We start from the raw sequence: 68,837 nt of genomic DNA, 5'->3' as shown, positions 1-68,837 counted from the left end.
TCTAAAGCAGCTCTGCTGACCTGGTTCTCTGGCTCTAGAGCAGCTCTGCTGACCTCGGTCTTAGGTTCTAGAGCAGCTCTGCTGACCTGGTTTTCTGGCTCTAAAGCAGCTCTGCTGACCTGGTTCTATGACTCTAAAGCAGCTCTGCTGACCTGGTTCTATGACTCTAAAGCAGCTCTGCTGACCTGGTTCTCTCCCTCAAAATCAGCTCTGCTGACCTGGTTCTGTGCCTCTAGAGCAGCTCTGCTGACCTGGTTCTATGGCTCTAAAGCAGCTCTGCTGACCTGGTTCTCTGGCTCTAGAGCAGCTCTGCTGACCTGGTTCTCTTGCTCTAAAGCAGCTCTGCTGACCTGGTTCTCTCCCTCTAAAGCAGCTCTACTGAACTGGTTTCTCTGGCTCTAGAGCAGCTCTGCTGACCTTGTTCTCTGGCTCTAGAGCAGCTCTGCTGACCTGGGTCTTAGGCTCTAGAGCAGCTCTGCTGACCTGGTTCTCTCGCTCTAAAGCAGTTCTGCTGACCTGGTTCTCTCCCTCTAAAGCAGATTTGCTGACCTGATTTCTCTGGCTCTACAACAGCTCTGCTGACCTGGTTCTCTGTCTCTAAAGTAGCTCTGCTGATCCGGTTCTATGGCTCTAAAGCAGTTCTGCTGACATGGTTCTCTGGCTCTAGAGGAGCACTGCTGACCTGGTTCTCTCTCTCTAGAGCAGCTCTGCTGACCTGGTTCTCTTCCTATAAAGCAGCCCTACTGAACTGGTTTCTCTGGCTCTACAGCAGCTCTGCTGACCTGGTTCTATGGCTCTAAAGCAGCTCTGCTGACTTGGTTCTCTGGTTCTAGGGCAGCTCTTCTGACCTGGTTCTCTCCCTCTAAAGCAGCTCTGCTGACCTGGTTCTATGGGTCCAAAGCAGCTCTGCTGACCTGGTTCTCTCCCTCAAAATCAGCTCTGCTGACCTAGTTCTCTGGCTCTAGAGCAGCTCTGCTGACCTGGGTCTTAGGCTCTAGAGCAGCTCTGCTGACCTGGTTCTCTCGCTCTAAAGCAGTTCTGCTGACCTGGTTCTCTCCCTCTAAAGCAGCTTTGCTGACCTAATTTCTCTGGCTCTACAACAACTCTGCTGACCTGGTTCTCTGGCTCTAGAGCAGCTCTGCTGACCTGGGTCTTAGGCTCTAGAGCAGCTCTGCTGACCTGTTATCTGGCTCTAAAGCAGCTCTGCTGACCTGGTTCGCTGGCTCTAGAGCAGCTCTGCTGACCTCGGTCTTAGGTTCTAGAGCAGCTCTGCTGACCTGGTTCTCTGGCTCTAAAGCAGCTCTGCTGACCTGGTTCTATGACTCTAAAGCAGCTCTGCTGACCTGGTTCTCTCCCTCAAAATCAGCTCTGCTGACCTGGTTCTGTGCCTTTAGAGCAGCTCTGCTGACCTGGTTCTATGGCTCTAAAGCAGCTCTGCTGACCTGGTTCTCTGGCTCTAGAGCAGCTCTGCTGACCTGGTTCTCTTGCTCTAAAGCAGCCCTGCTGACCTGGTTCTCTCCCTCTAAAGCAGCTCTACTGAACTGGTTTCTCTGGCTCTACAGCAGCTCTGCTGACCTTGTTCTCCGGCTCTAGAGCAGCTCTGCTGACCTGGGTCTTCGGCTCTAGAGCAGCTCTGCTGACCTGGTTCTCTCGCTCTAAAGCAGTTCTGCTGACCTGGTTCTCTCCCTCTAAAGCAGCTTTGCTGACCTGATTTCTCTGGCTCTACAACAGCTCTGCTGACCTGGTTCTCTGGCTCTAAAGTAGCTCTGCTGATCCGGTTCTATGGCTCTAAAGCAGTTCTGCTGACATGGTTCTCTGGCTCTAGAGGAGCACTGCTGACCTGGTTCTCTCCCTCTAGAGCAGCTCTGCTGACCTGGTTCTCTTCCTATAAAGCAGCCCTACTGAACTGGTTTCTCTGGCTCTACAGCAGCTCTGCTGACCTGGTTCTATGGCTCTAAAGCAGCTCTGCTGACTTGGTTCTCTGGTTCTAGGGCAGCTCTGCTGACTGGTTCTCTGGCTCTAAAGCAGCTCAGCTGGCCTGGTTCTCTGGCTCTAAAGCAGCTCTGCTGGCCTGGTTCTCTCCCTCTAAAGCAGCTCTGCTGACCTGGTTTCTCTGGCTCTACAGCAGCTCTGCTGACCTGGTTCTCTGGCTCTACAACAGCTCTGCTGACCTGGTTCTCTGTCTCTAAAGAAGCTCTGCTAACCCGGTTCTATGGCTCTAAAGCAGTTCTGCTGACCTGGTTCTATCCCTCTAGAGCAGCTCTGCTGACCTGGTTCTCTGGCTGTAGAGCAACTCTGCTGACCTGGTTCTTAGGCTCTAGAGCAGCTCTGCTGACCTGGTTCTCTTCCTCTAGAGCAGCTCTGCTGACCTGGTTCTCTCCCTCTAAAGCAGCTCTACTGACCTCGTTTCTCTGGCTCTACAGAAGCTGTGGTGACCTAGTGCTCTGACTCTAGAGCAGCTCTGCTGACCTGGGTCTTAGGCTCTAGAGCAGCTCTGCTGACCTGGTTCTCTGGCTCTAAAGCAGCTCTACTGACCTGGTTCTATGGCTCTAAAGCAGCTCTGCTGACCTGGTTCTCTGGCTCTAGAGCAGCTCTGCTGACCTGGTTCTCTTGCTCTAAAGCAGCTCTGCTGACCTGGTTCTCTTCCTCTAAAGCAGCTCTACTGAACTGGTTTCTCTGGCTCTACAGCTGCTCTGCTGACCTTGTTCTCTGGCTCTAGAGCAGCTCTGCTGACCTGGGTCTTAGGCTCTAGAGCAGCTCTGCTGACCTGGTTCTCTCGCTCTAAAGCAGTTCTGCTGACCTGGTTCTCTCCCTCTAAAGCAGCTTTGCTGACCTGGTTTCTCTGGCTCTACAACAGCTCTGCTGACCTGGTTCTCTGGCTCTAAAGCAGCTCTGCTGATCCGGTTCTATGGCTCTAAAGCAGTTCTGCTGACATGGTTCTCTGGCTCTAGAGGAGCTCTGCTGACCTGGTTCTCTCTTTCTAGAGCAGCTCTGCTGACCTGGTTCTCTTCCTCTAAAGCAGCTCTACTGAACTGGTTTCTCTGGCTCTACAGCAGCTCTGATGACCTGGTTCTCTGGCTCTAGAGCAGCTCTGCTGACCTGGGTCTTAGGATCTAGAGCAGCTCTGCTGACCTGGTTCTCTGGCTCTAAATCAGCTCTGCTGACCTGGTTCTCTGGCTCTAAAGCAGCTCAGCTGGCCTGGTTCTCTGGCTCTAAAGCAGCTCTGCTGGCCTGGTTCTCTCCCTCTAAAGCAGCTCTGCTGACCTGGTTTCTCTGGCTCTAGAGCAGCTCTGCTGACCTGGTTCTCTGGCTCTACAACAGCTCTGCTGACCTGGTTCTCTGTCTCTAAAGAAGCTCTGCTGACCCGGTTCTATGGTTATAAAGCAGTTCTGCTGACCTGGTTTTCTGGCTCCACATCAGCTCTGCTGACCTGGTTCTTTGGCTCTAGAGCAGCTCTGTTGACCTGGTTCTTAGGCTCTAGAGCAGCTCTGCTGACCTGGTTCTCTTCCTCTAGAGCAGCTCTGCTGACCTGGTTCTCTCCCTCTAAAGTAGCTCTACTGACCTGGTTTCTCTGGCTCTACAGCAGCTCTGGTGACCTGGTTCTCTGGCTCTAGAGCAGCTCTGCTGACCTGGGTCTCAGGCTCTAGAGCAGCTCTGCTGACCTGGTTCTCTGGCTCTAAATCAGCTCTGCTGACCTGGTTCCATGGCTCTAAAGCAGCTCTGCTGACCTGGTTCTCTCCATCTAAAGCAGCTCTGCTGACCTGGTTTCTCTGGTTCTAGAGCAGCTATGCCGGCCTGATTCTCTGGCTCTAAAGCAGCTCTGCTGACCTGGTTCTCTTCCTCTAAATCAGCTCTGCTGACCTGGTTCTCTGCCTCTAGAGCAGCTCTACTGACCTGGTTCTATGGCTCTAAAGTAGCTCTGCTGACCTGATTCTCTGGCTCTAGAGCACCTCTGCTGACCTGGTTCTCTCCATCTAAAGCAGCTCTGCTGACCTGGTTTCTCCGGCTCTAGAGCAGCTCTGCTGACCTGGTTCTATGGCTCTAAAGCAGCTCTGCTGACATGCTTCTCTCCCTCTAAAGCAGCTCTTCTGAACTGGTTTCTCTGGCTCTACAGCAACTCTGCTGACCTGGTTGTATTGCTCTAAAGCAGCTCTGCTGACTTGGTTCTCTGGCTCTAGGGCAGCTGTGCTGACCTGGTTCTCTGGCTCTAAAGCAGCTCAGCTAACCTGGTTCTCTGGCTCCAAATCAGCTCTGCTGGCCTGGTTCTCTGGCTCTAAAGCAGCTCTGCTTGCCTGGTTCTCTCCCTCTAAAGCAGCTCTGCTGACCTGGTTCCTCTGGCTCTACAGCAGATCTACTGACCTGGTTCTCTGGCTCTACAACAGCTCTGGTGACCTTGATCTCTGGCTCTAGTGCAGCTCTGCTGACCTGGGTCTTAGGCTCTAAAGCAGCTCTGCTGACCTGGTTCTCTAGCTCTAGAGCAGCTCTGATGGCCTGGTTCTCTGACTCTAAAGCAGCTCTGCTGGCCTGGTTCTCTCCCTCTAAAGCAGCTCTGCTGACCTGGTTCCTCTGGCTCTACAGCAGATCTGCTGACCTGGTTCTCTGGCTCTACAACAGCTCTGCTGACCTGGTTCTCTCCCTCTAGAGCAGCTCTGCTGACCTGGTTCTCTCCCTCTAAAGCAGCTCTACTGACCTGGTTTCTCTGGCTCTACAGCAGCTCTAGTGACTTTGTTCTCTGGCTCTAGAGCAGCTCTGCTGACCTGGGTCTTAGGCTCTAAAGCAGCTCTGCTGACCTGGTTCTCTGGCTATAAAGCAGTCCTGCTGACCGGGTTTTCTCCCTCTAAAGCAGCTCTGCAGACCTGGTTTCTCTGCCTCTACAACAGCTCTTCTGACCTGGTTCTCTGGCTCTAAAGCAGCTCTGCTGATCTGGTTCTATGGCTCTAAAGCAGCTCTGCTGACCTGGTTTCTCTGGCTCTACAACAGCTCGGCTGACCTGGTTCTCGGGCTCTAAAGCAGATCTGCTGATCATGTTCTATGGCTCTAAAGCAGTTCTGCTGACATGGTTCCCTGGCTCTAGAGGAGCTCTGCTGACCTGGTTCTCTCCCTCTAGAGCAGCTCTGCTGACCTGGTTCTCTTCCTCTAAAGCATCTCTACTGAACTGGTTTCTCTGGCTCTACAGCAGCTCTGCTGACCTGGGTCTCTGGCTCTAGAGCAGCTCTGCTGACCTGGGTTTTAGGCTCTAGAGCAGCTCTGCTGACCTGGTTCTCTGGCTCTAAAGCAGCTCTGCTGACCTGGTTCTATGGCTCTAAAGCAGCTCTGCTGACTTGGTTCTCTGGCTCTAGGGCAGCTCTGCTGACCTGGTTCTCTGGCTCTAAAGCAGCTCAGCTGACCTGGTTCTCTGGCTCTAAAGCAGCTCTGCTGGCCTGGTTCTCTCCCTCTAAAGCAGCTCTGCTGACCTGGTTTCTCTGGCTCTAAAGCAGCTATGCTGACCTGGTTCTCTGGCTCTACAACAGCTCTGCTGACCTGGTTCTCTGGCTCTAAAGAAGCTCAGCTGACCCGGTTCTATGGCTCTAAAGCAGTTCTGCTGACCTGGTTCTCTGGCTCTACAGCAGCTCTGCTGACCTGGTTCTCTGGCTCTAGAGCAGCTCCGCTGACCTGGTTCTAAGGCTCCAGAGCCAGTCTGCTGACCTGGTTCTCTCCCTCTAAAGCAGCTCTACTGCCCTGTTTCTCTGGCTCTACAGCAGCTCTGGTGACCTTGTTCTCTGGCACCAGAGCAGCTCTGCTGACCTGGGTCTTAGGCTCTAGAGCAGCTCTGCTGACCTGGTTCTCTGGCTCTAAAGCAGCTCTACTGACCTGGTTCTATGGCTCTAAAGCAGCTCTGATGACCTGGTTTCTCTGGCTCTACAGCAGCACTGCTGACCTGGTTCTCTGGCTCTACAACAGCTCTGCTGACCTGGTTCTCTGTCTCTAAAGAAGTTCTGCTGACCCGGTTCTATGGCTCTAAAGCAGTTCTGCTGACCTGGTTCTCTGGCTCTACAGCAGCTCTGCTGACCTGGTTCTCTGGCTGTAGAGCAACTCTGCTGACCTGGTTCCTAGGCTCTAGAGCAGCTCTGCTGACCTGGTTCTCTTCCTCTAGAGCAGCTCTGCTGACCTCGTTCTCTCCCTCTAAAGCAGCTCTACTGACCTGGTTTCTCTGGCTCTACAGCAGCTGTGGTGACCTGGTTCTCTGGCTCTAGAGCAGCTCTGCTGACCTGGGTCTTAGGCTCTAGAGCAGCTCTGCTGACCTGGTTCTCCGGCTCTAAAGCAGCTCTACTGGCCTGGTTCTCTGGCTCTAGAGCAGCTCTGCTGACGTGGTTCTCTTGCTCTAAAGCAGCTCTGCTGACCTGGCTCTCTCCCTCTAAAGCAGCTCTACTGAACTGGTTTCTCTGGCTCTAGAGCAGCTCTGCTGACCTTGTTCTCTGGCTCTAGAGCAGCTCTGCTGACCTGGGTCTTAGGCTCTAGAGCAGCTCTGCTGACCTGGTTCTCTCGCTCTAAAGCAGTTCTGCTGACCTGGTTCTCTCCCTCTAAAGCAGCTTTGATGACCTGGTTTCTCTGGCTCTACAACAGCTCTGCTGACCTGGTTCTCTGGCTCTAGAGCAGCTCTGCTGACCTGGGTCTTAGGCTCTAGAGCAGCTCTGCTGACCTGTTATCTGGCTCTAAAGCAGCTCTGCTGACCTGGTTCTCTGGCTCTAGAGCAGCTCTGCTGACCTCGGTCTTAGGTTCTAGAGCAGCTCTGCTGACCTGGTTCTCTGGCTCTAAAGCAGCTCTGCTGACCTGGTTCTATGACTCTAAAGTAGCTCTGCTGACCTGGTTCTCTCCCTCAAAATCAGCTCTGCTGACCTGGTTCTGTGCCTCTAGAGCAGCTCTGCTGACCTGGTTCTATGGCTCTAAAGCAGCTCTGCTGACCTGGTTCTCTGGCTCTAGAGCAGCTCTGCTGACCTGGTTCTCTTGCTCTAAAGCAGCTCTGCTGACCTGGTTCTCTCCCTCTAAAGCAGCTCTACTGAACTGGTTTCTCTGGCTCTACAGCAGCTCTGCTGACCTTGTTGTCCGGCTCTAGAGCAGCTCTGCTGACCTGGGTCTTAGGCTCTAGAGCAGCTCTGCTGACCTGGTTCTCTTCCTCTAAAGCATCTCTACTGAACTGGTTTCTCTGGCTCTACAGCAGCTCTGCTGACCTGGGTCTCTGGCTCTAGAGCAGCTCTGCTGACCTGGGTTTTAGGCTCTAGAGCAGCTCTGCTGACCTGGTTCTCTGGCTCTAAAGCAGCTCTGCTGACCTGGTTCTATGGCTCTAAAGCAGCTCTGCTGACTTGGTTCTCTGGCTCTAGGGCAGCTCTGCTGACCTGGTTCTCTGGCTCTAAAGCAGCTCAGCTGACCTGGTTCTCTGGCTCTAAAGCAGCTCTGCTGGCCTGGTTCTCTCCCTCTAAAGCAGCTCTGCTGACCTGGTTTCTCTGGCTCTAAAGCAGCTATGCTGACCTGGTTCTCTGGCTCTACAACAGCTCTGCTGACCTGGTTCTCTGGCTCTAAAGAAGCTCAGCTGACCCGGTTCTATGGCTCTAAAGCAGTTCTGCTGACCTGGTTCTCTGGCTCTACAGCAGCTCTGCTGACCTGGTTCTCTGGCTCTAGAGCAGCTCCGCTGACCTGGTTCTAAGGCTCCAGAGCCAGTCTGCTGACCTGGTTCTCTCCCTCTAAAGCAGCTCTACTGCCCTGTTTCTCTGGCTCTACAGCAGCTCTGGTGACCTTGTTCTCTGGCACCAGAGCAGCTCTGCTGACCTGGGTCTTAGGCTCTAGAGCAGCTCTGCTGACCTGGTTCTCTGGCTCTAAAGCAGCTCTACTGACCTGGTTCTATGGCTCTAAAGCAGCTCTGATGACCTGGTTTCTCTGGCTCTACAGCAGCACTGCTGACCTGGTTCTCTGGCTCTACAACAGCTCTGCTGACCTGGTTCTCTGTCTCTAAAGAAGTTCTGCTGACCCGGTTCTATGGCTCTAAAGCAGTTCTGCTGACCTGGTTCTCTGGCTCTACAGCAGCTCTGCTGACCTGGTTCTCTGGCTGTAGAGCAACTCTGCTGACCTGGTTCCTAGGCTCTAGAGCAGCTCTGCTGACCTGGTTCTCTTCCTCTAGAGCAGCTCTGCTGACCTCGTTCTCTCCCTCTAAAGCAGCTCTACTGACCTGGTTTCTCTGGCTCTACAGCAGCTGTGGTGACCTGGTTCTCTGGCTCTAGAGCAGCTCTGCTGACCTGGGTCTTAGGCTCTAGAGCAGCTCTGCTGACCTGGTTCTCCGGCTCTAAAGCAGCTCTACTGGCCTGGTTCTCTGGCTCTAGAGCAGCTCTGCTGACGTGGTTCTCTTGCTCTAAAGCAGCTCTGCTGACCTGGCTCTCTCCCTCTAAAGCAGCTCTACTGAACTGGTTTCTCTGGCTCTAGAGCAGCTCTGCTGACCTTGTTCTCTGGCTCTAGAGCAGCTCTGCTGACCTGGGTCTTAGGCTCTAGAGCAGCTCTGCTGACCTGGTTCTCTCGCTCTAAAGCAGTTCTGCTGACCTGGTTCTCTCCCTCTAAAGCAGCTTTGATGACCTGGTTTCTCTGGCTCTACAACAGCTCTGCTGACCTGGTTCTCTGGCTCTAGAGCAGGTCTGCTGACCTGGGTCTTAGGCTCTAGAGCAGCTCTGCTGACCTGTTATCTGGCTCTAAAGCAGCTCTGCTGACCTGGTTCTCTGGCTCTAGAGCAGCTCTGCTGACCTCGGTCTTAGGTTCTAGAGCAGCTCTGCTGACCTGGTTCTCTGGCTCTAAAGCAGCTCTGCTGACCTGGTTCTATGACTCTAAAGTAGCTCTGCTGACCTGGTTCTCTCCCTCAAAATCAGCTCTGCTGACCTGGTTCTGTGCCTCTAGAGCAGCTCTGCTGACCTGGTTCTATGGCTCTAAAGCAGCTCTGCTGACCTGGTTCTCTGGCTCTAGAGCAGCTCTGCTGACCTGGTTCTCTTGCTCTAAAGCAGCTCTGCTGACCTGGTTCTCTCCCTCTAAAGCAGCTCTACTGAACTGGTTTCTCTGGCTCTACAGCAGCTCTGCTGACCTTGTTGTCCGGCTCTAGAGCAGCTCTGCTGACCTGGGTCTTAGGCTCTAGAGCAGCTCTGCTGACCTGGTTCTCTCGCTCTAAAGCAGTTCTGCTGACCTGGTTCTCTCCCTCTAAAGCAGATTTGCTGACCTGATTTCTCTGGCTCTACAACAGCTCTGCTGACCTTGTTCTCTGTCTCTAAAGTAGCTCTGCTGATCCGGTTCTATGGCTCTAAAGCAGTTCTGCTGACATGGTTCTCTGGCTCTAGAGGAGCACTGCTGACCTGGTTCTCTCTCTCTAGAGCAGCTCTGCTGACCTGGTTCTCTTCCTATAAAGCAGCCCTACTGAACTGGTTTCTCTGGCTCTACAGCAGCTCTGCTGACCTGGTTCTATGGCTCTAAAGCAGCTCTGCTGACTTGGTTCTCTGGTTCTAGGGCAGCTCTTCTGACCTGGTTCTCTCCCTCTAAAGCAGCTCTGCTGACCTGGTTCTATGGGTCCAAAGCAGCTCTGCTGACCTGGTTCTCTCCCTCAAAATCAGCTCTGCTGACCTAGTTCTCTGGCTCTAGAGCAGCTCTGCTGACCTGGGTCTTAGGCTCTAGAGCAGCTCTGCTGACCTGGTTCTCTCGCTCTAAAGCAGTTCTGCTGACCTGGTTCTCTCCCTCTAAAGCAGCTTTGCTGACCTGATTTCTCTGACTCTACAACAACTCTGCTGACCTGGGTCTCTGGCTCTAGAGCAGCTCTGCTGACCTGGGTCTTAGGCTCTAGAGCAGCTCTGCTGACCTGTTATCTGGCTCTAAAGCAGCTCTGCTGACCTGGTTCGCTGGCTCTAGAGCAGCTCTGCTGACCTCGGTCTTAGGTTCTAGAGCAGCTCTGCTGACCTGGTTCTCTGGCTCTAAAGCAGCTCTGCTGACCTGGTTCTATGACTCTAAAGCAGCTCTGCTGACCTGGTTCTCTCCCTCAAAATCAGCTCTGCTGACCTGGTTCTGTGCCTTTAGAGCAGCTCTGCTGACCTGGTTCTATGGCTCTAAAGCAGCTCTGCTGACCTGGTTCTCTGGCTCTAGAGCAGCTCTGCTGACCTGGTTCTCTTGCTCTAAAGCAGCCCTGCTGACCTGGTTCTCTCCCTCTAAAGCAGCTCTACTGAACTGGTTTCTCTGGCTCTACAGCAGCTCTGCTGACCTTGTTCTCCGGCTCTAGAGCAGCTCTGCTGACCTGGGTCTTCGGCTCTAGAGCAGCTCTGCTGACCTGGTTCTCTCGCTCTAAAGCAGTTCTGCTGACCTGGTTCTCTCCCTCTAAAGCAGCTTTGCTGACCTGATTTCTCTGGCTCTACAACAGCTCTGCTGACCTGGTTCTCTGGCTCTAAAGTAGCTCTGCTGATCCGGTTCTATGGCTCTAAAGCAGTTCTGCTGACATGGTTCTCTGGCTCTAGAGGAGCACTGCTGACCTGGTTCTCTCCCTCTAGAGCAGCTCTGCTGACCTGGTTCTCTTCCTATAAAGCAGCCCTACTGAACTGGTTTCTCTGGCTCTACAGCAGCTCTGCTGACCTGGTTCTATGGCTCTAAAGCAGCTCTGCTGACTTGGTTCTCTGGTTCTAGGGCAGCTCTGCTGACTGGTTCTCTGGCTCTAAAGCAGCTCAGCTGGCCTGGTTCTCTGGCTCTAAAGCAGCTCTGCTGGCCTGGTTCTCTCCCTCTAAAGCAGCTCTGCTGACCTGGTTTCTCTGGCTCTACAGCAGCTCTGCTGACCTGGTTCTCTGGCTCTACAACAGCTCTGCTGACCTGGTTCTCTGTCTCTAAAGAAGCTCTGCTAACCCGGTTCTATGGCTCTAAAGCAGTTCTGCTGACCTGGTTCTATCCCTCTAGAGCAGCTCTGCTGACCTGGTTCTCTGGCTGTAGAGCAACTCTGCTGACCTGGTTCTTAGGCTCTAGAGCAGCTCTGCTGACCTGGTTCTCTTCCTCTAGAGCAGCTCTGCTGACCTGGTTCTCTCCCTCTAAAGCAGCTCTACTGACCTCGTTTCTCTGGCTCTACAGAAGCTGTGGTGACCTAGTGCTCTGGCTCTAGAGCAGCTCTGCTGACCTGGGTCTTAGGCTCTAGAGCAGCTCTGCTGACCTGGTTCTCTGGCTCTAAAGCAGCTCTACTGACCTGGTTCTATGGCTCTAAAGCAGCTCTGCTGACCTGGTTCTCTGGCTCTAGAGCAGCTCTGCTGACCTGGTTCTCTTGCTCTAAAGCAGCTCTGCTGACCTGGTTCTCTTCCTCTAAAGCAGCTCTACTGAACTGGTTTCTCTGGCTCTACAGCTGCTCTGCTGACCTTGTTCTCTGGCTCTAGAGCAGCTCTGCTGACCTGGGTCTTAGGCTCTAGAGCAGCTCTGCTGACCTGGTTCTCTCGCTCTAAAGCAGTTCTGCTGACCTGGTTCTCTCCCTCTAAAGCAGCTTTGCTGACCTGGTTTCTCTGGCTCTACAACAGCTCTGCTGACCTGGTTCTCTGGCTCTAAAGCAGCTCTGCTGATCCGGTTCTATGGCTCTAAAGCAGTTCTGCTGACATGGTTCTCTGGCTCTAGAGGAGCTCTGCTGACCTGGTTCTCTCTTTCTAGAGCAGCTCTGCTGACCTGGTTCTCTTCCTCTAAAGCAGCTCTACTGAACTGGTTTCTCTGGCTCTACAGCAGCTCTGATGACCTGGTTCTCTGGCTCTAGAGCAGCTCTGCTGACCTGGGTCTTAGGATCTAGAGCAGCTCTGCTGACCTGGTTCTCTGGCTCTAAATCAGCTCTGCTGACCTGGTTCTCTGGCTCTAAAGCAGCTCAGCTGGCCTGGTTCTCTGGCTCTAAAGCAGCTCTGCTGGCCTGGTTCTCTCCCTCTAAAGCAGCTCTGCTGACCTGGTTTCTCTGGCTCTAGAGCAGCTCTGCTGACCTGGTTCTCTGGCTCTACAACAGCTCTGCTGACCTGGTTCTCTGTCTCTAAAGAAGCTCTGCTGACCCGGTTCTATGGTTATAAAGCAGTTCTGCTGACCTGGTTTTCTGGCTCCACATCAGCTCTGCTGACCTGGTTCTCTGGCTCTAGAGCAGCTCTGTTGACCTGGTTCTTAGGCTCTAGAGCAGCTCTGCTGACCTGGTTCTCTTCCTCTAGAGCAGCTCTGCTGACCTGGTTCTCTCCCTCTAAAGTAGCTCTACTGACCTGGTTTCTCTGGCTCTACAGCAGCTCTGGTGACCTGGTTCTCTGGCTCTAGAGCAGCTCTGCTGACCTGGGTCTCAGGCTCTAGAGCAGCTCTGCTGACCTGGTTCTCTGGCTCTAAATCAGCTCTGCTGACCTGGTTCCATGGCTCTAAAGCAGCTCTGCTGACCTGGTTCTCTCCATCTAAAGCAGCTCTGCTGACCTGGTTTCTCTGGTTCTAGAGCAGCTATGCCGGCCTGATTCTCTGGCTCTAAAGCAGCTCTGCTGACCTGGTTCTCTTCCTCTAAATCAGCTCTGCTGACCTGGTTCTCTGCCTCTAGAGCAGCTCTACTGACCTGGTTCTATGGCTCTAAAGTAGCTCTGCTGACCTGATTCTCTGGCTCTAGAGCACCTCTGCTGACCTGGTTCTCTTGCTCTAAAACAGCTCTGCTGACCTGGTTCTCTCCATCTAAAGCAGCTCTGCTGACCTGGTTTCTCCGGCTCTAGAGCAGCTCTGCTGACCTGGTTCTATGGCTCTAAAGCAGCTCTGCTGACCTGCTTCTCTCCCTCTAAAGCAGCTCTTCTGAACTGGTTTCTCTGGCTCTACAGCAACTCTGCTGACCTGGTTGTATTGCTCTAAAGCAGCTCTGCTGACTTGGTTCTCTGGCTCTAGGGCAGCTCTGCTGACCTGGTTCTCTGGCTCTAAAGCAGCTCAGCTAACCTGGTTCTCTGGCTCCAAATCAGCTCTGCTGGCCTGGTTCTCTGGCTCTAAAGCAGCTCTGCTTGCCTGGTTCTCTCCCTCTAAAGCAGCTCTGCTGACCTGGTTCCTCTGGCTCTACAGCAGATCTACTGACCTGGTTCTCTGGCTCTACAACAGCTCTGGTGACCTTGTTCTCTGGCTCTAGTGCAGCTCTGCTGACCTGGGTCTTAGGCTCTAAAGCAGCTCTGCTGACCTGGTTCTCTCCATCTAAAGCAGCTCTGCTGACCTGGTTTCTCTGGTTCTAGAGCAGCTATGCCGGCCTGATTCTCTGGCTCTAAAGCAGCTCTGCTGACCTGGTTCTCTTCCTCTAAATCAGCTCTGCTGACCTGGTTCTCTGCCTCTAGAGCAGCTCTACTGACCTGGTTCTATGGCTCTAAAGTAGCTCTGCTGACCTGATTCTCTGGCTCTAGAGCACCTCTGCTGACCTGGTTCTCTCCATCTAAAGCAGCTCTGCTGACCTGGTTTCTCCGGCTCTAGAGCAGCTCTGCTGACCTGGTTCTATGGCTCTAAAGCAGCTCTGCTGACATGCTTCTCTCCCTCTAAAGCAGCTCTTCTGAACTGGTTTCTCTGGCTCTACAGCAACTCTGCTGACCTGGTTGTATTGCTCTAAAGCAGCTCTGCTGACTTGGTTCTCTGGCTCTAGGGCAGCTCTGCTGACCTGGTTCTCTGGCTCTAAAGCAGCTCAGCTAACCTGGTTCTCTGGCTCCAAATCAGCTCTGCTGGCCTGGTTCTCTGGCTCTAAAGCAGCTCTGCTTGCCTGGTTCTCTCCCTCTAAAGCAGCTCTGCTGACCTGGTTCCTCTGGCTCTACAGCAGATCTACTGACCTGGTTCTCTGGCTCTACAACAGCTCTGGTGACCTTGATCTCTGGCTCTAGTGCAGCTCTGCTGACCTGGGTCTTAGGCTCTAAAGCAGCTCTGCTGACCTGGTTCTCTAGCTCTAGAGCAGCTCTGATGGCCTGGTTCTCTGACTCTAAAGCAGCTCTGCTGGCCTGGTTCTCTCCCTCTAAAGCAGCTCTGCTGACCTGGTTCCTCTGGCTCTACAGCAGATCTGCTGACCTGGTTCTCTGGCTCTACAACAGCTCTGCTGACCTGGTTCTCTCCCTCTAGAGCAGCTCTGCTGACCTGGTTCTCTCCCTCTAAAGCAGCTCTACTGACCTGGTTTCTCTGGCTCTACAGCAGCTCTAGTGACTTTGTTCTCTGGCTCTAGAGCAGCTCTGCTGACCTGGGTCTTAGGCTCTAAAGCAGCTCTGCTGACCTGGTTCTCTGGCTATAAAGCAGTCCTGCTGACCGGGTTTTCTCCCTCTAAAGCAGCTCTGCAGACCTGGTTTCTCTGCCTCTACAACAGCTCTTCTGACCTGGTTCTCTGGCTCTAAAGCAGCTCTGCTGATCTGGTTCTATGGCTCTAAAGCAGCTCTGCTGACCTGGTTTCTCTGGCTCTACAACAGCTCGGCTGACCTGGTTCTCTGGCTCTAAAGCAGCTCTGCTGATCTGGTTCTATGGCTCTAAAGCAGTTCTGCTGACATGGTTCCCTGGCTCTAGAGGAGCTCTGCTGACCTGGTTCTCTCCCTCTAGAGCAGCTCTGCTGACCTGGTTCTCTTCCTCTAAAGCATCTCTACTGAACTGGTTTCTCTGGCTCTACAGCAGCTCTGCTGACCTGGGTCTCTGGCTCTAGAGCAGCTCTGCTGACCTGGGTTTTAGGCTCTAGAGCAGCTCTGCTGACCTGGTTCTCTGGCTCTAAAGCAGCTCTGCTGACCTGGTTCTATGGCTCTAAAGCAGCTCTGCTGACTTGGTTCTCTGGCTCTAGGGCAGCTCTGCTGACCTGGTTCTCTGGCTCTAAAGCAGCTCAGCTGACCTGGTTCTCTGGCTCTAAAGCAGCTCTGCTGGCCTGGTTCTCTCCCTCTAAAGCAGCTCTGCTGACCTGGTTTCTCTGGCTCTAAAGCAGCTATGCTGACCTGGTTCTCTGGCTCTACAACAGCTCTGCTGACCTGGTTCTCTGGCTCTAAAGAAGCTCAGCTGACCCGGTTCTATGGCTCTAAAGCAGTTCTGCTGACCTGGTTCTCTGGCTCTACAGCAGCTCTGCTGACCTGGTTCTCTGGCTCTAGAGCAGCTCCGCTGACCTGGTTCTAAGGCTCCAGAGCCAGTCTGCTGACCTGGTTCTCTCCCTCTAGGGCAGCTCTGCTGACCTGGTTCTCTCCCTCTAAAGCAGCTCTACTGCCCTGTTTCTCTGGCTCTACAGCAGCTCTGGTGACCTTGTTCTCTGGCACCAGAGCAGCTCTGCTGACCTGGGTCTTAGGCTCTAGAGCAGCTCTGCTGACCTGGTTCTCTGGCTCTAAAGCAGCTCTACTGACCTGGTTCTATGGCTCTAAAGCAGCTCTGATGACCTGGTTTCTCTGGCTCTACAGCAGCACTGCTGACCTGGTTCTCTGGCTCTACAACAGCTCTGCTGACCTGGTTCTCTGTCTCTAAAGAAGTTCTGCTGACCCGGTTCTATGGCTCTAAAGCAGTTCTGCTGACCTGGTTCTCTGGCTCTACAGCAGCTCTGCTGACCTGGTTCTCTGGCTGTAGAGCAACTCTGCTGACCTGGTTCTTAGGCTCTAGAGCAGCTCTGCTGACCTGGTTCTCTTCCTCTAGAGCAGCTCTGCTGACCTCGTTTTCTCCCTCTAAAGCAGCTCTACTGACCTGGTTTCTCTGGCTCTACAGCAGCTGTGGTGACCTGGTTCTCTGGCTCTAGAGCAGCTCTGCTGACCTGGGTCTTAGGCTCTAGAGCAGCTCTGCTGACCTGGTTCTCTGGCTCTAAAGCAGCTCTACTGACCTGGTTCTATGGCTCTAAAGCAGCTCTGCTGACCTGGTTCTCTCCCTCAAAATCAGCTCTGCTGACCTGGTTCTCTGGCTCTAGAGCAGCTCTGCTGACGTGGTGCTCTTGCTCTAAAGCAGCTCTGCTGACCTGGCTCTCTCCCTCTAAAGCAGCTCTACTGAACTGGTTTCTCTGGCTCTACAGCAGCTCTGCTGACCTTGTTCTCTGGCTCTAGAGCAGCTCTGCTGACCTGGGTCTTAGGCTCTAGAGCAGCTCTGCTGACCTGGTTCTCTCGCTCTAAAGCAGTTCTGCTGACCTGGTTCTCTCCCTCTAAAGCAGCTTTGCTGACCTGGTTTTTCTGGCTCTACAACAGCTCTGCTGACCTGGTTCTCTGGCTCTCGAGCAGCTCTGCTGACCTGGGTCTTAGGCTCTAGAGCAGCTCTGCTGACCTGGTTATCTGGCTCTAAAGCAGCTCTGCTGACCTGGTTCTCTGGCTCTAGAGCAGCTCTGCTGACCTCGGTCTTAGGTTCTAGAGCAGCTCTGCTGACCTGGTTCTCTGGCTCTAAAGCAGCTCTGCTGACCTGGTTCTATGACTCTAAAGCAGCTCTGCTGACCTGGTTCTCTCCCTCAAAATCAGCTCTGCTGACCTGGTTCTGTGCCTCTAGAGCAGCTCTGCTGACCTGGTTCTATGGCTCTAAAGCAGCTCTGCTGACCTGGTTCTCTGGCTCTAGAGCAGCTCTGCTGACCTGGTTCTCTTGCTCTAAAGCAGCTCTGCTGACCTGGTTCTCTCCCTCTAAAGCAGCTCTACTGAACTGGTTTCTCTGGCTCTACAGCAGCTCTGCTGACCTTGTTCTCCGGCTCTAGAGCAGCTCTGCTTACCTGGGTCTTAGGCTCTAGAGCAGCTCTGCTGACCTGGTTCTCTCCCTCAAAATCAGCTCTGCTGACCTAGTTCTCTGGCTCTAGAGCAGCTCTGCTGACCTGGGTCTTAGGCTCTAGAGCAGCTCTGCTGACCTGGTTCTCTCGCTCTAAAGCAGTTCTGCTGACCTGGTTCTCTCCCTCTAAAGCAGCTTTGCTGACCTGATTTCTCTGGCTCTACAACAACTCTGCTGACCTGGTTCTCTGGCTCTAGAGCAGCTCTGCTGACCTGGGTCTTAGGCTCTAGAGCAGCTCTGCTGACCTGTTATCTGGCTCTAAAGCAGCTCTGCTGACCTGGTTCGCTGGCTCTAGAGCAGCTCTGCTGACCTCGGTCTTAGGTTCTAGAGCAGCTCTGCTGACCTGGTTCTCTGGCTCTAAAGCAGCTCTGCTGACCTGGTTCTATGACTCTAAAGCAGCTCTGCTGACCTGGTTCTCTCCCTCAAAATCAGCTCTGCTGACCTGGTTCTGTGCCTTTAGAGCAGCTCTGCTGACCTGGTTCTATGGCTCTAAAGCAGCTCTGCTGACCTGGTTCTCTGGCTCTAGAGCAGCTCTGCTGACCTGGTTCTCTTGCTCTAAAGCAGCCCTGCTGACCTGGTTCTCTCCCTCTAAAGCAGCTCTACTGAACTGGTTTCTCTGGCTCTACAGCAGCTCTGCTGACCTTGTTCTCCGGCTCTAGAGCAGCTCTGCTGACCTGGGTCTTCGGCTCTAGAGCAGCTCTGCTGACCTGGTTCTCTCGCTCTAAAGCTGTTCTGCTGACCTGGTTCTCTCCCTCTAAAGCAGCTTTGCTGACCTGATTTCTCTGGCTCTACAACAGCTCTGCTGACCTGGTTCTCTGGCTCTAAAGTAGCTCTGCTGATCCGGTTCTATGGCTCTAAAGCAGTTCTGCTGACATGGTTCTCTGGCTCTAGAGGAGCACTGCTGACCTGGTTCTCTCCCTCTAGAGCAGCTCTGCTGACCTGGTTCTCTTCCTATAAAGCAACCCTACTGAACTGGTTTCTCTGGCTCTACAGCAGCTCTGCTGACCTGGTTCTATGGCTCTAAAGCAGCTCTGCTGACTTGGTTCTCTGGTTCTAGGGCAGCTCTGCTGACTGGTTCTCTGGCTCTAAAGCAGCTCAGCTGGCCTGGTTCTCTGGCTCTAAAGCAGCTCTGCTGGCCTGGTTCTCTCCCTCTAAAGCAGCTCTGCTGACCTGGTTTCTCTGGCTCTACAGCAGCTCTGCTGACCTGGTTCTCTGGCTCTACAACAGCTCTGCTGACCTGGTTCTCTGTCTCTAAAGAAGCTCTGCTAACCCGGTTCTATGGCTCTAAAGCAGTTCTGCTGACCTGGTTCTATCCCTCTAGAGCAGCTCTGCTGACCTGGTTCTCTGGCTGTAGAGCAACTCTGCTGACCTGGTTCTTAGGCTCTAGAGCAGCTCTGCTGACCTGGTTCTCTTCCTCTAGAGCAGCTCTGCTGACCTGGTTCTCTCCCTCTAAAGCAGCTCTACTGACCTCGTTTCTCTGGCTCTACAGAAGCTGTGGTGACCTAGTGCTCTGGCTCTAGAGCAGCTCTGCTGACCTGGGTCTTAGGCTCTAGAGCAGCTCTGCTGACCTGGTTCTCTGGCTCTAAAGCAGCTCTACTGACCTGGTTCTATGGCTCTAAAGCAGCTCTGCTGACCTGGTTCTCTGGCTCTAGAGCAGCTCTGCTGACCTGGTTCTCTTGCTCTAAAGCAGCTCTGCTGACCTGGTTCTCTTCCTCTAAAGCAGCTCTACTGAACTGGTTTCTCTGGCTCTACAGCTGCTCTGCTGACCTTGTTCTCTGGCTCTAGAGCAGCTCTGCTGACCTGGGTCTTAGGCTCTAGAGCAGCTCTGCTGACCTGGTTCTCTCGCTCTAAAGCAGTTCTGCTGACCTGGTTCTCTCCCTCTAAAGCAGCTTTGCTGACCTGGTTTCTCTGGCTCTACAACAGCTCTGCTGACCTGGTTCTCTGGCTCTAAAGCAGCTCTGCTGATCCGGTTCTATGGCTCTAAAGCAGTTCTGCTGACATGGTTCTCTGGCTCTAGAGGAGCTCTGCTGACCTGGTTCTCTCTTTCTAGAGCAGCTCTGCTGACCTGGTTCTCTTCCTCTAAAGCAGCTCTACTGAACTGGTTTCTCTGGCTCTACAGCAGCTCTGATGACCTGGTTCTCTGGCTCTAGAGCAGCTCTGCTGACCTGGGTCTTAGGATCTAGAGCAGCTCTGCTGACCTGGTTCTCTGGCTCTAAATCAGCTCTGCTGACCTGGTTCTCTGGCTCTAAAGCAGCTCAGCTGGCCTGGTTCTCTGGCTCTAAAGCAGCTCTGCTGGCCTGGTTCTCTCCCTCTAAAGCAGCTCTGCTGACCTGGTTTCTCTGGCTCTAGAGCAGCTCTGCTGACCTGGTTCTCTGGCTCTACAACAGCTCTGCTGACCTGGTTCTCTGTCTCTAAAGAAGCTCTGCTGACCCGGTTCTATGGTTATAAAGCAGTTCTGCTGACCTGGTTTTCTGGCTCCACATCAGCTCTGCTGACCTGGTTCTCTGGCTCTAGAGCAGCTCTGTTGACCTGGTTCTTAGGCTCTAGAGCAGCTCTGCTGACCTGGTTCTCTTCCTCTAGAGCAGCTCTGCTTACCTGGTTCTCTCCCTCTAAAGTAGCTCTACTGACCTGGTTTCTCTGGCTCTACAGCAGCTCTGGTGACCTGGTTCTCTGGCTCTAGAGCAGCTCTGCTGACCTGGGTCTCAGGCTCTAGAGCAGCTCTGCTGACCTGGTTCTCTGGCTCTAAATCAGCTCTGCTGACCTGGTTCCATGGCTCTAAAGCAGCTCTGCTGACCTGGTTCTCTCCATCTAAAGCAGCTCTGCTGACCTGGTTTCTCTGGTTCTAGAGCAGCTATGCCGGCCTGATTCTCTGGCTCTAAAGCAGCTCTGCTGACCTGGTTCTCTTCCTCTAAATCAGCTCTGCTGACCTGGTTCTCTGCCTCTAGAGCAGCTCTACTGACCTGGTTCTATGGCTCTAAAGTAGCTCTGCTGACCTGATTCTCTGGCTCTAGAGCACCTCTGCTGACCTGGTTCTCTTGCTCTAAAACAGCTCTGCTGACCTGGTTCTCTCCATCTAAAGCAGCTCTGCTGACCTGGTTTCTCCGGCTCTAGAGCAGCTCTGCTGACCTGGTTCTATGGCTCTAAAGCAGCTCTGCTGACCTGCTTCTCTCCCTCTAAAGCAGCTCTTCTGAACTGGTTTCTCTGGCTCTACAGCAACTCTGCTGACCTGGTTGTATTGCTCTAAAGCAGCTCTGCTGACTTGGTTCTCTGGCTCTAGGGCAGCTCTGCTGACCTGGTTCTCTGGCTCTAAAGCAGCTCAGCTAACCTGGTTCTCTGGCTCCAAATCAGCTCTGCTGGCCTGGTTCTCTGGCTCTAAAGCAGCTCTGCTTGCCTGGTTCTCTCCCTCTAAAGCAGCTCTGCTGACCTGGTTCCTCTGGCTCTACAGCAGATCTACTGACCTGGTTCTCTGGCTCTACAACAGCTCTGGTGACCTTGTTCTCTGGCTCTAGTGCAGCTCTGCTGACCTGGGTCTTAGGCTCTAAAGCAGCTCTGCTGACCTGGTTCTCTAGCTCTAGAGCAGCTCTGATGGCCTGGTTCTCTGACTCTAAAGCAGCTCTGCTGGCCTGGTTCTCTCCCTCTAAAGCAGCTCTGCTGACCTGGTTCCTCTGGCTCTACAGCAGATCTGCTGACCTGGTTCTCTGGCTCTACAACAGCTCTGCTGACCTGGTTCTCTCCCTCTAGAGCAGCTCTGCTGACCTGGTTCTCTCCCTCTAAAGCAGCTCTACTGACCTGGTTTCTCTGGCTCTACAGCAGCTCTAGTGACTTTGTTCTCTGGCTCTAGAGCAGCTCTGCTGACCTGGGTCTTAGGCTCTAAAGCAGCTCTGCTGACCTGGTTCTCTGGCTATAAAGCAGTCCTGCTGACCGGGTTTTCTCCCTCTAAAGCAGCTCTGCAGACCTGGTTTCTCTGCCTCTACAACAGCTCTTCTGACCTGGTTCTCTGGCTCTAAAGCAGCTCTGCTGATCTGGTTCTATGGCTCTAAAGCAGCTCTGCTGACCTGGTTTCTCTGGCTCTACAACAGCTCGGCTGACCTGGTTCTCTGGCTCTAAAGCAGCTCTGCTGATCTGGTTCTATGGCTCTAAAGCAGTTCTGCTGACATGGTTCCCTGGCTCTAGAGGAGCTCTGCTGACCTGGTTCTCTCCCTCTAGAGCAGCTCTGCTGACCTGGTTCTCTTCCTCTAAAGCATCTCTACTGAACTGGTTTCTCTGGCTCTACAGCAGCTCTGCTGACCTGGGTCTCTGGCTCTAGAGCAGCTCTGCTGACCTGGGTTTTAGGCTCTAGAGCAGCTCTGCTGACCTGGTTCTCTGGCTCTAAAGCAGCTCTGCTGACCTGGTTCTATGGCTCTAAAGCAGCTCTGCTGACTTGGTTCTCTGGCTCTAGGGCAACTCTGCTGACCTGGTTCTCTGGCTCTAAAGCAGCTCAGCTGACCTGGTTCTCTGGCTCTAAAGCAGCTCTGCTGGCCTGGTTCTCTCCCTCTAAAGCAGCTCTGCTGACCTGGTTTCTCTGGCTCTAAAGCAGCTATGCTGACCTGGTTCTCTGGCTCTACAACAGCTCTGCTGACCTGGTTCTCTGGCTCTAAAGAAGCTCAGCTGACCCGGTTCTATGGCTCTAAAGCAGTTCTGCTGACCTGGTTCTCTGGCTCTACAGCAGCTCTGCTGACCTGGTTCTCTGGCTCTAGAGCAGCTCCTCTGACCTGGTTCTAAGGCTCCAGAGCCAGTCTGCTGACCTGGTTCTCTCCCTCTAGAGCAGCTCTGCTGACCTGGTTCTCTCCCTCTAAAGCAGCTCTACTGCCCTGTTTCTCTGGCTCTACAGCAGCTCTGGTGACCTTGTTCTCTGGCACCAGAGCAGCTCTGCTGACCTGGGTCTTAGGCTCTAGAGCAGCTCTGCTGACCTGGTTCTCTGGCTCTAAAGCAGCTCTACTGACCTGGTTCTATGGCTCTAAAGCAGCTCTGATGACCTGGTTTCTCTGGCTCTACAGCAGCACTGCTGACCTGGTTCTCTGGCTCTACAACAGCTCTGCTGACCTGGTTCTCTGTCTCTAAAGAAGTTCTGCTGACCCGGTTCTATGGCTCTAAAGCAGTTCTGCTGACCTGGTTCTCTGGCTCTACAGCAGCTCTGCTGACCTGGTTCTCTGGCTGTAGAGCAACTCTGCTGACCTGGTTCTTAGGCTCTAGAGCAGCTCTGCTGACCTGGTTCTCTTCCTCTAGAGCAGCTCTGCTGACCTCGTTTTCTCCCTCTAAAGCAGCTCTACTGACCTGGTTTCTCTGGCTCTACAGCAGCTGTGGTGACCTGGTTCTCTGGCTCTAGAGCAGCTCTGCTGACCTGGGTCTTAGGCTCTAGAGCAGCTCTGCTGACCTGGTTCTCTGGCTCTAAAGCAGCTCTACTGACCTGGTTCTATGGCTCTAAAGCAGCTCTGCTGACCTGGTTCTCTCCCTCAAAATCAGCTCTGCTGACCTGGTTCTCTGGCTCTAGAGCAGCTCTGCTGACGTGGTGCTCTTGCTCTAAAGCAGCTCTGCTGACCTGGCTCTCTCCCTCTAAAGCAGCTCTACTGAACTGGTTTCTCTGGCTCTACAGCAGCTCTGCTGACCTTGTTCCTGGCTCTAGAGCAGCTCTGCTGACCTGGGTCTTAGGCTCTAGAGCAGCTCTGCTGACCTGGTTCTCTCGCTCTAAAGCAGTTCTGCTGACCTGGTTCTCTCCCTCTAAAGCAGCTTTGCTGACCTGGTTTTTCTGGCTCTACAACAGCTCTGCTGACCTGGTTCTCTGGCTCTCGAGCAGCTCTGCTGACCTGGGTCTTAGGCTCTAGAGCAGCTCTGCTGACCTGGTTATCTGGCTCTAAAGCAGCTCTGCTGACCTGGTTCTCTGGCTCTAGAGCAGCTCTGCTGACCTCGGTCTTAGGTTCTAGAGCAGCTCTGCTGACCTGGTTCTCTGGCTCTAAAGCAGCTCTGCTGACCTGGTTCTATGGCTCTAAAGCAGCTCTGCTGACCTGGTTCTCTCCCTCAAAATCAGCTCTGCTGACCTGGTTCTGTGCCTCTAGAGCAGCTCCGCTGACCTGGTTCTATGGCTCTAAAGCAGTTCTGCTGACCTGGTTCTCTGGCTCTACAGCAGCTCTGATGACCTGGTTCTCTGGCTGTAGAGCAACTCTGCTGACCTGGTTCTCTGGCTCTAGAGCAGCTCTGCTGACCTGGTTCTCTTCCTCTAGAGCAGCTCTGCTGACCTCGTTCTCTCCCTCTAAAGTAGCTCTACTGACCTGGTTTCTCTGGCTCTACAGCAGCTGTGGTGACCTGGTTCTCTAGCTCTAAAGCAGTTCTGCTTACCTGGTGCTCTCCCTCTAAAGCAGCTTTGCTGACCTGGTTTCTCTGGCTCTACAACAGCTCTGCTGACCTGGTTCTCTGGCTCTAAAGCAGCTCTGCTGATCAGGATCTATGGCTCTAGAGCAGCTCTGCTGACCTGGGTCTTAGGCTCTAGAGCAGCTCTGCTGACCTGGTTCTCTGGCTCTAAAGCAGCTCTGCTGACCTGGTTCTATGGATATAAAGCAGCTCTGCTGACTTGGTTCTCTGGTTCTAGGGCAGCTCTGCTGACCTGGGTCTCTGGCTGTAAAGCAGCTCAGCTGGCCTGGTTCTCTGGCTCTAAAGCAGCTCTGCTGGCCTGGTTCTCTCCCTCTAAAGCAGCTCTGCTGACCTGGTTTCTCTGCCTCTACAGCAGCTCTGCTGACCTGGTTCTCTGGCTCTACAACAGCTCTGCTGACCTGGTTCTCTGGCTCTAAAGAAGCTCTGCTGACCCGGTTCTATGGCTCTAAAGCAGTTCTGCTGACCTGGTTCTCTGGCTCTACAGCAGCTCTGCTGACCTGGTTCTCTGGTTCTAGAGCAGCTCTGCTGACCTGGTTCTTAGGCTCTAGAGCAGCTCTGCTGACCCGGTTCTCTTCCTCTAGAGCAGCTCTGCTGACCCGGTTCTCTCCCTCTAAAGCAGCTCTACTGACCTGGTTTCTCTGGCTCTACAGCAGCTCTGGTGACCTGGTTCTCTGGCTCTAGAGCAGCTCTGCTGGCCTAGGTCTTAGGCTCTAGAGCAGCTCTGCTGACCTGGTCCTCTGGCTCTAAAGCAGCTCTGCTGACCTGGTTCTCTGGCTCTAAAGCAGCTCTGCTGACCTGGTTCTATGGGTCCAAAGCAGCTCTGCTGACCTGGTTCTCTCCCTCAAAATCAGCTCTGCTGACCTGGTTCTCTGCCTCTAGAGCAGCTCTGCTGACCTGGTTCTCTGGCTCTAGAGCAGCTCTGCTGACCTGGTTCTCTTGCTCTAAAGCAGCTCTGCTGACCTGGTTCTCTCCCTCTAAAGCAGCTCTGCTGACCTGGTTCTCTCCCTCTAAAGCAGCTCTGCTGACCTGGTTCTATGGGTCCAAAGCAGCTCTGCTGACCTGGTTCTCTCCCTCAAAATCAGCTCTGCTGACCTAGTTCTCTGGCTCTAGAGCAGCTCTGCTGACCTGGGTCTTAGGCTCTAGAGCAGCTCTGCTGACCTGTTTCTCTCGCTCTAAAGCAGTTCTGCTGACCTGGTTCTCTCCCTCTAAAGCAGCTTTGCTGACCTGATTTCTCTGGCTCTACAACAACTCTGCTGACCTGGTTCTCTGGCTCTAAAGCAGCTCTGCTGATCCGGTTCTATGGCTCTAAAGCAGTTCTGCTGACATGGTTCTCTGGCTCTAGAGGAGCTCTGCTGACCTGGTTCTCTCCCTCTAGAGCAGCTCTGCTGACCTGGTTCTCTTCCTATAAAGCAGCTCTACTGAAGTGGTTTCTCTCGCTCTACAGCAGCTCTGCTGACCTGGTTCTCTGGCTCTAGCGCAGCTCTGCTGACCTGGGTCTTAGGCTCTAGAGCAGCTCTGCTGACCTGGTTCTCTGGCTCTAAAGCAGCTCTGCTGACCTGGTTCTATGGCTCTAAAGCAGCTCTGCTGACTTGGTTCTATGGTTCTAGGGCAGCTCTGCTGACCTGGTTCTCTGGCTCTAAAGCAGCTCAGCTGGCCTGGTTCTCTGGCTCTAAAGCAGCTCTGCTGGCCTGGTTCTCTCCCTCTAAAGCAGCTCTGCTGACCTGGTTTCTCTGGCTCTACAGCAGCACTGCTGACCTGGTTCTCTGGCTCTACAAGAGGTCTGCTGACCTGGTTCTCTGTCTCTAAAGAAGTTCTGCTGACCCAGTTCTATGGCTCTAAAGCAGTTCTGCTGACCTGGTTCTCTGGCTCTACAGCAGCTCTGCTGACCTGGTTCTCTGGCTGTAGAGCAACTCTGCTGACCTGGTTCCTAGGCTCTAGAGCAGCTCTGCTGACCAGGTTCTCTTCCTCTAGAGCAGCTCTGCTGACCTCGTTCTCTCCCTCTAAAGCAGCTCTACTGACCTGGTTTCTCTGGCTCTACAGCAGCTGTGGTGACCTGGTTCTCTGGCTCTAGAGCAGCTCTGCTGACCTGGGTCTTAGGCTCTAGAGCAGCTCTGCTGACCTGGTTCTCTGGCTCTAAAGCAGTTCTACTGGCCTGGTTCTATGGCTCTAAAGCAGCTCTGCTGACCTGGTTCTCTGGCTCCAGAGCAGCTCTGCTGACGTGGTTCTCTTGCTCTAAAGCAGCTCTGCTGACCTGGCTCTCTCCCTCTAAAGCAGCTCTACTGAACTGGTTTCTCTGGCTCTAGAGCAGCTCTGCTGACCTTGTTCTCTGGCTCTAGAGCAGCTCTGCTGACCTGGGTCTTAGGCTCTAGAGCAGCTCTGCTGACCTAGTTCTCTCGCTCTAAAGCAGTTCTGCTGACCTGATTCTCTCCCTCTAAAGCAGCTTTGATGACCTGGTTTCTCTGGCTCTACAACAGCTCTGCTGACCTGGTTCTCTGGCTCTAGAGCAGCTCTGCTGACCTGGGTCTTAGGCTCTAGAGCAGCTCTGCTGACCTGTTATCTGGCTCTAAAGCAGCTCTGCTGACCTGGTTCTTTGGCTCTAGAGCAGCTCTGCTGACCTCGGTCTTAGGTTCTAGAGCAGCTCTGCTGACCTGGTTCTCTGGCTCTAAAGCAGCTCTGCTGACCTGGTTCTATGACTCTAAAGCAGCTCTGCTGACCTGGTTCTCTCCCTCAAAATCAGCTCTGCTGACCTGGTTCTGTGCCTCTAGAGCAGCTCTGCTGACCTGGTTCTATGGCTCTAAAGCAGCTCTGCTGACCTGGTTCTCTGGCTCTTGAGCAGCTCTGCTGACCTGGTTCTCTTGCTCTAAAGCAGCTCTGCTGACCTGGTTCTCTCCCTCTAAAGCAGCTCTACTGAACTGGTTTCTCTGGCTCTACAGCAGCTCTGCTGACCTTGTTCTCCGGCTCTAGAGCAGCTCTGCTGACCTGGGTCTTAGGCTCTAGAGCAGCTCTGCTGACCTGGTTCTCTCGCTCTAAAGCAGTTCTGCTGACCTGGTTCTCTCCCTCTAAAGCAGCTTTGCTGACCTGATTTCTCTGGCTCTACAACAGCTCTGCTGACCTGGTTCTCTGGCTCTAAAGTAGCTCTGCTGATCCGGTTCTATGGCTCTAAAGCAGTTCTGCTGACATGGTTCTCTGGCTCTAGAGGAGCACTGCTGACCTGGTTCTCTCCCTCTAGAGCAGCTCTGCTGACCTGGTTCTCTTCCTATAAAGCAGCCCTACTGAACTGGTTTCTCTTTCTCTACAGCAGCTCTGCTGACCTGGTTCTATGGCTCTAAAGCAGCTCTGCTGACTTGGTTCTCTGGTTCTAGGGCAGCTCTGCTGACCTGGTTCTCTGGCTCTAAAGCAGCTCAGCTGGCCTGGTTCTCTGGCTCTAAAGCAGCTCTGCTGGCCTGGTTCTCTCCCTCTAAAGCAGCTCTGCTGACCTGGTTTCTCTGGCTCTACAGCAGCTCTGCTGACCTGGTTCTCTGGCTCTACAACAGCTCTGCTGACCTGGTTCTCTGTCTCTAAAGAAGCTCTGCTGACCCGGTTCTATGGCTCTAAAGCAGTTCTGCTGACCTGGGTTTATCCCTCTAGAGCAGCTCTGCTGACCTGGTTCTCTGGCTGTAGAGCAACTCTGCTGACCTGGTTCTTAGGCTCTAGAGCAGCTCTGCTGACCTGGTCTCTTCCTCTAGAGCAGCTCTGCTGACCTGGTTCTCTCCCTCTAAAGCAGCTCTACTGACCTGGTTTCTCTGGCTCTACAGAAGCTGTGGTGACCTAGTGCTTTGGCTCTAGAGCAGCTCTGCTGACCTGGGTCTTAGGCTCTAGAGCAGCTCTGCTGACCTGGTTCTCTGGCTCTAAAGCAGCTCTACTGACCTGGTTCTATGGCTCTAAAGCATCTCTACTGAACTGGTTTCTCTGGCTCTACAGCAGCTCTGCTGACCTGGGTCTCTGGCTCTAGAGCAGCTCTGCTGACCTGGGTTTTAGGCTCTAGAGCATCTCTGCTGACCTGGTTCTCTGGCTCTAAAGCAGCTCTGCTGACCTGGTTCTATGGCTCTAAAGCAGCTCTGCTGACTTGGTTCTCTGGCTCTAGGGCAGCTCTGCTGACCTGGTTCTCTGGCTCTAAAGCAGCTCAGCTGACCTGGTTCTCTGGCTCTAAAGCAGCTCTGCTGGCCTGGTTCTCTCCCTCTAAAGCAGCTCTGCTGACCTGGTTTCTCTGGCTCTAAAGCAGCTCTGCTGACCTGGTTCTCTGGCTCTACAACAGCTCTGCTGACCTGGTTCTCTGGCTCTAAAGAAGCTCAGCTTACCCGGTTCTATGGCTCTAAAGCAGTTCTGCTGACCTGGTTCTCTGGCTCTACAGCAGCTCTGCTGACCTGGTTCTCTGGCTCTAGAGCAGCTCCGCTGACCTGGTTCTAAGGCTCCAGAGCAGCTCTGCTGACCTGGTTCTCTCCCTCTAGAGCAGCTCTGCTGACCTGGTTCTCTCCCTCTAAAGCAGCTCTACTGCCCTGTTTCTCTGGCTCTACAGCAGCTCTGGTGACCTTGTTCTCTGGCACCAGAGCAGCTCTGCTGACCTGGGTCTTAGGCTCTAGAGCAGCTCTGCTGACCTGGTTCTCTGGCTCTAAAGCAGCTCTACTGACCTGGTTCTATGGCTCTAAAGCAGCTCTGCTGACCTGGTTTCTCTGGCTCTACAGCAGCACTGCTGACCTGGTTCTCTGGCTCTACAACAGCTCTGCTGACCTGGTTCTCTGTCTCTAAAGAAGTTCTGCTGACCCGGTTCTATGGCTCTAAAGCAGTTCTGCTGACCTGGTTCTCTGGCTCTACAGCAGCTCTGCTGACCTGGTTCTCTGGCTGTAGAGCAACTCTGCTGACCTGGTTCTTAGGCTCTAGAGCAGCTCTGCTGACCTGGTTCTCTTCCTCTAGAGCAGCTCTGCTGACCTGGTTCTCTTCCTCTAGAGCAGCTCTGCTGACCTCGTTCTCTCCCTCTAAAGCAGCTCTACTGACCTCGTTTCTCTGGCTCTACAGCAGCTGTGGTGACCTGGTTCTCTGGCTCTAGAGCAGCTCTGCTGACCTGGGTCTTAGGATCTAGAGCAGCTCTGCTGACCTGGTTCTCTGGCTCTAAAGCAGCTCTACTGACCTGGTTCTATGGCTCTAAAGCAGCTCTGCTGACCTGGTTCTCTCCCTCAAAATCAGCTCTGCTGACCTGGTTCTCTGGCTCTAGAGCAGCTCTGCTGACGTGGTTCTCTTGCTCTAAAGCAGCTCTGCTGACCTGGCTCTCTCCCTCTAAAGCAGCTCTACTGAACTGGTTTCTCTGGCTCTACAGCAGCTCTGCTGACCTTGTTCTCTGGCTCTAGAGCAGCTCTGCTGACCTGGGTCTTAGGCTCTAGAGCAGCTCTGCTGACCTGGTTCTCTCGCTCTAAAGCAGTTCTGCTGACCTGGTTCTCTCCCTCTAAAGCAGCTTTGCTGACCTGGTTTTTCTGGCTCTACAACAGCTCTGCTGACCTGGTTCTCTGGCTCTCGAGCAGCACTGCTGACCTGGGTCTTAGGCTCTAGAGCAGCTCTGCTGACCTGGTTATCTGGCTCTAAAGCAGCTCTGCTGACCTGGTTCTCTGGCTCTAGAGTAGCTCTGCTGACCTCGGTCTTAGGTTCTAGAGCAGCTCTGCTGACCTGGTTCTCTGGCTCTAAAGCAGCTCTGCTGACCTGGTTCTATGGCTCTAAAGCAGCTCTGCTGACCTGGTTCTCTCCCTCAAAATCAGCTCTGCTGACCTGGTTCTGTGCCTCTAGAGCAGCTCTGCTGACCTGGTTCTATGGCTCTAAAGCAGTTCTGCTGACCTGGTTCTCTGGCTCTACAGCAGCTCTGATGACCTGGTTCTCTGGCTGTAGAGCAACTCTACTGACCTGGTTTCTCTGGCTCTACAGCAGCTGTGGTGACCTGGTGTTCTAGCTCTAAAGCAGTTCTGCTGACCTGGTTCTCTCCCTCTAAAGCAGCTTTGCTGACCTGGTTTCTCTGGCTCTACAACAGCTCTGCTGACCTGGTTCTCTGGCTCTAAAGCAGCTCTGCTGATCCGGATCTATGGCTCTAGAGCAGCTCTGCTGACCTGGGTCTTAGGCTCTAGAGCAGCTCTGCTGACCTGGTTCTCTGGCTCTAAAGCAGCTCTGCTGACCTGGTTCTATGGCTCTAAAGCAGCTCTGCTGACTTGGTTCTCTGGTTCTAGTGCAGCTCTGCTGACCTGGGTCTCTGGCTGTAAAGCAGCTCAGCTGGCCTGGTTCTCTGGCTCTAAAGCAGCTCTGCTGGCCTGGTTCTCTCCCTCTAAAGCAGCTCTGCTGACCTGGTTTCTCTAGCTCTACAGCAGCTCTGCTGACCTGGTTCTCTGGCTCTACAACAGCTCTGCTGACCTGGTTCTCTGGCTCTAAAGAAGCTCTGCTGACCCGGTTCTATGGCTCTAAAGCAGTTCTGCTGACCTGGTTCTCTGGCTCTACAGCAGCTCTGCTGACCTGGTTCTCTGGTGCTAGAGCAGCTCTGCTGACCTGGTTCTTAGGCTCTAGAGCAGCTCTGCTGACCCGGTTCTCTTCCTCTAGAGCAGCTCTGCTGACCCGGTTCTCTCCCTCTAAAGCAGCTCTACTGACCTGGTTTCTCTGGCTCTACAGCAGCTCTGGTGACCTGGTTCTCTGGCTCTAGAGCAGCTCTGCTGGCCTGGGTCTTAGGCTCTAGAGCAGCTCTGCTGACCTGGTCCTCTGGCTCTAAAGCAGCTCTGCTGACCTGGTTCTCTGGCTCTAAAGCAGCTCTGCTGACCTGGTTCTATAGGTCCAAAGCAGCTCTGCTGACCTGGTTCTCTCCCTCAAAATCAGCTCTGCTGACCTAGTTCTCTGGCTCTAGAGCAGCTCTGCTGACCTGGGTCTTAGGCTCTAGAGCAGCTCTGCTGACCTGGTTCTCTCGCTCTAAAGCAGTTCTGCTGACCTGGTTCTCTCCCTCTAAAGCAGCTTTGCTGACCTGATTTCTCTGGCTCTACAACAACTCTGCTGACCTGGTTCTCTGGCTCTAAAGCAGCTCTGCTGATCCGGTTCTATGGCTCTAGAGCAGCTCTGCTGACCTGGTTCTCTTGCTCTAAAGCAGCTCTGCTGACCTGGTTCTCTCCCTCTAAAGCAGCTCTGCTGACCTGGTTCTCTCCCTCTAAAGCAGCTCTGCTGACCTGGTTCTATGGGTCCAAAGCAGCTCTGCTGACCTGGTTCTCTCCCTCAAAATCAGCTCTGCTGACCTAGTTCTCTGGCTCTAGAGCAGCTCTGCTGACCTGGGTCTTAGGCTCTAGAGCAGCTCTGCTGACCTGGTTCTCTCGCTCTAAAGCAGCTCTGCTGGCCTGGTTCTCTCCCACTAAAGCAGCTCTGCTGACCTGGTTTCTCTGGCTCTACAGCAGCACTGCTGACCTGGTTCTCTGGCTCTACAAGAGGTCTGCTGACCTGGTTCTCTGGCTGTAGAGCAACTCTGCTGACCTGGTTCCTAGGCTCTAGAGCAGCTCTGCTGACCAGGTTCTCTTCCTCTAGAGCAGCTCTGCTGACCTCGTTCTCTCCCTCTAAAGCAGCTCTACTGACCTGGTTTCTCTGGCTCTACAGCAGCTGTGGTGACCTGGTTCTCTGGCTCTAGAGCAGCTCTGCTGACCTGGGTCTTAGGCTCTAGAGCAGCTCTGCTGACCTGGTTCTCTGGCTCTAAAGCAGCTCTACTGGCCTGGTTCTATGGCTCTAAAGCAGCTCTGCTGACCTGGTTCTCTGGCTCTAGAGCAGCTCTGCTGACGTGGTTCTCTTGCTCTAAAGCAGCTCTGCTGACCTGGCTCTCTCCCTCTAAAGCAGCTCTACTGAACTGGTTTCTCTGGCTCTAGAGCAGCTCTGCTGACCTTGTTCTCTGGCTCTAGAGCAGCTCTGCTGACCTGGGTCTTAGGCTCTAGAGCAGCTCTGCTGACCTAGTTCTCTCGCTCTAAAGCAGTTCTGCTGACCTGGTTCTCTCCCTCTAAAGCAGCTTTGATGACCTGGTTTCTCTGGCTCTACAACAGCTCTGCTGACCTGGTTCTCTGGCTCTAGAGCAGCTCTGCTGACCTGGGTCTTAGGCTCTAGAGCAGCTCTGCTGACCTGTTATCTGGCTTTAAAGCAGCTCTGCTGACCTGGTTCTCTGGCTCTAGAGCAGCTCTGCTGACCTCGGTCTTAGGTTCTAGAGCAGCTCTGCTGACCTGGTTCTCTGGCTCTAAAGCAGCTCTGCTGACCTGGTTCTATGACTCTAAAGCAGCTCTGCTGACCTGGTTCTCTCCCTCAAAATCAGCTCTGCTGACCTGGTTCTGTGCCTCTAGAGCAGCTCTGCTGACCTGGTTCTATGGCTCTAAAGCAGCTCTGCTGACCTGGTTCTCTGGCTCTAGAGCAGCTCTGCTGACCTGGTTCTCTTGCTCTAAAGCAGCTCTGCTGACCTGGTTCTCTCCCTCTAAAGCAGCTCTACTGAACTGGTTTCTCTGGCTCTACAGCAGCTCTGCTGACCTTGTTCTCCGGCTCTAGAGCAGCTCTGCTTACCTGGGTCTTAGGCTCTAGAGCAGCTCTGCTGACCTGGTTCTCTCGCTCTAAAGCAGTTCTGCTGACCTGGTTCTCTCCCTCTAAAGCAGCTTTGCTGACCTGATTTCTCTGGCTCTACAGCAACTCTGCTGACCTGGTTCTCTGGCTCTAAAGCAGCTCTGCTGATCCGGGTTTATGGCTCTAGAGGAGCTCTGCTGACCTGGTTCTCTCCCTCTAGAGCAGCTCTGCTGACCTGGTTCTCTTCCTATAAAGCAGCTCTACTGAAGTGGTTTCTCTCGCTCTACAGCAGCTCTGCTGACCTGGTTCTCTGGCTCTAGAGCAGCTCTGCTGACCTGGGTCTTAGGCTCTAGAGCAGCTCTGCTGACCTGGTTCTCTGGCTCTAAAGCAGCTCTGCTGACCTGGTTCTATGGCTCTAAAGCAGCTCTGCTGACTTGGTTCTCTGGCTCTAGGGCAGCTCTGCTGACCTGGTTCTCTGGCTCTAAAGCAGCTCAGCTGACCTGGTTCTCTGGCTCTAAAGCAGCTCTGCTGGCCTGGTTCTCTCCCTCTAAAGCAGCTCTGCTGACCTGGTTTCTCTGGCTCTAAAGCAGCTCTGCTGACCTGGTTCTCTGGCTCTACAACAGCTCTGCTGACCTGGTTCTCTGGCTCTAAAGAAGCTCAGCTTACCCGGTTCTATGGCTCTAAAGCAGTTCTGCTGACCTGGTTCTCTGGCTCTACAGCAGCTCTGCTGACCTGGTTCTCTGGCTCTAGAGCAGCTCCGCTGACCTGGTTCTAAGGCTCCAGAGCAGCTCTGCTGACCTGGTTCTCTCCCTCTAGAGCAGCTCTGCTGACCTGGTTCTCTCCCTCTAAAGCAGCTCTACTGCCCTGTTTCTCTGGCTCTACAGCAGCTCTGGTGACCTTGTTCTCTGGCACCAGAGCAGCTCTGCTGACCTGGGTCTTAGGCTCTAGAGCAGCTCTGCTGACCTGGTTCTCTGGCTCTAAAGCAGCTCTACTGACCTGGTTCTATGGCTCTAAAGCAGCTCTGCTGACCTGGTTTCTCTGGCTCTACAGCAGCACTGCTGACCTGGTTCTCTGGCTCTACAACAGCTCTGCTGACCTGGTTCTCTGTCTCTAAAGAAGTTCTGCTGACCCGGTTCTATGGCTCTAAAGCAGTTCTGCTGACCTGGTTCTCTGGCTCTACAGCAGCTCTGCTGACCTGGTTCTCTGGCTGTAGAGCAACTCTGCTGACCTGGTTCTTAGGCTCTAGAGCAGCTCTGCTGACCTGGTTCTCTTCCTCTAGAGCAGCTCTGCTGACCTGGTTCTCTTCCTCTAGAGCAGCTCTGCTGACCTCGTTCTCTCCCTCTAAAGCAGCTCTACTGACCTCGTTTCTCTGGCTCTACAGCAGCTGTGGTGACCTGGTTCTCTGGCTCTAGAGCAGCTCTGCTGACCTGGGTCTTAGGATCTAGAGCAGCTCTGCTGACCTGGTTCTCTGGCTCTAAAGCAGCTCTACTGACCTGGTTCTATGGCTCTAAAGCAGCTCTGCTGACCTGGTTCTCTCCCTCAAAATCAGCTCTGCTGACCTGGTTCTCTGGCTCTAGAGCAGCTCTGCTGACGTGGTTCTCTTGCTCTAAAGCAGCTCTGCTGACCTGGCTCTCTCCCTCTAAAGCAGCTCTACTGAACTGGTTTCTCTGGCTCTACAGCAGCTCTGCTGACCTTGTTCTCTGGCTCTAGAGCAGCTCTGCTGACCTGGGTCTTAGGCTCTAGAGCAGCTCTGCTGACCTGGTTCTCTCGCTCTAAAGCAGTTCTGCTGACCTGGTTCTCTCCCTCTAAAGCAGCTTTGCTGACCTGGTTTTTCTGGCTCTACAACAGCTCTGCTGACCTGGTTCTCTGGCTCTCGAGCAGCACTGCTGACCTGGGTCTTAGGCTCTAGAGCAGCTCTGCTGACCTGGTTATCTGGCTCTAAAGCAGCTCTGCTGACCTGGTTCTCTGGCTCTAGAGTAGCTCTGCTGACCTCGGTCTTAGGTTCTAGAGCAGCTCTGCTGACCTGGTTCTCTGGCTCTAAAGCAGCTCTGCTGACCTGGTTCTATGGCTCTAAAGCAGCTCTGCTGACCTGGTTCTCTCCCTCAAAATCAGCTCTGCTGACCTGGTTCTGTGCCTCTAGAGCAGCTCTGCTGACCTGGTTCTATGGCTCTAAAGCAGTTCTGCTGACCTGGTTCTCTGGCTCTACAGCAGCTCTGATGACCTGGTTCTCTGGCTGTAGAGCAACTCTACTGACCTGGTTTCTCTGGCTCTACAGCAGCTGTGGTGACCTGGTGTTCTAGCTCTAAAGCAGTTCTGCTGACCTGGTTCTCTCCCTCTAAAGCAGCTTTGCTGACCTGGTTTCTCTGGCTCTACAACAGCTCTGCTGACCTGGTTCTCTGGCTCTAAAGCAGCTCTGCTGATCCGGATCTATGGCTCTAGAGCAGCTCTGCTGACCTGGGTCTTAGGCTCTAGAGCAGCTCTGCTGACCTGGTTCTCTGGCTCTAAAGCAGCTCTGCTGACCTGGTTCTATGGCTCTAAAGCAGCTCTGCTGACTTGGTTCTCTGGTTCTAGTGCAGCTCTGCTGACCTGGGTCTCTGGCTGTAAAGCAGCTCAGCTGGCCTGGTTCTCTGGCTCTAAAGCAGCTCTGCTGGCCTGGTTCTCTCCCTCTAAAGCAGCTCTGCTGACCTGGTTTCTCTAGCTCTACAGCAGCTCTGCTGACCTGGTTCTCTGGCTCTACAACAGCTCTGCTGACCTGGTTCTCTGGCTCTAAAGAAGCTCTGCTGACCCGGTTCTATGGCTCTAAAGCAGTTCTGCTGACCTGGTTCTCTGGCTCTACAGCAGCTCTGCTGACCTGGTTCTCTGGTGCTAGAGCAGCTCTGCTGACCTGGTTCTTAGGCTCTAGAGCAGCTCTGCTGACCCGGTTCTCTTCCTCTAGAGCAGCTCTGCTGACCCGGTTCTCTCCCTCTAAAGCAGCTCTACTGACCTGGTTTCTCTGGCTCTACAGCAGCTCTGGTGACCTGGTTCTCTGGCTCTAGAGCAGCTCTGCTGGCCTGGGTCTTAGGCTCTAGAGCAGCTCTGCTGACCTGGTCCTCTGGCTCTAAAGCAGCTCTGCTGACCTGGTTCTCTGGCTCTAAAGCAGCTCTGCTGACCTGGTTCTATAGGTCCAAAGCAGCTCTGCTGACCTGGTTCTCTCCCTCAAAATCAGCTCTGCTGACCTAGTTCTCTGGCTCTAGAGCAGCTCTGCTGACCTGGGTCTTAGGCTCTAGAGCAGCTCTGCTGACCTGGTTCTCTCGCTCTAAAGCAGTTCTGCTGACCTGGTTCTCTCCCTCTAAAGCAGCTTTGCTGACCTGATTTCTCTGGCTCTACAACAACTCTGCTGACCTGGTTCTCTGGCTCTAAAGCAGCTCTGCTGATCCGGTTCTATGGCTCTAGAGCAGCTCTGCTGACCTGGTTCTCTTGCTCTAAAGCAGCTCTGCTGACCTGGTTCTCTCCCTCTAAAGCAGCTCTGCTGACCTGGTTCTCTCCCTCTAAAGCAGCTCTGCTGACCTGGTTCTATGGGTCCAAAGCAGCTCTGCTGACCTGGTTCTCTCCCTCAAAATCAGCTCTGCTGACCTAGTTCTCTGGCTCTAGAGCAGCTCTGCTGACCTGGGTCTTAGGCTCTAGAGCAGCTCTGCTGACCTGGTTCTCTCGCTCTAAAGCAGCTCTGCTGGCCTGGTTCTCTCCCTCTAAAGCAGCTCTGCTGACCTGGTTTCTCTGGCTCTACAGCAGCACTGCTGACCTGGTTCTCTGGCTCTACAAGAGGTCTGCTGACCTGGTTCTCTGTCTCTAAAGAAGTTCTGCTGACCCGGTTCTATGGCTTTAAAGCAGTTCTGCTGACCTGGTTCTCTGGCTCTACAGCAGCTCTGCTGACCTGGTTCTCTGGCTGTAGAGCAACTCTGCTGACCTGGTTCCTAGGCTCTAGAGCAGCTCTGCTGACCAGGTTCTCTTCCTCTAGAGCAGCTCTGCTGACCTCGTTCTCTCCCTCTAAAGCAGCTCTACTGACCTGGTTTCTCTGGCTCTACAGCAGCTGTGGTGACCTGGTTCTCTGGCTCTAGAGCAGCTCTGCTGACCTGGGTCTTAGGCTCTAGAGCAGCTCTGCTGACCTGGTTCTCTGGCTCTAAAGCAGCTCTACTGGCCTGGTTCTATGGCTCTAAAGCAGCTCTGCTGACCTGGTTCTCTGGCTCTAGAGCAGCTCTGCTGACGTGGTTCTCTTGCTCTAAAGCAGCTCTGCTGACCTGGCTCTCTCCCTCTAAAGCAGCTCTACTGAACTGGTTTCTCTGGCTCTAGAGCAGCTCTGCTGACCTTGTTCTCTGGCTCTAGAGCAGCTCTGCTGACCTGGGTCTTAGGCTCTAGAGCAGCTCTGCTGACCTAGTTCTCTCGCTCTAAAGCAGTTCTGCTGACCTGGTTCTCTCCCTCTAAAGCAGCTTTGATGACCTGGTTTCTCTGGCTCTACAACAGCTCTGCTGACCTGGTTCTCTGGCTCTAGAGCAGCTCTGCTGACCTGGGTCTTAGGCTCTAGAGCAGCTCTGCTGACCTGTTATCTGGCTTTAAAGCAGCTCTGCTGACCTGGTTCTCTGGCTCTAGAGCAGCTCTGCTGACCTCGGTCTTAGGTTCTAGAGCAGCTCTGCTGACCTGGTTCTCTGGCTCTAAAGCAGCTCTGCTGACCTGGTTCTATGACTCTAAAGCAGCTCTGCTGACCTGGTTCTCTCCCTCAAAATCAGCTCTGCTGACCTGGTTCTGTGCCTCTAGAGCAGCTCTGCTGACCTGGTTCTATGGCTCTAAAGCAGCTCTGCTGACCTGGTTCTCTGGCTCTAGAGCAGCTCTGCTGACCTGGTTCTCTTGCTCTAAAGCAGCTCTGCTGACCTGGTTCTCTCCCTCTAAAGCAGCTCTACTGAACTGGTTTCTCTGGCTCTACAGCAGCTCTGCTGACCTTGTTCTCCGGCTCTAGAGCAGCTCTGCTTACCTGGGTCTTAGGCTCTAGAGCAGCTCTGCTGACCTGGTTCTCTCGCTCTAAAGCAGTTCTGCTGACCTGGTTCTCTCCCTCTAAAGCAGCTTTGCTGACCTGATTTCTCTGGCTCTACAACAACTCTGCTGACCTGGTTCTCTGGCTCTAAAGCAGCTCTGCTGATCGGGTTCTATGGCTCTAGAGGAGCTCTGCTGACCTGGTTCTCTCCCTCTAGAGCAGCTCTGCTGACCTGGTTCTCTTCCTATAAAGCAGCTCTACTGAAGTGGTTTCTCTCGCTCTACAGCAGCTCTGCTGACCTGGTTCTCTGGCTCTAGAGCAACTCTGCTGACCTGGGTCTTAGGCTCTAGAGCAGCTCTGCTGACCTGGTTCTCTGGCTCTAAAGCAGCTCTGCTGACCTGGTTCTATGGCTCTAAAGCAGCTCTGCTGACTTGGTTCTCTGGCTCTAGGGCAGCTCTGCTGACCTGGTTCTCTGGCTCTAAAGCAGCTCAGCTGACCTGGTTCTCTGGCTCTAAAGCAGCTCTGCTGGCCTGGTTCTCTCCCTCTAAAGCAGCTCTGCTGACCTGGTTTCTCTGGCTCTAAAGCAGCTCTGCTGACCTGGTTCTCTGGCTCTACAACAGCTCTGCTGACCTGGTTCTCTGGCTCTAAAGAAGCTCAGCTTACCCGGTTCTATGGCTCTAAAGCAGTTCTGCTGACCTGGTTCTCTGGCTCTACAGCAGCTCTGCTGACCTGGTTCTCTGGCTCTAGAGCAGCTCCGCTGACCTGGTTCTAAGGCTCCAGAGCAGCTCTGCTGACCTGGTTCTCTCCCTCTAGAGCAGCTCTGCTGACCTGGTTCTCTCCCTCTAAAGCAGCTCTACTGCCCTGTTTCTCTGGCTCTTCAGCAGCTCTGGTGACCTTGTTCTCTGGCACCAGAGCAGCTCTGCTGACCTGGGTCTTAGGCTCTAGAGCAGCTCTGCTAACCTGGTTCTCTGGCTCTAAAGCAGCTCTACTGACCTGGTTCTATGGCTCTAAAGCAGCTCTGCTGACCTGGTTTCTCTGGCTCTACAGCAGCACTGCTGACCTGGTTCTCTGGCTCTACAACAGCTCTGCTGACCTGGTTCTCTGTCTCTAAAGAAGTTCTGCTGACCCGGTTCTATGGCTCTAAAGCAGTTCTGCTGACCTGGTTCTCTGGCTCTACAGCAGCTCTGCTGACCTGGTTCTCTGGCTGTAGAGCAACTCTGCTGACCTGGTTCTTAGGCTCTAGAGCAGCTCTGCTGACCTGGTTCTCTTCCTCTAGAGCAGCTCTGCTGACCTGGTTCTCTTCCTCTAGAGCAGCTCTGCTGACCTCGTTCTCTCCCTCTAAAGCAGCTCTACTGACCTCGTTTCTCTGGCTCTACAGCAGCTGTGGTGACCTGGTTCTCTGGCTCTAGAGCAGCTCTGCTGACCTGGGTCTTAGGATCTAGAGCAGCTCTGCTGACCTGGTTCTCTGGCTCTAAAGCAGCTCTACTGACCTGGTTCTATGGCTCTAAAGCAGCTCTGCTGACCTGGTTCTCTCCCTCAAAATCAGCTCTGCTGACCTGGTTCTCTGGCTCTAGAGCAGCTCTGCTGACGTGGTTCTCTTGCTCTAAAGCAGCTCTGCTGACCTGGCTCTCTCCCTCTAAAGCAGCTCTACTGAACTGGTTTCTCTGGCTCTACAGCAGCTCTGCTGACCTTGTTCTCTGGCTCTAGAGCAGCTCTGCTGACCTGGGTCTTAGGCTCTAGAGCAGCTCTGCTGACCTGGTTCTCTCGCTCTAAAGCAGTTCTGCTGACCTGGTTCTCTCCCTCTAAAGCAGCTTTGCTGACCTGGTTTTTCTGGCTCTACAACAGCTCTGCTGACCTGGTTCTCTGGCTCTCGAGCAGCACTGCTGACCTGGGTCTTAGGCTCTAGAGCAGCTCTGCTGACCTGGTTATCTGGCTCTAAAGCAGCTCTGCTGACCTGGTTCTCTGGCTCTAGAGTAGCTCTGCTGACCTCGGTCTTAGGTTCTAGAGCAGCTCTGCTGACCTGGTTCTCTGGCTCTAAAGCAGCTCTGCTGACCTGGTTCTATGGCTCTAAAGCAGCTCTGCTGACCTGGTTCTCTCCCTCAAAATCAGCTCTGCTGACCTGGTTCTGTGCCTCTAGAGCAGCTCTGCTGACCTGGTTCTATGGCTCTAAAGCAGTTCTGCTGACCTGGTTCTCTGGCTCTACAGCAGCTCTGATGACCTGGTTCTCTGGCTGTAGAGCAACTCTACTGACCTGGTTTCTCTAGCTCTACAGCAGCTGTGGTGACCTGGTGTTCTAGCTCTAAAGCAGTTCTGCTGACCTGGTTCTCTCCCTCTAAAGCAGCTTTGCTGACCTGGTTTCTCTGGCTCTACAACAGCTCTGCTGACCTGGTTCTCTGGCTCTAAAGCAGCTCTGCTGATCCGGATCTATGGCTCTAGAGCAGCTCTGCTGACCTGGGTCTTAGGCTCTAGAGCAGCTCTGCTGACCTGGTTCTCTGGCTCTAAAGCAGCTCTGCTGACCTGGTTCTATGGCTCTAAAGCAGCTCTGCTGACTTGGTTCTCTGGTTCTAGTGCAGCTCTGCTGACCTGGGTCTCTGGCTGTAAAGCAGCTCAGCTGGCCTGGTTCTCTGGCTCTAAAGCAGCTCTGCTGGCCTGGTTCTCTCCCTCTAAAGCAGCTCTGCTGACCTGGTTTCTCTAGCTCTACAGCAGCTCTGCTGACCTGGTTCTCTGGCTCTACAACAGCTCTGCTGACCTGGTTCTCTGGCTCTAAAGAAGCTCTGCTGACCCGGTTCTATGGCTCTAAAGCAGTTCTGCTGACCTGGTTCTCTGGCTCTACAGCAGCTCTGCTGACCTGGTTCTCTGGTGCTAGAGCAGCTCTGCTGACCTGGTTCTTAGGCTCTAGAGCAGCTCTGCTGACCCGGTTCTCTTCCTCTAGAGAAGCTCTGCTGACCCGGTTCTCTCCCTCTAAAGCAGCTCTACTGACCTGGTTTCTCTGGCTCTACAGCAGCTCTGGTGACCTGGTTCTCTGGCTCTAGAGCAGCTCTGCTGGCCTGGGTCTTAGGCTCTAGAGCAGCTCTGCTGACCTGGTCCTCTGGCTCTAAAGCAGCTCTGCTGACCTGGTTCTCTGGCTCTAAAGCAGCTCTGCTGACCTGGTTCTATAGGTCCAAAGCAGCTCTGCTGACCTGGTTCTCTCCCTCAAAATCAGCTCTGCTGACCTAGTTCTCTGGCTCTAGAGCAGCTCTGCTGACCTGGGTCTTAGGCTCTAGAGCAGCTCTGCTGACCTGGTTCTCTCGCTCTAAAGCAGTTCTGCTGACCTGGTTCTCTCCCTCTAAAGCAGCTTTGCTGACCTGATTTCTCTGGCTCTACAACAACTCTGCTGACCTGGTTCTCTGGCTCTAAAGCAGCTCTGCTGATCCGGTTCTATGGCTCTAGAGCAGCTCTGCTGACCTGGTTCTCTTGCTCTAAAGCAGCTCTGCTGACCTGGTTCTCTCCCTCTAAAGCAGCTCTGCTGACCTGGTTCTCTCCCTCTAAAGCAGCTCTGCTGACCTGGTTCTATGGGTCCAAAGCAGCTCTGCTGACCTGGTTCTCTCCCTCAAAATCAGCTCTGCTGACCTAGTTCTCTGGCTCTAGAGCAGCTCTGCTGACCTGGGTCTTAGGCTCTAGAGCAGCTCTGCTGACCTGGTTCTCTCGCTCTAAAGCAGCTCTGCTGGCCTGGTTCTCTCCCTCTAAAGCAGCTCTGCTGACCTGGTTTCTCTGGCTCTACAGCAGCACTGCTGACCTGGTTCTCTGGCTCTACAAGAGGTCTGCTGACCTGGTTCTCTGTCTCTAAAGAAGTTCTGCTGACCCGGTTCTATGGCTTTAAAGCAGTTCTGCTGACCTGGTTCTCTGGCTCTACAGCAGCTCTGCTGACCTGGTTCTCTGGCTGTAGAGCAACTCTGCTGACCTGGTTCCTAGGCTCTAGAGCAGCTCTGCTGACCAGGTTCTCTTCCTCTAGAGCAGCTCTGCTGACCTCGTTCTCTCCCTCTAAAGCAGCTCTACTGACCTGGTTTCTCTGGCTCTACAGCAGCTGTGGTGACCTGGTTCTCTGGCTCTAGAGCAGCTCTGCTGACCTGGGTCTTAGGCTCTAGAGCAGCTCTGCTGACCTGGTTCTATGGCTCTAAAGCAGCTCTGCTGACCTGGTTCTCTGGCTCTAGAGCAGCTCTGCTGACGTGGTTCTCTTGCTCTAAAGCAGCTCTGCTGACCTGGCTCTCTCCCTCTAAAGCAGCTCTACTGAACTGGTTTCTCTGGCTCTAGAGCAGCTCTGCTGACCTTGTTCTCTGGCTCTAGAGCAGCTCTGCTGACCTGGGTCTTAGGCTCTAGAGCAGCTCTGCTGACCTAGTTCTCTCGCTCTAAAGCAGTTCTGCTGACCTGGTTCTCTCCCTCTAAAGCAGCTTTGATGACCTGGTTTCTCTGGCTCTACAACAGCTCTGCTGACCTGGTTCTCTGGCTCTAGAGCAGCTCTGCTGACCTGGGTCTTAGGCTCTAGAGCAGCTCTGCTGACCTGTTATCTGGCTTTAAAGCAGCTCTGCTGACCTGGTTCTCTGGCTCTAGAGCAGCTCTGCTGACCTCGGTCTTAGGTTCTAGAGCAGCTCTGCTGACCTGGTTCTCTGGCTCTAAAGCAGCTCTGCTGACCTGGTTCTATGACTCTAAAGCAGCTCTGCTGACCTGGTTCTCTCCCTCAAAATCAGCTCTGCTGACCTGGTTCTGTGCCTCTAGAGCAGCTCTGCTGACCTGGTTCTATGGCTCTAAAGCAGCTCTGCTGACCTGGTTCTCTGGCTCTAGAGCAGCTCTGCTGACCTGGTTCTCTTGCTCTAAAGCAGCTCTGCTGACCTGGTTCTCTCCCTCTAAAGCAGCTCTACTGAACTGGTTTCTCTGGCTCTACAGCAGCTCTGCTGACCTTCTTCTCCGGCTCTAGAGCACCTCTGCTTACCTGGGTCTTAGGCTCTAGAGCAGCTCTGCTGACCTGGTTCTCTCGCTCTAAAGCAGTTCTGCTGACCTGGTTCTCTCCCTCTAAAGCAGCTTTGCTGACCTGATTTCTCTGGCTCTACAACAGCTTTGCTGACCTGGTTCTCTGGCTCTAAAGTAGCTCTGCTGATCCGGTTCTATGGCTCTAAAGCAGTTCTGCTGACATGGTTCTCTGGCTCTAGAGGAGCACTGCTGACCTGGTTCTCTCCCTCTAGAGCAGCTCTGCTGACCTGGTTCTCTTCCTATAAAGCAGCCCTACTGAACTGGTTTCTCTGGCTCTACAGCAGCTCTGCTGACCTGGTTCTATGGCTCTAAAGCAGCTCCGCTGACTTGGTTCTCTGGTTCTAGGGCAGCTCTGCTGACCTGGTTCTCTGGCTCTAAAGCAGCTCAGCTGGCCTGGTTCTCTGGCTCTAAAGCAGCTCTGCTGGCCTGGTTCTCTCCCTCTAAAGCAGCTCTGCTGACCTGGTTTCTCTGGCTCTACAGCAGCTCTGCTGACCTGGTTCTCTGGCTCTACAACAGCTCTGCTGACCTGGTTCTCTGTCTCTAAAGAAGCTCTGCTGACCCGGTTCTATGGCTCTAAAGCAGTTCTGCTGACCTGGTTCTATCCCTCTAGAGCAGCTCTGCTGACCTGGTTCTCTGGCTGTAGAGCAACTCTGCTGACCTGGTTCTTAGGCTCTAGAGCAGCTCTGCTGACCTGGTTCTCTTCCTCTAGAGCAGCTCTGCTGACCTGGTTCTCTCCCTCTAAAGCAGCTCTACTGACCTGGTTTCTCTGGCTCTACAGAAGCTGTGGTGACCTAGTGCTCTGGCTCTAGAGCAGCTCTGCTGACCTGGGTCTTAGGCTCTAGAGCAGCTCTGCTGACCTGGTTCTCTGGCTCTAAAGCAGCTCTACTGACCTGGTTCTATGGCTCTAAAGCAGCTCTGCTGGCCTGGTTCTCTGGCTCTAGAGCAGCTCTGCTGACCTGGTTCTCTTGCTCTAAAGCAGCTCTGCTGACCTGGTTCTCTTCCTCTAAAGCAGCTCTACTGAACTGGTTTCTCTGGCTCTACAGCAGCTCTGCTGACCTTGTTCTCTGGCTCTAGAGCAGCTCTGCTGACCTGGTTCTCTCCCTCTAAAGCAGCTCTGCTGACCTGGTTTCTCTGGCTCTACAGCAGCACTGCTGACCTGGTTCTCTGGCTCTACAACAGGTCTGCTGACCTGGTTCTCTGTCTCTAAAGAAGTTCTGCTGACCCGGTTCTATGGCTCTAAAGCATTTCTGCTGACCTGGTTCTCTGGCTCTACAGCAGCTCTGCTGACCTGGTTCTCTGGCTGTAGAGCAACTCTGCTGACCTGGTTCCTAGGCTCTAGAGCAGCTCTGCTGACCTGGTTCTCTTCCTCTAGAGCAGCTCTGCTGACCTCGTTCTCTCCCTCTAAAGCAGCTCTACTGACCTGGTTTCTCTGGCTCTACAGCAGCTGTGGTAACCTGGTTCTCTGGCTCTAGACCAGCTCTGCTGACCTGGGTCTTAGGCTCTAGAGCAGCTCTGCTGACCTGGTTCTCTGGCTCTAAAGCAGCTCTACTGGCCTGGTTCTATGGCTCTAAAGCAGCTCTGCTGACCTGGTTCTCTGGCTCTAGAGCAGCTCTGCTGACGTGGTTCTCTTGCTCTAAAGCAGCTCTGCTGACCTGGCTCTCGCCCTCTAAAGCAGCTCTACTGAACTGGTTTCTCTGGCTCTAGAGCAGCCCTGCTGACCTTGTTCTCTGGCTCTAGAGCAGCTCTGCTGACCTGGGTCTTAGGCTCTAGAGCAGCTCTGCTGACCTGGTTCTCTCGCTCTAAAGCAGTTCTGCTGACCTGGTTCTCTCCCTCTAAAGCAGCTTTGATGACCTGGTTTCTCTGGCTCTACAACAGCTCTGCTGACCTGGTTCTCTGGCTCTAGAGCAGCTCTGCTGACCTGGGTCTTAGGCTCTAGAGCAGCTCTGCTGACCTGTTATCTGGCTCTAAAGCAGCTCTGCTGACCTGGTTCTCTGGCTCTAGAGCAGCTCTGCTGACCTCGGTCTTAGGTTCTAGAGCAGCTCTGCTGACCTGGTTCTCTGGCTCTAAAGCAGCTCTGCTGACCTGGTTCTATGACTCTAAAGCAGCTCTGCTGACCTGGTTCTCTCCCTCAAAATCAGCTCTGCTGACCTGGTTCTGTGCCTCTAGAGCAGCTCTGCTGACCTGGTTCTATGGCTCTAAAGCAGCTCTGCTGACCTGGTTCTCTGGCTCTAGAGCAGCTCTGCTGACCTGGTTCTCTTGCTCTAAAGCAGCTCTGCTGACCTGGTTCTCTCCCTCTAAAGCAGCTCTACTGAACTGGTTTCTCTGGCTCTACAGCAGCTCTGCTGACCTTGTTCTCCGGCTCTAGAGCAGCTCTGCTGACCTGGGTCTTAGGCTCTAGAGCAGCTCTGCTGACCTGGTTCTCTCGCTCTAAAGCAGTTCTGCTGACCTGGTTCTCTCCCTCTAAAGCAGCTTTGCTGACCTGATTTTTCTGGCTCTACAACAGCTCTGCTGACCTGGTTCTCTGGCTCTAAAGTAGCTCTGCTGATCCGGTTCTATGGCTCTAAAGCAGTTCTGCTGACATGGTTCTCTGGCTCTAGAGGAGCACTGCTGACCTGGTTCTCTCCCTCTAGAGCAGCTCTGCTGACCTAGTTCTCTTCCTATAAAGCAGCCCTACTGAACTGGTTTCTCTGGCTCTACAGCAGCTCTGCTGACTTGGTTCTATGGCTCTAAAGCAGCTCAGCTGGCCTGGTTCTCTGGCTCTAAAGCAGCTCTGCTGGCCTGGTTCTCTCCCTCTAAAGCAGCTCTGCTGACCTGGTTTATCTGGCTCTACAGCAGCTCTGCTGACCTGGTTCTCTGGCTCTACAACAGCTCTGCTGACCTGGTTCTCTGTCTCTAAAGAAGCTCTGCTGACCCGGTTCTATGGCTCTAAAGCAGTTCTGCTGACCTGGTTCTATCCCTCTAGAGCAGCTCTGCTGACCTGGTTCTCTGGCTGTAGAGCAACTCTGCTGACCTGGTTCTTAGGCTCTAGAGCAGCTCTGCTGACCTGGTTCTCTTCCTCTAGAGCAGCTCTGCTGACCTGGTTCTCTCCCTCTAAAGCAGCTCTACTGACCTGGTTTCTCTGGCTCTACAGAAGCTGTGGTGACCTAGTGCTCTGGCTCTAGAGCAGCACTGCTGACCTGGGTCTTAGGCTCTAGAGCAGCTCTGCTGACCTGGTTCTCTGGCTCTAAAGCAGCTCTACTGACCTGGTTCTATGGCTCTAAAGCAGCTCTGCTGACCTGGTTCTCTGGCTCTAGAGCAGCTCTGCTCACCTGGTTCTCTTGCTCTAAAGCAGCTCTGCTGACCTGGTTCTCTTCCTCTAAAGCAGCTCTACTGAACTGGTTTCTCTGGCTCTACAGCAGCTCTGCTGACCTTGTTCTCTGGCTCTAGAGCAGCTCTACTGACCTGGGTCTTGGGCTCTAGAGCAGCTCTGCTGACCTGGTTCTCTCGCTCTAAAGCAGTTCTGCTGACCTGGTTCTCTCCCTCTAAAGCAGCTTTGCTGACCTGGTTTCTCTGGCTCTACAACAGCTCTGCTGACCTGGTTCTCTGGCTCTAAAGCAGCTCTGCTGATCCGGTTCTATGGCTCTAAAGCAGTTCTGCTGACATGGTTCTCTGGCTCTAGAGGAGCTCTGCTGACCTGGTTCTCTCTTTCTAGAGCAGCTCTGCTGACCTGGTTCTCTTCCTCTAAAGCAGCTCTACTGAACTGGTTTCTCTGGCTCTACAGCAGCTCTGATGACCTGGTTCTCTGGCTCTAGAGCAGCTCTGCTGACCTGGGTCTTAGGATCTAGAGCAGCTCTGCTGACCTGGTTCTCTGGCTCTAAAGCAGCTCTGCTGACCTGGTTCTCTGGCTCTAAAGCAGCTCAGCTGGCCTGGTTCTCTGGCTATAAAGCAGCTCTGCTGGCCTGGTTCTCTCCCTCTAAAGCAGCTCTGCTGACCTGGTTTCTCTGGCTCTAAAGCAGCTCTGCTGACCTGGTTCTCTGGCTCTACAAAAAGCTCTGCTGACCTGGTTCTCTGGCTCTAAAGAAGCTCAGCTTACCCGGTTCTATGGCTCTAAAGCAGTTCTGCTGACCTGGTTCTCTGGCTCTACAGCAGCTCTGCTGACCTGGTTCTCTGGCTCTAGAGCAGCTCCGCTGACCTGGTTCTAAGGCTCCAGAGCAGCTCTGCTGACCTGGTTCTCTCCCTCTAGAGCAGCTCTGCTGACCTGGTTCTCTCCCTCTAAAGCAGCTCTACTGACCTGTTTCTCTGGCTCTACAGCAGCTCTGGTGACCTTGTTCTCTGGCACCAGAGCAGCTCTGCTGACCTGGGTCTTAGGCTCTAGAGCAGCTCTGCTGACCTGGTTCTCTGGCTCTAAAGCAGCTCTGCTGACCTGGTTCTATGGCTCTAAAGCAGCTCTGCGGACTTGGTTCTCTGGCTCTAGGGCAGCTCTGCTGACCTGGTTCTCTGGCTCTAAAGCAGCTCTGCTGGCCTGGTTCTCTGGCTCTAAAGCAGCTCTGCTGGCCTGGTTCTTTCCCTCTAAAACAGCTCTGCTGACCTGGTTGTCTGGCTCAAGAGCAGCTCTGCTGACCTGGTCGCTTGGCTCTAAAGCAGCTCTGCTGACCTGGTTCTCTCCCGCTAAAGCAGCTCTGCTGACCTGGTTCTCTCGCTCTAACGCAGCTCTACTGACCTGGTTTCTCTGGCTGTACAGCAGCTCTGCAGACCTGGTTCTCTGGCTCTAGAGCAGCTCTGCTGACCTGGTTCTTAGGCTCTAGAGCAGCTCTGCTGACCTGGTTCTCTGGCTCTAAAGCAGCTCTGCTGACCTGGTTCTATGGCTCTAAAGCAGCTCTGCTGACCTGGTTCTCTGGCTCTAGGGCAGCTCTGCTGACCTGGTTCTCTGGCTCTAAAGCAGCTCAGCTGACCTGGTTCTCTGGCTCTAAAGCAGCTCTGCTGGCCTGGTTCTCTGGCTTCAAAGCAGCTCTGCTGGCCTGGTTCTCTCCCTCTAAAGCAGCTCTGCTGACTTGGTTTCTCTGGCTCTAAAGAAGCTCTGCTGACCCGGATCTATGGCTCTAAAGCAGTTCTGCTGACCTGGTTTTCTGGCTCCACATCAGCTCTGCTGACCTGGTTCTCTGGCTCTAGAGCAGCTCTGTTGACCTGGTTCTTAGGCTCTAGAGCAGCTCTGCTGACCTGGTTCTCTTCCTCTAGAGCAGCTCTGCTGACCTGGTTCTCTCCCTCTAAAGCAGCTCTACTGACCTGGTTTCTCTGGCTCTACAGCAGCTCTGGTGACCTGGTTCTCTGGCTCTAGAGCAGCTCTGCTGACCTGGGTCTCAGGCTCTAGAGCAGCTCTGCTGACCTGGGTCTTTCCATCTAAAGCAGCTCTGCTGACCTGGTTTCTCTGGTTCTAGAGCAGCTATGCCAGCCTGGTTCTCTGGCTCTAAAGCAGCTCTGCTGACCTGGTTCTCGTCCTCTAAATCAGCTCTGCTGACCTGGTTCTCTGCCTCTAGAGCAGCTCTGCTGACCTGGTTCTGTGGCTCTAAAGTAGCTCTGCTGACCTGATTCTCTGGCTCTAGAGCAGCTCTGCTGACCTGGTTCTCTTGCTCTACAACAGCTCTGCTGACCTGGTTCTCTCCATCTAAAGCAGCTCTGCTGACCTGGTTTCTCTGGCTCTAGAGCGGCTCTGCTGACCTGGTTCTATGGCTCTAAAGCAGCTCTGCTGACCTGGTTCTCTCCCTCTAAAGCAGCTCTTCTGAACTGGTTTCTCTGGCTCTACAGCAACTCTGCTGACCTGGTTGTATGGCTCTAAAGCAGCTCTGCTGACTTGGTTCTCTTGCTCTAGGGCAGCTCTGCTGACCTGGTTCTCTGGCTCTAAAGCAGCTCAGCTGACCTGGTTCTCTGGCTCCAAATCAGCTCTGCTGACCTTGTTCTCTCCCTCTAGAGCAGCTCTGCTGACCTGGTTCTCTCCCTCTAAAGCAGCTCTACTGACCTGGTTTCTCTGGTTCTACAGCAGGTCTGGTGACCTTGTTCTCTGGCTCTAAAGCAGCTCTGCTGGCCTGGTTCTCTCCCCCTAAAGCAGCTCTGCTGACCTGGTTTCTCTGGCTCTAGAGCAGCTCTGCTGACCTGGTTCTATGGCTCTAAAGCAGCTCTGCTGACCTGGTTCTCTCCCTCTAAAGCAGCTCTTCTGAATTGGTTTCTCTGGCTCTACAGCAACTCTGCTGACCTGGTTGTATGGCTCTAAAGCAGCTCTGCTGACTTGGTTCTCTGGCTCTAGGGCAGCTCTGCTGACCTGGTTCTCTGGCTCTAAAGCAGCTCAGCTGACCTGGTTCTCTGGCTCTAAATCAGCTCTGCTGACCTTGTTCTCTCCCTCTAGAGCAGCTCTGCTGACCTGGGTCTCTCCCTCTAAAGCAGCTCTACTGACCTGGTTTCTCTGGTTCTACAGCAGCTCTGGTGACCTTGTTCTCTGACTCTAAAGCAGCTCTGGTGGCCTGGTTCTCTCCCTCTAAAGCAGCTCTGCTGACCTGGTTTCTCTGGCTCTAGAGCAGCTCTGCTGACCTGGTTCCCTGGCTCTACAACAGCTCTGCTGACCTGGTTCTCTGTCTCTAAAGAAGCTCTGCTGACCCGGTTCTATGGCTCTAGAGCAGCTCTGCTGACCTGGTTCTTAGGCTCTAGAGCAGCTCTGCTGACCTGGTTCTCTTCCTCTAGAGCAGCTCTGCTGACCTGGTTCTCTTCCTCTAGAGCAGCTCTGCTGACCTGGTTCTCTCCCTCTAAAGCAGCTCTACTGACCTGGTTTCTCTGGCTCTACAGCAGCTCTGGTGACCTGGTTCTCTGGCTCTAGAGCAGCTCTGCTGACCTGGGTCTCAGGCTCTAGAGCAGCTCTGCTGACCTGGTTCTCTGGCTCTAAATCAGCTCTGCTGACCTGGTTCCATGGCTCTAAAGCAGCTCTGCTGACCCGGTTCTCTCCATCTAAAGCAGCTCTGCTGACCTGGTTTCTCTGCCTCTAGAGCAGCTCTGCTGACCTGGTTCTATGGCTCTAAAGTAGCTCTGCTGACCTGATTCTCTGGCTCCACATCAGCTCTGCTGACCTGGTTCTCTGGCTCTAGAGCAGCTCTGCTGACCTGGTTCTTAGGCTCTAGAGCAGCTCTGCTGACCTGGTTCTTAGGCTCTAGAGCAGCTCTGCTGACCTGGTTCTCTTCCTCTAGAGCAGCTCTGCTGACCTGGTTCTTAGGCTCTAGAGCAGCTCTGCTGACCTGGTTCTTAGGCTCTAGAGCAGCTCTGCTGACCTGGCTCTCTTCCTCTAGAGCAGCTCTGCTGACCTGGTTCTCTCCCTCTAAAGCAGCTCTACTGACCTGGTTTCTCTGGCTCTACAGCAGCTCTGGTGACCTGGTTCTCTGGCTCTAGAGCAGCTCTGCTGACCTGGGTCTCAGGCTCTAGAGCAGCTCTGCTGACCTGGTTCTCTGGCTCTAAATCAGCTCTGCTGACCTGGTTCCATGGCTCTAAAGCAGCTGTGCTGACCCGGTTCTCTCCATCTAAAGCAGCTCTGCTGACCTGGTTTCTCTGCCTCTAGAGCAGCTCTGCTGACCTGGTTCTATGGCTCTAAAGTAGCTCTGCTGACCTGATTCTCTGGCTCTAGAGCAGCTCTGCTGACCTGGTTCTCTTGCTCTAAAACAGCTCTGCTGACCTGGTTCTCTCCCTCTAAAGCAGCTCTTCTGAACTGGTTTCTCTGGCTCTACAGCAACTCTGCTGACCTGGTTGTATGGCTCTAAAGCAGCTCTGCTGACTTGGTTCTCTGGCTCTAGGGCAGCTCTGCTGACCTGGTTCTCTGGCTCTAAAGCAGGTCAGCTGACCTGCTTCTCTGGCTCTAAATCAGCTCTGCTGGCCTGGTTCTCTGGCTATAAAGCAGCTCTGCTGGCCTGGTTCTCTCCCTCTAAAGCAGCTCTGCTGACCTGGATCCTCTGGCTCTACAGCAGATCTGCTGGCCTGGTTCTCTGGCTCTAAAGCAGCTCTGCTGGCCTGGTTCTCTCCCTCTAAAGCAGCTCTGCTGACCTGGTTCCTCTGGCTCTACAGCAGATCTGCTGACCTTGTTCTCTCCCTCTAGAGCAGCTCTGCTCACCTGGTTCTATCCCTCTAAAGCAGCTCTACTGACCTGGTTTCTCTGGCTCTACAGCAGCTCTGGTGACCTTGTTCTCTGGCTCTAGAGCAGCTCTGCTTACCTGTGTCTTAGGCTCTAAAGCAGCTCTGCTGACCTGGTTCTCTGGCTCTAGAGCAGCTCTGCCAACCTGGTTCTCTGGCTCTAAAGCAGTCCTGCTGATTGGGTTTTCTCCCTCTGAAGCAGCTCTGCTGACCTGGTTTCTCTGCCTCTACAACAGCTCTGCTGACCTGGTTCTCTGGCTCTAAAGCAGCTCTGCTGATCTGATTCTATGGCTCTAAAGCAGCTCTGCTGACCTGGTTTCTCTGGCTCTACAACAGCTCGGCTGACCTGGTTCTCTGGCTCTAAAGCAGTTCTGCTGATCTGGTTCTATGGCTCTAAAGCAGTTCTGCTGACATGGTTCCCTGGCTCTAGAGGAGCTCTGCTGACCTGGTTCTCTCCCTCTAGAGCAGCTCTGCTGACCTGGTTCTCTTCCTCTAAAGCAGCTCTACTGAACTGGTTTCTCTGGCTCTACAGCAGCTCTGCTGACCTGGGTCTCTCCCTCTAGAGCAGCTCTGCTGGCCTGGTTCTCTTCCTCTAAAGCAGCTCTGCTGACCTGGTTTCTCTGGCTCTAGAGCAGCTCTGCTGACCTGGTTCTCTGGCTCTACAACAGCTCTGCTGACCTGGTTCTCTGTCTCTAAAGAAGCTCTGCTGACCCGGTTCTATGGCTCTAAAGCAGTTCTGCTGACCTGGTTTTCTGGCTCCACATCAGCTCTGATGACCTGGTTCTCTGGCTCTAGAGCAACTCTGCTGACCTGGTTCTTAGGCTCTAGAGCAGCTCTGCTGACCTGGTTCTTAGGCTCTAGAGCAGCTCTGCTGACCTGGTTCTCTTCCTCTAGAGCAGCTCTGCTGACCTGGTTCTTAGGCTCTAGAGCAGCTCTGCTGACCTGGTTCTTAGGCTCTAGAGCAGCTCTGCTGACCTGGTTCTCATCCTCTAGAGCAGCTCTGCTGACCTGGTTCTCTCCCTCTAAAGCAGCTCTACTGACCTGGTTTCTCTGGCTCTACAGCAGCTCTGGTGACCTGGTTCTCTGGCTCTAGAGCAGCTCTGCTGACCTGGGTCTCAGGCTCTAGAGCAGCTCTGCTGACCTGGTTCTCTGGCTCTAAATCAGCTCTGCTGACCTGGTTCCATGGCTCTAAAGCAGCTCTGCTGACCTGGTTCTCTCCATCTAAAGCAGTTCTGCTGACCTGGTTTATCTGGTTCTAGAGCAGCTATGCCGGCCTGGTTCTCTGGCTCTAAAGCAGCTCTGCTGACCTGGTTCTCTTCCTCTAAATCAGCTCTGCTGACCTGGTTCTCTGCCTCTAGAGCAGCTCTGCTGACCTGGTTCTATGGCTCTAAAGTAGCTCTGCTGACCTGATTCTCTGGCTCTAGAGCAGCTCTGCTGACCTGGTTCTCTTGCTCTAAAACAGCTCTGCTGACCTGGTTCTCTCCCTCTAAAGCAGCTCTTCTGATCTGCTTTCTCTGGCTCTACAGCAACTCTGCTGACCTGGTTGTATGGCTCTAAAGCAGCTCTGCTGACTTTGTTCTCTGGCTCTAGGGCAGCTCTGCTGACCTGGTTCTCTGGCTCTAAAGCAGGTCAGCTGACCTGGTTCTCTGGCTCTAAATCAGCTCTGCTGGCCTGGTTCTCTGGCTCTAAAGCAGCTCTGCTGGCCTGGTTCTCTCCCTCTAAAGCAGCTCTGCTGACCTGGTTCCTCTGGCTCTACAGCAGATCTGCTGACCTGGTTCTCTGGCTCTACAACAGCTCTGCTGACCTTGTTCTCTCCCTCTAGAGCAGCTCTGCTGACCTGGTTCTCTCCCTCTAAAGCAGCTCTACTGACCTGGTTTCTTTGGCTCTACAGCAGCTCTGGTGACCTTGTTCTCTGGCTCTAGAGCAACTCTGCTGACCTGGTTGTATGGCTCTAAAGCAGCTCTGCTGACTTTGTTCTCTGGCTCTAGGGCAGCTCTGCTGACCTGGTTCTCTGGCTCTAAAGCAGGTCAGCTGACCTGGTTCTCTGGCTCTAAATCAGCTCTGCTGGCCTGGTTCTCTGGCTCTAAAGCAGCTCTGCTGGCCTGGTTCTCTCCCTCTAAAGCAGCTCTGCTGACCTGGTTCCTCTGGCTCTACAGCAGATCTGCTGACCTGGTTCTATGGCTCTACAACAGCTCTGCTGACCTGGTTCTCTCACTCTAGAGCCGCTCTGCTGACCTGGTTCTATCCCTCTAAAGCAGCTCTACTGACCTGGTTTCTCTGGCTCTACAGCAGCTCTGGTGACCTTGTTCTCTTGCTCTAGAGCAGCTCTCCTGACCTGGGTCTTAGGCTCTAAAGCAGCTCTGCTGACCTGGTTCTCTGGCTCTAGAGCAGCTCTGCCGACCTGGTTCTCTGGCTCTAAAGCAGTCCTGCTGACTGGGTTTTCTCCCTCTAAAGCTGCTCTGCTGACCTGGCTTCTCTGCCTCTACAACAGCTCTGCTGACCTGGTTCTCTGGCTCTAAAGCAGCTCTGCTGATCTGGTTCTATGGCTCGAAAGCAGCTCTGCTGACCTGGTTTCTCTGGCTCTACAACAGCTCGGCTGACCTGGTTCTCTGGCTCTAAAGCAGCTCTGCTGATCTGGTTCTATGGCTCTAAAGCAGTTCTGCTGACATGGTTCCCTGGCTCTAGAGGAGCTCTGCTGAACTGGTTCTCTCCCTCTAGAGCAGCTCTGCTGACCTGGTTCTCTTCCTCTAAAGCAGCTCTACTGAACTGGTTTCTCTGGCTCTACAGCAGCTCTGCTGACCTGGGTCTCTCCCTCTAGAGCAGCTCTGCTGACCTGGTTCTCTCCCTCTAAAGCAGCTCTACTGACCTGGTTTCTCTGGCTCTACAGCAGCTCTGGTGACCTTGTTCTCTGGCACCAGAGCAGCTCTGCTGACCTGGGTCTTAGGCTCTAGAGCAGCTCTGCTGACCTGGTTCTCTGGCTCTAAAGCAGCTCTGCTGACCTGGTTCTATGGCTCTAAAGCAGCTCTGCGGACTTGGTTCTCTGGCTCTAGGGCAGCTCTGCTGACCTGGTTCTATGGCTCTAAAGCAGCTCTGCGGACTTGGTTCTCTGGCTCTAGGGCAGCTCTGCTGACCTGGTTCTCTGGCTCTAAAGCAGCTTAGCTGACCTGGTTCTCTGGCTCTAAAGCAGCTCTGCTGGCCTGGTTCTCTCCCTCTAAAGCAGCTCTGCTGACCTGGTTTCTCTGGCTCTAAAGCAGCTCTGCTGACCTGGTTCTCTGGCTCTACAACAGCTCTGCTGACCTGGTTCTCTGGCTCTAAAGAAGCTCTGCTGACCCGGTTCTATGGCTCTAAAGCAGTTCTGCTGACCTGGTTCTCTGGCTCTACAGCAGCTCTGCTGACCTGGTTCTCTGGCTCTAGAGCAGCTCTGCTGACCTGGTTCTAAGGCTCTAGAGCAGCTCTGCTGACCTGGTTCTCTCCCTCTAGAGCAGATGTGCTGACCTGGTTCTCTCCCTCTAGAGCAGCTCTACTGACCTGGTTTCTCCGGCTCTACAGCAGCTCTGGTGACCTTGTTCTCTGGCACCAGAGCAGCTCTGCTGACCAGGGTCTTAGGCTCTAGAGCAGCTCTGCTGACCTGGTTCTCTGGCTCTAGGGCAGCTCTGCTGACCTGGTTCTCTGGCGCTAAAGCAGCTCAGCTGACCTGGTTCTCTGGCTCTAAAGCAGCTCTGCTGGCCTGGTTCTCTCCCTCTAAAGCAGCTCTGCTGACCTGGTTTCTCTGGCTCTAAAGCAGCTCTGCTGACCTCGTTTTTCTGGCTCTACAACAGCTCTGCTGACCTGGTTCTCTGGCTCTAAATAAGCTCTGCTGACCCGGTTCTATGGCTCTAAAGCAGTTCTGCTGACCTCGTTCTCTGGCTCTAGAGCAGCTCTGCTGACCTGGTTCTCTGGCTCTAGAGCAGCTCTGCTGACCTGGTTCTAAGGCTCTAGAGCAGCTCTGCTGACCTGGTTCTCTCCCTCTAGAGCAGCTCTGCTGACCTGGTTCTCTCCCTCTAAAGCAGCTCTACTGACCTGGTTTCTCTGGCTCTACAGCAGCTCTGGTGGCCTTGTTCTCTGGCACCAGAGCAGCTCTGCTGACCTGGGTCTTAGGCTCTAGAGCAGCTCTGCTGACCTGGTTCTCTGGCTCTAAAGCAGCTCTGCTGACCTGGTTCTATGGCTCTTAAGTAGCTCTGCGGACTTGGTTCTCTGGCTCTAGGGCAGCTCTGCTGACCTGGTTCTCTGGCTCTAAAGCAGCTCAGCTGACCTGGTTCTCTGGCTCTAAAGCAGCTCTGCTGGCCTGGTTCTCTGGCTCTAAAGCAGCTCTGCTGGCCTGGTTCTTTCCCTCTAAAACAGCTCTGCTGACGTGGTTCTCTGGCTCAAGAGCAGCTCTGCTGACCTGGTCGCTTGGCTCTAAAGCAGCTCTGCTGACCTGTTCTCTCCCGCTAAAGCAGCTCTGCTGACCTGGTTCTCTCGCTCTAACGCAGCTCTACTGACCTGGTTTCTCTGGCTGTACAGCAGCTCTGCAGACCTGGTTCTCTGGCTCTAGAGCAGCTCTGCTGACCTGGCTCTTAGGCTCTAGAGCAGCTCTGCTGACCTGGTTCTCTGGCTCTAAAGCAGCTCTGCTGACCTGGTTCTATGGCTCTAAAGCAGCTCTGCTGACCTGGTTCTCTGGCTCTAGGGCAGCTCTGCTGACCTGGTTCTCTGGCTCTAAAGCAGCTCAGCTGACCTGGTTCTCTGGCTCTAAAGCAGCTCTGCTGGCCTGGTTCTCTGGCTTTAAAGCAGCTCTGCTGGCTTGGTTCTCTCCCACTAAAGCAGCTCTGCTGACCTGGTTTCTCTGGCTCTAAAGCAGCTCTGCTGACCTGGTTCTCTGGCTCTACAACATCTCTGCTGACCTGGTTCTCTGTCTCCAAAGAAGGTCTGCTGACCTGGTTCTATGGCTCTAAAGCAGTTCTGCTGACCTGGTTCTCTGGCTCTACAGCAGCTCTGCTGACCTGGTTCTCTGGCTCTAGAGCAGCTCTGTTGACCTGGTTCTCTGGCTTTACAACATCTCTGCTGACCTGGTTCTCTGTCTCTAAAGAAGCTATGCTGACCCGGTTCTATGGCTCTAAAGCAGTTCTGCTGACCTGGTTCTCTGGCTCTACAGCAGCTCTGCTGACCTGGTTCTCTGGCTCTAGAGCAGCTCTGCTGACCAGGTTCTATCCCTCTAGAGCAGCTCTGCTGACCTGGTTTCTCTGGCTCTACAGCAGCTCTGGTGACCTTGTTCTCTGGCTCTAGAGCAGCTCTGCTGACCTGGGTCTTAGACTCTAGAGCAGCTCTGCTGACCTGGTTCTCTTGCTCTAAAGCAGCTCTGCTGACCTGGTTCTCTGGCTCTAGGGCAGCTCTGCTGACCTGGTTCTCTGGCTCAAAAGCAGCTCAGCTGACCTGGTTCTCTGGCTCTAAAGCAGCTCTGCTGGCCTGGTTCTCTGACTCCAAAGCAGCTCTGCTGGACAGGTTCTCTCCCTCTAAAACAGCTCTGCTGACCTGGTTCTCTGACTCAAGAGCAGCTCTGCTGACCTGGTAGCTTGGCTCTAAAGCAGCTCTGCTGACCTGGTTCTCTCCCGCTAAAGCAGCTCTGCTGACCTGGTTCTCTCGCTTTAAAGCAGCTCTACTGACCTGGTTTCTCTGGCTGTACAGCAGCTCTGCTGACCTGGTTCTCTGGCTCTAGAGCAGCTCTGCTGACCTGGTTCTTAGGCTCTAGAGCAGCTCTGCTGACCTGGTTCTCTGGCTCTAAAGCAGCTCTGCTGACCTGGTTCTATGGCTCTAAAGCAGATCTGCTGACCTGGTTCTCTCCCTCTAAATCAGCTCTGCTTACCTGATTATCTGCCTCTGGAGCAGCTCTGCTGACCTGGTTCTATGGCTCTAAAGCAGCTCTGCTGACCTGGTTCTCTGGCTTTAGAGCAGCTCTGCTGACCTGGTTCTCTTGCTCTAAAGCAGCTCTGCTGGCCTGGTTCTCTCCCTCTAAAGCAGCTCTGGTGACCTGGTTTCTTTGGCTCTAGAACAGCTCTGCTGACCTGGTTCTCTGGCTCTAAAACAGCTCTGCTGACCTGGTTATCTCCCTCTAAAGCAGCTCTGCTGACCTGGTTCTCTCGCTCTAAAGCAGCTCTGCTGACCTGGTTCTATGGCTCTAAAGCAGCTCTGCTGACCTGGTTCTCTGGCTCTAGAGCAGCTCTGCTGACCTGGTTCTCTGCCTCTAAAGCAGCTCTGCTGACCTGGTTCTCTCCCTCTAAAGAGCTCGCTGACCTGGTTCTCTGGCTCTAAATCAGCCCTGCTGACCTGGTTCTCTGCCTCTAGAGCAGCTCTGCAGACCTGGTTCTATGGCTCTAAAGCAGTTCTGCTGACCTGGTTCTCGCCCTCTAAAGCAGCTCTGCTGACCTGCTTTCTCTGGCTCTACAGCAGCTCTGCTGACCTGGTTCTCGGCCTCTAGAGCAGCTCTGCTGACCTGGGTCTCTGGCTCTAGAGCAGCTCTGCTGACCCAGGTCTCTGGTTCTAGAGCAGCTCTGCTGACCTGCTTCATAGGCTCTAGAGCAGCTCTGCAGACCTGGTTCTCCGGCTCTACAACAGCTCTGCTGACCTGGTTTCTCTGGCTCTACAGCAGCTCTGCTGACCTGGTTCTCTGAGCTCACGATGCACGCACCCGCCTTCCTGAAAATATATTTAAAAATAAGATACGTTTATTATAAGTACAAATATATTATTTTTATGAATATCTTAGATAATCTCTTGCCCTAATATGTATATTAAAGACACATACATATCATTTTGGAACACACATTTTTTTTGCGGGAGTTGCGCACCCCAGCATGTATATGACCTCACACGGGACCCGCCACCGCGCAAGCATCTCGTACCATAATGCGCATTTGTCGCAAATGCGCGGAGCAGTAGTCGCGGACTGGTCGAATACCAATCACGCACATCACGTAATATTAAATGTATATGATGTAACTGAAAAACACGCAGCTGTCGCACACTCCACGCGGATCCTTCACAACTTTTCTAAAATGGCGGCTAGAATCCGCTCACCCACCGTGATGTGTACACTTTGAGTGCGTGAATCCGAAAATTAATTTAAAAAAATGTTAAAAAGAAAATAATATAAATATATTAAAATAAAAAATGAAAACAAAAAAATGTATCAATATTTCAGTTTGAAAGTTAAAAAAAAAAATTGTTCAGAAAAATATATAATGTTATTTAATGAATAAAATATTTATACATAAACAGTTAAAAACTGTAGAAAATCAGTACAAAAAAATAGGTATAACTACTATCACACTTAAAAATTAGCATTTAAAAAACCTTTGAAATTCACTGAAAAAAAAAATAGGTTTCAGTGACATTATAGTTAGAAATTAGCATTTAAAAAAGCTATGACGGGGGAATTTCTATGGTTTTGTACGAGTGAAATGGCCAGCTAACTATAAAACCCCTGAAACCTATGTTTTTTTCTGTGAATTTCTAAGGTTTTTTAAATGCAAATTTCTAACTATAACGTCTCTGAAACCTATGTTTTTTTTAGTGAATATATATATATAAAAGAAATCTTTATCAAGCCCCCATTCTATGGCTTCAATAAACAGAATCCATTACCTCACGGAAGCTTTTGTCGGCGCCATACAAGAGAGAACAAAATGCTTATTTAGGGGAATGCTTTACATTTGTATTGTGAGTACCATGCACAAAGAGCCGTGTTATTGTATTAAAAAGAACCATCTGTAGCACAAACAATGGCATCAAATTATCTTTGAATACCCAGTGAAAAAAATATAAAGCTTTCGCTTTATAATGTGAGATGGGGGCATGCGGCAATGTTAGGATAACTGATTTTTTTGTTGTTGTCGGCAGCGCATTCTGTTCCTTTTAAAAGAAAACAACCATTTGGGTTTTAAGTCATAAACATGTTTTCTTGTTCCAGGGACTGCGGTTTAAAAACCGGGGCTGGGGACTGGAGGATGCAGAGGCGCTCGGACGGGGATGGTGGCCGACGGAGAAGGACTGTGCCCTGCTTGGAGTGCCAGGGAGGAGCGGCAGGCGCCACCGCTGCTGGTCTGGCATGACACACTGGGTGTCTACCTGTACCCTGGACCCTTCAGGACACACATCTCACACACTGGCAGGTGAGCAGCTGATTCAAACTTTGGCAGTGCCCTCCCCTGCGTGGCAGCTCGCAAAAGACAAGAAGTGCCCTCTCAGAGCCATCCACTCTTTGACTTGAGCTGGCATATATTAGACTCAATGGCTATGGATGTGTTTACTCTCATTAACCTCGACTCGTTTGTACCTGTTGTTGACTCACTCACTACGAAAGTCAAACTCGTAATGTTGGTTTGTACATTAAAAGTGTAAAAGAGAATAATGAGTGGCGTGAATTTGTTATTTACTTATTTTAGACAGTTTGACTTGTCCACTAGACAAGTTATATGTAAGTATTGCTGCAATAAGTTAGAGGAAAACAAAATGCTTGCTAGAGAGGTACACAACAACTTAGAAATAGTACCTGTTTTAGATGTAATTACAAATTTGAATGTTTATGAATCCATGTTAATACAGTCTATACATCAATTTCAAGCTACAGTTCGCATGGTGCCAAAGACAGGAAAATTACCTCCAACTGAGCTCCAGAAAGGTCTCAAAGTTAGAGTTGTATACTTGCCATTAAGGAAAATATTGAAACTATAGGGGTACAGAGAAATTTGGGAGAGGGACTTGGAATTCTAGTAACTGGTGTCCAACCAAGAGTAAAAAGATATGGCAAGAGTTAGTAGATGTTAGTAAAGTTAAAAATGCATCTTTATATCTGGTACAAAATAACATATATTATAAAAATTCAGAAATTCTTCAAGATATCACACATCTGGAGGACAATACATCATCATCGACAGGTCAGATAGAAAAAGTGGATCAATCCAGAGTAGAAGAAACTTATGAACATTATACCATCCATCCCCTGCATTTAAAGAAATTGTTGGTCATGCTATTGATCTATATCACCTAAAACAAGCAAAAGGAACTCCCTAAAGTGTTTGGGAATTGTTTTTTGAAGCTCGTTGTTTCCCTTCCCTCATCTCTTTCCTACGTGAGTAGGTTGTAGGTATGATGATCAGCCTGTACAAATACCAGCGGCAGAGTACATATCTACTAGACTTTATTCAGAGGACCATAGATTTTATCAATGTATCCCTTATATGTTTCATCAATTATTTGAAAGTGATTTGTTTGCATTGTCTTATTCCGTAAACCACATTTTGAAAACAGGAGTAAATCTGCAAAATCTATGCGCAAGAGAATTTGTTGAGAAAATTCACCGAACAGATGAACAGCTGTAATACAACTTGATTAATCTCATGGCATGTCAACATGGGACCTATGAATATTGGTATAATTGTTACAGTGAACTAAAATGCATGTTGAGAAATTTAGGAGCACCTACATGATTTCTAACACTCAGTTGTGCTGAGTTTGCATAGGATGACCTATTTCAATCTTTGCAAAAGGCAAATTCAAATATAAAAGATATTGATCTAAAGACACCAGGAGAACTTTGTTCATTGGACCCTGCAGATGCTTGCATATATTTTAACCACAGATTTCAAGCCATGATCTGCAATAAAAGTATTTCACCCTCCCGGTGAAGTGAATGATTTCTTTTGGCACAAAGAATACCAAGCCAGAGGTGCTCCACATATTCACATACTATTATGGGTAAAAGATGCATCAAAGTGTGGAACATACACTGATGAGTCTGTGTTGTCTTTCATAGAGCAGTTTGTGACTTGCATCATCCCAAAGGAGAGTGTTGACAAAATGTTAAGAAAACAAGTTCGACGATTCCAAAATCATAGCTTATGTTATGTTAACAAATATTTCTAGAGAGCATGTTCACCAGACGGTCTCTTGGAGCTAGGTAGCTTATTCAATATTGATCATCAGTTATTGGTAAGCCTATTTAAAGAGCCATGTTTTCAGTAGTTCTCTAAGTCTAACATAGTTAGTAGTAATCCTGAGTTCCAATGGCAATGAATTCCAAGCTGGAGGGGCAATGATGGAGAACCTACACATTCCTGTCCTTATTTTTTCAAATGGGGGAATATCCAGATAGTCTCAGATAGATCTCAGTTCTCTGGTAGGGCGGTATTTACGAACTCAAGATTTAAAAAAGGTGGACAGTCCATATGTGAGGCTTTAAAGACTGTACAGCACACCTTGAACATTGCTCTCTGTGTCACAGGCAACCAGTGGAGGTCCTTAGTCACCTGGGAGATGTGGCCATATTTGGGCAGATGATATATTAGCTGGGCAGCCTGACTTTGAATTAGCTGGAGCCTACGCAGAAGGAATGTGGGGAGGCCCAAATAGAGAGAATTGGCATAGTCAATTCGTGACATGACTAAGGCTATTATAACTTGAGTCAAGGACATCCCTAGTAAGGAATTTCTATATCTTTTTTATGAGTCGGAGTTGACAGAAGCATTCCGAAGTCACTGCGCCTACCTGCTGCTTGAATGATGGCTCCTCTTCAATAATGGCACTGAGACGTTTAACCGCCTTTTTGGGCAGGGGGGCGGGCCCATCTCGCTGGGCCAGAGGGAAGAATTCCAGAGATCCACCTTGTTTTTTAAAATAGCTTTCTCAGTTTTATCAGAGTTTAGCTTCAGGTGGTTACTGTTCATTCAGTCGTGGATGAATAGCATAGTGTCTTGAAACTACTGTTTAGATATGGGGCTATCAATAATCATATATAGCAGTTGCATGTCGTCAGCGTAGTTGGTGTGGGAAATACTATCGTAAAAAATATCGATTGAAATTTTCTTTTTATACAAGATCTCAGAAGGAAGAGTTAACAGCTCTTTGGCTGCAGTCAAACATACCCTTACAAGGAAATCACCAAAGAACACTTACAATCTCAGAAGAACAGAAGCTTCAAAACAAATCAATGACTCCAATCTTTTCATTTTGAAGATGTGGAATGCGAATATGGATCTACAGTTTGTTGTAGATAATTCAATTGTTGTTGCTCGGTATGTAACCTCTTATATTGTGGAAATATGGATTTTTATGGTCAGTTATGTCCCCTATCTTGGACCCCAACGGTTTCATGTATAAATCACAAGTACATGTATGTTCCCTCCAGTTCCAGTTATGAAGACGCAAACACATGTGCGTCCATCGTCAACATGTCCTCTTTCAGATCCGCCATGAATGGGTCGGATATTCCATTCCTAAGTATGAAAGGCCACCGGCTTTATATGGTTCATTTATCCCATTTTACAGTCCAGGCGAGTAGGCCCTGATTCTGCCATTAAGCCTTTTCCTGCCTTCTGCCTCTGAAAGCTCCAGTCTGAGCTCGCATCTGTATCCATGAACTTTGTCCTACTCCCTGCGCGGCTAACGGTGCCTGACTCGATCTGTCTGCTTGCCAAAAACTGTATTTCACCTTCGAGATTATCTGCTCCGCTCCCTATCCAATGCATTCCTGTCTAGTAGTTTAAGTAAACATTCTTCCAGCTACCGAGCAAAGGGCCCGGCTTCTCTGTCTTTATGCAAGTAATTCATAGCCCTGTTACTATGGAAGATTTCTGCCCTCGCATCTAGTGTAGACACTTAGACGCTTGTACACGCACTCACAGTCAGTATAGAATAGATTTTGTTCGAAAGACCTTTCTTTTTGGATAACATAGTTCTTTAAACATAGGATGTTAGATATGATTTGGGATTAGGTTGACTTGACCCCCCAGACTTCTGTCTCCACATGTAGAGCTAAATGTCAAGTCCCCTTCACCCCCTAGTTGCACGTCAATCACACGTCATGCTGCTGCGCGCGCATCTCTGCCGAGTATTTCTGCTGACATTGCGAAATTCTTTCATGGAACCTCCCTATTGTGACATCATACCTGATGACGTTCTTTAAGTTACGCCCAGTTACACCCATTTTAGTTACGCATGTATGTTTTATCTTTTGTTACGCCCCCTGCATCTGTTTCACTGTAATGCCTATTGTATAAAAATGATTACTTGTCAATAAAGTAGGGTTCCTTCACTTCCTGAACCTTCGTGGTGATGGAATATGGAGTCCATCAATTCGAATTGATTTTGGAATAAAGCCCGTTCCGAACCTCTAATACCACGGATTCTGCCTCTTATTTTTCTGAGCTATTATTATTAATTTTCCGCATCAAATTAAGTTCCGGTAATTAAATTATTTACCACATATATGGCGCCCGAATAGGGACACTTTCTCATCTCACGCGCCGGAGGTGCGTTGCAGGCCCGGTCTCCTGCCACAGCTGGACGGACCACAACGCGTACCCACAGGATTTCCTGTATCTCCCTCCGGCCGAGCGGGGGTAACTGAGGCTGCGATCAACACCCAGACGAGGCGGTGAGAAGTGCGAAGTATCCCGACCAGAGCCTAGCTGAGAGAGCAAGATCCGAGGTATACAGAGGCCCACCAGTTTCCGAGGTTCCGAAGTTTCGAGTCGAGTCCAGTCCGGTTCAAGTCCAGTTCAGTTCAGTTCCGAGGCCTTCCGTTCCGAGCTACCCGGTGAGTACCATTGTCGGGGAGGCGTTCTGACGTGCACATAGTTTGTGCCGGTCAAGACGGGTTTGGGTACACAAATCCGGTCTGCACTGTTTCAGCAGTGTATCTGTACTGTTTAGCAGTATATCAAGTATGTCTAGTATATAATTCAGAATTATCTAGTTAGTACCGAGTATTATGCTTAGTGACTAGTTCCCTAAATGGCCATCATTGTTTATTCATTAAATGTTAAATGTTAAATGTTTTAAATACGTTCTGCATACTGTGGTGTGAATGACTGTTCATTATTGTGTTTTGTTGTATTAAACGTGTTCAAAATTAGGTATCAGATCAGTTCTCAATATGCCGCTCTTTTCGAAATTAAGACAGATCAAAACTAGAAAAGGGGTACTCGAAGAAGCTGTTCCCATTCCTCCTAGGGACACTCCAGGGTACTTCATGTATCATAAACATGGCCTGGACGCCATATTATTTCTTGATTTATGGGTAGACTACACCAAGGAATTACCAGAAAGTCAGAGGTGGCCCGCAGCTGGGACCTGGGATGCAGATTGCATCATGAAAGTAGAGGAAGAATTATGGAAAAAGAAAGCTAGACAGTCACAGAAAGATGCCACTGAATTATGGCGTAAAGAATCATATAGACGTACAGAAAAAGCGCTCAGACAGGAAGAGAAAAGTAAGGAGAATTCAAATAAAGTTCGAGAAAATCTATTAATTGAAGAAGGTACTCGAGTAAAATCAGAACAAATAGACAGACAAAGAAATGCCCTTATGAATGGTATGTATCCTCTTCTGGCCGAAGGGTTACCTAAGGCTACTCCGGAGATACCAAAAGACTTGCCACCCCCATTGTTTCCGATAAAAGTACATCCCAAAGGGCATCCCAGAACCGCAGAAGATGTTTTTCTTTCCTCTTATTTAGACGACGCAGCTCCCGAGTATGCTAATACTGCGCCACATAGACCGCCTGCCGAGGGGGTTCAACGCCAAGACCCTCCTCCGTCTGTACCTCCGCAACAGCAAACTCCGACACAAGTTCCGGCAAGCACATCTGTTTCTACATCTGTATCCACACCTATGGTTGCTATATCACGTTCAACAAATCCTTTCACACCCAGCACCCCAGGTGGTGCTACCGGAGGTACATCAAACATTTTTTCCACGCCACCCAGAGTAAATAAACTTTCCTTTCAAGAATTAGCCCACCAACGTACGCCCAAACTAGTAACTCCCGACACGCTCAAGGAACTTCTAATAGATTGTAGATATGACCCTGTGCCCGGAAAAGGGGACGAAATGCTGCTGGCATCATTACGTATCCGACGAGCTGCAATATATTTAGGGAGGCTACCAGGAATGACTACACATTTAGAAAATATATATCACTTTGTCCAGTCAGGGCGAGATTCTGAGAGTATTAACAGAGCCATGGAGTACCAAAAAGTGGAAATACAGGGGGAACTGTTACGTTTCCTCATAAACTGTGTGATCAGAAATCAAGACCGACCAGGGGTAAATCCGGAAGAAATGCAAATTCTTACCACATGGAGTCGGAATATATCAGAGGGGAGACATGATAAACGATCATGTATAGTAGCTATGTGCCGCAAGATCCGCAAAGAAGTAGAACGAATACACGAAGAAAGATTAGCAGTAGACGAACCTGAACAAACAGAGGAGGAGGAAGAATTAGAACTGCCCACAGGACAGTTAGAAACCATGGCCTATGTAGGTAGAGGAAGATCTTGCAATAATACTAGATGCTTTACTGATCCGATACGTCCGATACGTCCAGATAATAGCAGAAAATTTCAAACCCCTATAATAAATATAAGGTCCCCCGAACATTCGTTCCAAACCGCTGACAAATTACTCCGAGAACGAAGGGGTTATCATATACTCGATTCCATGGACGAACAAGAATTAGCCAGGTCAGCCGTTCACTGGGTCGATAGTCCCGGAAAATATAGTGATGATACACTAGCGCACACGTTTTTGAACCTCACCCCAGATGAACAGCGTTTAGCTGGTATCTATATGATTCAACAACTCCTTATATTATATAAAAGCCAACACTCCGATCCCGGTCCCTTACCTGATATATTGACTGAATTACTCACGAATAAATGGAGAGGTTCAGGTACTGAGTTAATTAGAGAAATACTAGAATCCAGAAAGCAGTACATTCTTTTTGTATGTCCCGAACATGTCTCACTACCCATCAAGGAAAGAACGACGTATTACATGGATAGACAGAATCCCTTACGCGAAGTGCACCCGATAAAAGGTGAGGACAATGAGTTTAAACGTGTATTTGTATACACACCTATATCTAAAATAGAACTATTAGAAATGAAGAAAGTGGTACCCAGTCATGACAAAGACCCAGCGGGTTTCCACCGTGAAATTAAAGATATGTTACTCATGGGAGAATATACCTATCCCGACATTATGACAATATTGAAGGTATTAATGCCTGCGGGCATTTACGAAAAACTCAAGGAAAAGGATTGGGAGGTAGGAGACCAGAAGATAGATTGGACAGCATTAGAAAACGAAGAAAAAGCTCGAGGTCCAGGTTCAGGGCTTGGGGAAAAGACCAAAACACTACCAGGTTTACTAGTACAGGTACTGCCACGTTTATTAACTACGAAAAAGGAACACTGGGGTGCAATCTCAGCCTGTAAACAAAAACCAGATGAAGACACTAGTGATTTCTATTGCCGATTTGAAAAATGTTTTGGTATAAATAGTGGAATAAAAGCAAGTAGCGAATCGTATCCACATCTGTTTGTGACAAAATTAGTTGAAAATTCCTTGCCCCAAGTTAAGAATAGAGTATTGAAATTCGAGAGTACCTGGCAAGGTAACACTCCGTCACAAATGTTACAAATGCTACAGTACCATCACAATAGAATTAGAGAGGAACAAGAACATGAACAAAGACGCATGAAAGACACGAAAATGAAAATGCTAGTTTCCCAGACAGTCCCAACTGACGGTCATAAAAAGGGTATGACACAGTCCAGTGTTTCAGCAGGTCCTGTAAAAGGGACGTGCAACTATTGTAAACAGCCAGGTCATTATGTACACGATTGTCCAGTTTTAAAACATAATATCGCCATAGGTAACACAAAAGAAAGACCACGACCACTTAGACAGGATCAGAACCAACAAGGAGCCCCGCAGCATGCACAGTCCATGCCAGCTCCGCAACAGTCTATGCCTGCTCCACCACCGCAGCCTATTGCTGCCACACAAACAACGACACAACAGATGTACCAGACCGCACAGTATGACTATCCTGATTATCAACGATACTCATGAAACAGCCTAGAGAGGGAAGTTGGCTTACCCCTTATTGAGGTCCCTGTAGATCAAGAAGGACCTTATGTACACAGTGAACTATTAGGCCAAGATAGAAAATTTTTACTTGATACAGGGGCAAGCCGAACAACAATAAAACGTAGTGAAGTTCCAGGGGCACCCCTCTCAGGCTCACAGAATATTTCCCTTGGCTTTTCAGGAAAACCTAACATTAACGAAGTATCACAGCCTCTTCCACTTACGATTGGCCCCTTGACACGAACTACAGATTTATTGCTTACTAAATCATGTCCAGAAAACCTGTTAGGTATAAAAACATTGAAAGCTCTAGGAGCTATAATATGTTGTTCTCCGGAAGGAGTAAGATTGTTTTTACGTGATTTCAAAGGGCACTATGTGTCCCGAGACATGGATGACCGACTGCAGACTTTACCCACACATTTATGGGCACAAGGCCCTACAGATGTTGGTTGCATGAACATTACACCATATCGAGTCACACTAAAGACAGGAGTGGTACTACCACGAATGCGACAATACAAGTTACCCCCAGATGCTGTAGTGGCTTTACTGCAAATCATTGACGAGCTTATTACCCAAGGAGTGGTTGTGGAAACAGACTCCAATGTATGTAATTCACCGATAATTCCGATTCTTAAACGAACTGATCCAACAGCCCCGCCAGTATATCGATTGGTTATTGATCTGCGCGAATTAAATAAATGCATTGTACCACAATACCCCGTAGTCCCAGACATTTCTTCATTACTGACAGCCATTGATTCCGAAGCAACATTCTTTACTGTAATTGATCTCAAGAATGCCTTTTTCAGCGTCCCAATAGATCCGGAAAGCCAATACTTGTTCGGATTTAGTTTAAATGGACGAAGCTTTAAATTCACACGCGCACCTCAAGGATTCACAGAAAGCCCCAGCATCTATAGCCAAGCACTGAAACGAGAACTTGACAGTATCCACATGCCAGTCAACACTGCCCTGCTTCAATATGTCGATGATCTGCTGATCACCGCTAGAAGCGAACTTGAATGTGAAAAAGCCTCACTGACGGTTTTACAATTTTTGGCCGAAAAGGGGCACAAGGTGTCCCCTTCTAAGCTGCAATTCTGTGTCCAGCGAGTTGTTTACCTTGGGCACTCGCTGTCCAAGGAGGGAAGGCAGCTTACACCAGATCGCATCCAGTTAATTGCTAACATGTCAATACCCAAGACACAAAAGGAGGTGCGGGCTTTCATAGGCCTCACTTCATATTGTAGGCAGTGGATCCCTCAGTATGCATTTCTAGCAAAACCACTCATTCAGTTGACAACGCAGGAGGCAGCCACATCGACTGTCCTCCCTTGGACTCAGGAACATACACAAGCTTTTGAAAGCCTAAAGAAAGCTTTATGTCAAGCACCTGTTTTAGCAACACCATGTTACAATAAACAGTTTACACTCTTTGTTACAGAACGCGAAGGTACTGCCTTGTCAGTACTCACACAGGAACAAGCAGGATCACACAAACCATGTGCTTATTTTTCTAGTACATTAGATCCCGTAGCTCAGGCTCTGCCTGCGTGCCTGAAATCAGTGGCAGCGACAGCTTTAGCAATCCGACAAAGCGATGCCATAGTGTTAGGACACCAATTGACAGTACAAGTACCACATGCAGTAGAGGTTCTCTTGAACCGCACACAAACACAACACTTGACTATAGCAAGACTCACCGGTTACGAATTGACATTGTTTCAGCCACACATAGAAATCAGACGTTGTAGTACATTGAATCCTGCCACACTGTTACCAGTAAACGGAACAGACCCACTAGCACATGATTGTATTGAAGTTATCACTATCACGACGAAACCTAGACAAGACTTGACAGACGTCCCATTGTTAGATCCAGACCTGACGTTGTATGTAGATGGTTCATGTATGAGAACAAGTACAGGAGAGCTAGTGGCCGCGTATGCAGTCACAACAGACACTGAAATCATTGAAACAAATTGCATAAATACCTTGTCAGCTCAAGCAGCAGAGCTTATCGCTCTGACACAAGCCTGTATTCAAGCCACAAATAAAAAAGTCAACATATACACTGATTCACGTTATGCATTCGGAGTTGTACACGACTTCGGCGTGCTGTGGCGAGAGAGAGGTTATTTAACTTCTCACGGTGCCCACATTCAGCACGGACCCCTCATTCATGCCTTATTAGATGCAATACATCTACCCACTGCAATATCAATTATGAAATGTAAAGCTCATACGAAAGTTACTGATATCATTTCCCAAGGCAATGATCTAGCTGACAGAACAGCTAAACAGACTGCTCAAACTCAAACATCTGACATGACAAAGACAATAGTTCCGACACCAACATATTGCATGACGGTTAAGGATCCCGCTCTTGACGTAATTGACATACAGACACATGCTACACCAGATGAAATAAAGAAATGGACTGAATTAGGAGGGATCCAAACGGATCAAGGATGGATGACGAAGGAAAAATCTGTGTGGTTCCTTCCTGATTCAATGGTCCAAGTTATCATTAATACTGTACATAGTCCAGCGCACCTAGGAGAAAAAGCTATGCTAGACAGCATTCAACACATTTTGTTCAACAAACATATGCGAGCAGCAGCTAAACAAAAAGTTCGTACCTGTATGATCTGTTGTCAGTTTAACCCAGGTAAAAGCATTCCCGTAGAACAGGGTGGATTTCAGCCTCCTGATCACCCTTTTGAAGTCCTCCAGATGGATTATATCCAGATGGAACGATGTCGAGGATTCAAATATGTTCTTGTAGTTGTCTGTGCTCTTTCCCGTTGGACAGAGGCATACCCGGTTTCAGATTACACTGCCCCGACTACTGCCAAACAGTTAGTTCGAGAATTCTTCCCACGGTACGGTTTACCACGTGTTGTCTACTCAGATAACGGCCAGCCGTTCTCATCCGAACTAATGAAACACGTTTCACTTTTGTTAGGCTATCAGTGGAAATTTCACTGTGTCCGACACCCCGAGGCAGCAGGTCTCGTGGAACGACATAATCAAACTCTGAAAATTAGATTGTCCAAA

The sequence above is a fragment of the Triturus cristatus genome, chromosome 4_1 (assembly GCF_964204655.1).
Source record: "Triturus cristatus chromosome 4_1, aTriCri1.1, whole genome shotgun sequence".
Lineage (NCBI taxonomy): Eukaryota > Metazoa > Chordata > Amphibia > Caudata > Salamandridae > Triturus > Triturus cristatus.
The sequence above is the reverse complement of the archived record's forward strand: the minus strand, read 5'-3'. Positions refer to the sequence as shown.